The 72,089-nt window shown below is 35.9% G+C and overlaps 1 protein-coding gene across 1 annotated transcript; it reads right to left on the minus strand.

Annotated features, from left to right (window-relative positions):
• Window positions 1-13,618: 13,618 nt before the first annotated feature.
• Window positions 13,619-49,350, minus strand: LOC134650235 (uncharacterized). Its single transcript, XM_063505183.1, has 9 exons — window positions 49,159-49,350; window positions 39,674-39,920; window positions 32,131-32,339; window positions 27,108-27,243; window positions 23,731-23,864; window positions 22,101-22,436; window positions 20,124-20,247; window positions 17,584-17,650; window positions 13,619-13,884 (listed from the first exon to the last, which is right to left on the minus strand). Exons 2-9 carry the CDS (start codon window positions 39,714-39,716, stop codon window positions 13,872-13,874), a joined length of 1,062 nt encoding a protein of 353 aa, XP_063361253.1. The 5' UTR covers window positions 39,717-39,920; window positions 49,159-49,350; the 3' UTR covers window positions 13,619-13,871.
• Between the last annotated feature and the right edge of the window lie 22,739 nt (window positions 49,351-72,089).

Here is a 72,089-nt window from a genome sequence, read left to right on the forward strand (position 1 = left end):
TATTCACCAGCAGCTTGCTCTTCTATACGGTCTTGTGGACCGCGAAGTACCGTACTACAAGTATTCACCTGTGCCGGTTCTCGAGAATGGCCGTGCCACGCTCTATTGGGATCGATCTATTATCACTGACAGGACTATTGTAGCCAATAAGCCTGACATTGTGATAATAGATCGAGCGCAACGCCGGGCCGTGCTCGTTGACATCACCATCCCCCATGATGAGAATCTCGTGAAAGCCGAGAAGGACAAGTCCAGTAAGTACCTAGACTTGGCTCACGAGATAACCGCCATGTGGGATGTTGATTCGACGATCATTGTCCCGATAGTTGTATCAGCGAACGGTCTAATAGCGAAGAGTCTCGACCAACATCTTGAGAGACTCTCGCTAGGTGGTTGGATCAAGGGTCAGATGCAGAAGGCGGTGATCTTGGACACGGCGCGGATAGTCCGTCGGTTCCTCTCTCTGCAGCCCTGACCACCGGCAGCCTGGGCCTTGCCCCGCTGCTGGCGGCACCCTAGGTTAGGTTTTTTTTATAATATGTTTATAAGTATTTTGTATTGTTTTTGTAAGTGTTTTTGTATTTTATTTTTATATCCATATTATAAATTAACCTAACTTAAGATGATAAATAAATAAAGAGAATAAAATAAAAATTGAGCCTATATACTTCCCACTGCTGGGCACAGGCCTCCTCTCATGCGGAGAGGGCTTGGGCTATAAATAGTCCCCACGCTAGCCCAATGCGGATTGGGGACTATCAATATCAATAATTAACGAAAAGTCCTACAAACAGATTTATCCGTCCACTCGCTTCAATCAATTCCAAGTAAAAATCTCCACTAGTTACTTTATCGTTGAATTCACATAAAAGCTTTTTCAAAGTAGGTAAGTAAGTACATAAAAAATAATTGAAAATATTACGAAGCTAAGTTTGAACGAGTATGGACCTTCTTGTTCGACTGTTATTTAAAAAGACGTCCACCTGCTAGACTGAGTACTGAAGTTTGCTCATTAAAAGTTTGTAAGTTTATTTGAAAAATTGTTCGACAGTCTTACCTTATATAGTCACTTTGTAGTTTTACCGCGCGTAACAAACTGTTAACGCAAGTTCTTAAACTTGCATATTTGAATTAAGCGGTTTTCTGTAACTATAAAAAATTAAATGAATTCTAACGTAATAAAATGCTGTAGGACTTGAACTATTTTGATGCTTGACTCGGTATGTTTTAAATATTATATGGCAAAATCGAATGGTCGAGGCACAACACATTTCAATTGAAAGATGAGGATAAATTTATTCAGGTAAAATCGTTTCTAAAAGGATTCTACCTATATCCCTGTATGTGTATTTAGATTAAATGGATTAAGATTATATTTATTACAGTTTGAAAATAAGAGGCCAATTAGAATTTTAGTTATTCGGTCTGTTTCTGGTCAAAAGTGACGTGACACTGACAGATCAGTATCATATCGGAAACAGATCGAATAACTAAAACTAGAATTGGCTCGTAAGAATATTTCATTTTTTTACAGGCCAGTTTGATTCATCATAATTCCAAGCAAACGAAGTCGGGGGCAGAAGCTAATATTAAATATGTGTACCTATAAATATATCAAATCATGCGGCCAAATATTTAATTACCTAAATAAACATACCGAATTTAATCATAGTTTTTGCGAAAACAAAGAGTAGTTATTCCACAATTTTTTTATTGTTCGCAAACAAGTCCTCGAATACAAATATTCTTTGCAAGCAAAGAAATTAAATTTAACAACAATTTCAACAAACTGCCTCGAAAAGAATTTCATTTGTACCGCTTTGATAAAATGAATGAGCAATAACATTTTATTGTGATGTCGGTATAAATACAAGTATTATTCCTGTCTAGTAACCTACCCACCTACCCAGGGCACGCATTAATTTCATAACCACATAAGGCACGAGAATTCATAAAAATATTGTTTTGCGAAATGTATTTTTAGTAAAACTTATGCCAATAATCAGTATAGCACACCCTTTATTTACAAAATGTTTTCGTCTAATCATCTCCATATTTTGTATCGCGATCATTCGCAAGCCGCTCCGATGGAGCGCGCACCAATTCTCTCCAGACCCTCTGTTCTTTTTGCTTACTGGCGAGTAGAACATTGAGAGGAACCAATGGAACTGTGACCTCGTCATTCGTGTCAATTGTTAGTAATAGGAGAGCGCGCTTATTCTGGCTAGCCTGAGGTTTCGACTGACCTACGTACAGTACGACTAGTGCCACCCCAGTCGTGATGAATATTCAGCAGGCTCGCATCACTTAGCTAAGCTTATAAAAGCCATGTTTCAAGTACTATCTATTATTTCGAAAGCAATTATGTACAGGATGCGGTTATCACATACTCATAGAGCTAATTCAGAAATGAGCGGGTGCGTTGAATTACTCGACACGACTGTGCCGAATAATTTATGCGTGTGATAATTAGGTGAGTGTCGCACTTGTTACGAGAAGTTATTTTTAAACAAAATGTTTAATGGAAGACGCTTACACAGATATTCACTTACAGAAAAAGAAGTTTGGGCGCTTATTTCAATGAATTTGTTATTTGCTAATTAGCAAACCCTCCTCCCTCCACCCGTGACTTCGTCCAAATAGGATTGACAGTTCGTTTCTTAAGTCAGTATAAATTACTTTTTAACAAAGAAAGGCAGTTGTTGAAATACATAACGTAGAACAATATTGATTAGCTAATTTCATATATTATGGATGTAAAATTTAACTTTCTGAGTATGTACCTGTTTATCCAATTATAATTAGTGAATCATATTTGCAGTTCAGAATTTCAAGGTGCTTCTAAAATACGAATTCTGAATAGATTCCTTTGATATCCAAAATTTCCACCAATAGATAAACGAATAATCTAGCTCAAACAAACGAAACTGTCGCCAAAACAGATACCGATATCTAAGAGAAAATGAGGTGTGGGAATGAAAAAGATAGTATGATGTATATTAGTTGAGTGGGAGAGGGAGAAAAGCTAGCCATAATCCTCACCGACACAACTCACTGGCAGACTTAGGAAATGAAAGCCAGGCGAACCCAAATTCATTAATGTTATCGTGCTCCCCATCCTAACACTGCACAGAGCAACGCGAGCTGCAGATTATTCTTATATAAGTGGCTCTTACCTCGAAATTCTCACATAATTTATGGAAGTTTATATGAAATTGGATGTGAAGATGCGTTATATGTATTGTAGCTTATAAATATTTGTGATGCATGTTTTTTATACCACGTTGCTTGCAAGCAAATATACTTACTGGCCGCCCGTTGTTGCAAAGCAGCTAAACAGACATAACTAAATAATTACATAGATACATATTCTTGGAACATCAGCGGTGTCGCATGCACGTTATCATTATTATTATATTTATTTATTTATTCAAATTTTTGATCACTATAGTTCGCTCCTATATGTAAATCTGAAAGCTTATTCTATAGGTAGCTATATTCAAGTCTATCTAAGTATATATGTGGTCTATGTTGTAGAACTTGTAGAATGATAATATTTCAATATAGAATGAATAGTAATTTGTAGTTGTTTATGGGCTTACCTATCTACAAAATTCTTTATCCAAATTTTAATCAGCATCCCAACCTATCTGGATTTTGAGCGACGCCGGCAGCACTGCAGTCCCGTCTAAAATATCGTGTTCCAGTTATCGGCGTTAATGAGACCTGGCTGGTGAGGAACCGGCCATGTAACTACGTTTCCAGTTGAATTTGTAAATTGGTGCTCTTCACAAAATGTAATAACGGTCGATTGAAATTCTATTAAAGGCCAACTTGCCGACGGATTGCATTAAAATATTTGAAATGGCACGAAAAGAAAGTTTGTGAAACTATTACCCTCATTGTACGATGGAGAGCCAACAGGAGCTAAGATTTAAATATTTTAGGTAAATATACCCGTCTCGCTAACGGAAGCGACTCCTAAAACTAGTGCGATAAGGACAAGGCGAAAAATCCTGCGTAAAAATATCAAAAATCAAGGTTTCGTACTCGACTGTTTCCTCCTCCAAAACTTAACCAATCGTAACCAAATTTGGAAATCTAAATGATTATGACATTATCTGTGTCGAACCGTTTTGCTTTTTTGACTAATTGATGTCAGTTTTGAATAGCACGCCTCTCATTGCGGCATAGTCAATTAGACCATTTTGGCCATTTTTGAAGGGCTCTAGCGCCTTAAAAATCAAAAATACCAAAAAAAGCAAAACGGTCCGACACAGATATTGACAATATTAATCTGTGTTGAAAAAATCATTGCTCTAGCTTCAAAACCCACGGAGGAAACAGTCGAGTACGTTTGTATGGAGAAATGACCACTCCTGTTGGCTCTTAAACCTTTTTATTATTTGTAATAAGAACACTATCATGGTTTTTAGGGTTCCGTACCCAAAGGGTGAAAAACGGGACCCTATTACTAAGACTCCGCTGTCCGTCCGTCCGTCCGTCCGTCCGTCCGTCCGTCTGTCACCAGGCTGTATCTCACGAACCGTGATAGCTAGACAGTTGAAATTTTCACAGATGATGTATTTCTGTTGCCGCTATAACAACAAATACTAAAAACAGAATAAAATAAAGATTTAAGTGGGGCTCCCATACAACAAACGTGATTTATGACCAAAGTTAAGCAACGTCGGGCGGGGTCAGTACTTGGATGGGTGACCGTTTTTTTGCTTGTTTTTTTTTTTTCTTTTTTTTGCTCTATTTTTTGTTGATGGTGCGGAACCCTCCGTGCGCGAGTCCAACTCGCACTTGGCCGGTTTTTTTGATATTTGGATTTTTATATTCATATGTTTTATAAGTGTCACTGTCTCTTCTATTCTCTTTGTGTAAACGTGATACTCCGTACTACTTTTATTAAATTATTTCTAATAATAATCCACTGATTTCACTACTTAATTAATAGGTTATGGGCCCAGAAACTCATCGTCGACTGATGCGGGTTGGGTACTGCTGGATGCAGCGGTGACAGCACGAGAGTCTTCCTTTAGAAGAGCCGTCACGACGTTCTCCGATGTTATCTGGGTATTAGCGTGTTCCAGGGTCATCACCAATGGCTTAAACTCTAGCAATAATAATCGCTCGAGAGTGTGTCACTGTCTCTTCTATTCTCTTTGTGTAAACGTGATACTCTGTACTACTTTTATTAAATTATTTCTAATAATAATCCACTGATTTCACTACTTAATTAATATAAAGTGTAGGTTAATCAGAATTAAGAATTTTGAAATAAGTAGAAAGTGAGTTTACTTTCAGTTTTATACACTCAAAATAATTGAAAATGGGTCATTTTGGATTGAAATCAGTAATATCTTATAACTTTAATGTCTTTAGTGAATGTTAAAATTGTTACTAATGTTCAGATGAAAGTTAGAAAACTAAAACATACCTACATTGATGATAGGTACATGCTATCTCACAGTTTTTGAAATAGGTACTGATCTATTCAAGTAGGAGCTACGACAAAAATATAGTTACAGTATTAATTCAATTCAGTCTCATCGGCGTTCTTGGCAGTAAATAAGATAAATCGGATATCGCATTATTTTCTAAGTTCTAAATAGACTCACTCAACCAAATGAACAAATTATTTACAGTCACTTGCAGGAAATCATGGAAAGAGCTGTAGTCTATCTGTCTGTACCTATATTAATTACTATTTACATATATTACTTTCATACATGATCTTCTTTTATGATGCTTATAGCATTTTGGTAAATGCTTATTTGGGCTATTTTAGCCACTCACATGATTCCGATTTTAACAAAAGGTGCCCTGAACTGCTCTGCCATTTCGCAGATACGACGGCACAGTGTCATGATATTTTCAAAAATCGATAACTTTACTTCTGCTAAAGCATTTGCAACGATTCTTTTGGTTTTTTAATGTTAAAGAAACAAAGAATTTATTTTACTACTATAGCATTGTGCTGTTATACTAAAAATAATTATTAAAAATTCACAAAGTTTACCCAATGAAATAATGTCCGCGTTATAGTAGAAAACTATTTTTAATTTAAAATCTTAATCGATAACGTATCTTTTTTTTGTATTCAATTTAAAGAAGACTTAATAAGCTTTTAATTGGTACTAAACACCTTGATAGCTCACCTATGAAATTGCAGAGTAAAACTAATTCAAATTCCGATAAGAAACTTTCGAATTGCTCAATCTGCTGTGAAACTATATATTATGTTCATGATTTTTTTGTGGCTAATTTAGACACTGAAGTACTAAAATATAGTAAAAAACAGTTTAAGACACTAATAATCTTGAAATAAAATGCATAACTTATGCAATTATAACGATGATAGTAGCTATATAACTTAAAATAACAAAAGAGTATCTACGTACCTACTAAATTTTGGTGTTTTTATAATTGCCGATCACCAACAACCGAACTAACTTATAACTACACTAACACGTTTAATACATCCACCAAAACACACACTTCACAACATATTAAGCACAATAAACCAATAATAACTATTAACACATAAAATTATACTGATTACAAACGTAAATAAGCCGGTAAACTGACTTCTTCCATCTCAAAATTAAAGATGGCTACCCATTTAGGGTGGAGACACAACAGCGCGCGGTGCAGATGTTCAACAGAAATAGGAACTTTAAAATTGTAATACCTAATTAATTATTTATTTAATCGTATAATTATTTAGTTTATTCAATGTAAATAGCAAAGAAATATTAGTATTTACAAATTATAAGTAAGTAGTAAAAAAAATCCCAAAACGCGTATGCAACGCGTCTAGTACACCACATGCCTTACGATATGCAGAAATGCTTTAAGCAACCACAGTTGCCGGGTTTGTACTTACAATTTACCGTCACATGTTTTGATCGCTAATCCTGTGTAATACACAGTGATTTAATACATTCAATGGTTTATTAATGTAACTTAATAATCGAACTATTTAATGGCTATTGGTTGCTCAAGATATATTTAGTAATCTTAGAAATGTAGGGCATTCAAATAAGAAACACGTCAAAAATCTACAGAACTATTGTTTTGAAGTGATATTATTTGGTCATCAATATTAAGTAGGTCTAAAATATAGTTTTAAACTAATAGACCAATAAACGCAGAGTAGTTTAATATACATTACTAATAGAAATATCTAAATTTGAATACTTGAGGCATTTTAAAACACGCAGCAACTTTTTACACATCGCACTTCCTGAACAACTTGCAAAGTAAAATAGATAAGAAATACTGTGGTTATGTCTATATGGTTGAAACATTTTTTAAATATTGTCACGTTGGTAGTCTGTGTTTTAAAAATTGTTTATACCGTATCTGTGCAGCCCTTCACAGATAATAAATAAAAAACCGCGTATACTCCGTTTTGCAACTCGAGTTGCGACGATCATTTTAGAGGTGCGCAATCTTGAAACTCTAGTTGCTGGAATCATGTGAGTGGTTAGGTAGATAGTAGGTTAATGGGCAAGTTGAGAATAATTTTCGTGATTAAATAGTATCGAAAGTCATAAGTTATGAATTTTTCCATAAAAGTAATAGTGTTATTGTATAAATTGATTATGATAATACTATTACTTATTCTGTGGTATTGATCAACGCTTAAAAGAAAACACATTTTCAAATAGTTGGATTTAGAAAATAATAACAATGTTTAAAAAAATCACTTCGTATTTTCTATAAACGGGGTTAAAAGTAAAAATGATTCATAACTATGTAGGTCATATCAGTTTTGTGGCTTTTAGTTTTACCATAAATTCTAAAATAATGCCATTATTTTGTTGAATACCATAAGCGTGCCTATAGGTTCCTACTAAATGAAAGAAAACAAGTCGTTAGGTAAATCCCCTTCAAAAACGACCTTTACCTTTAATCTTTATGGGTGAAGCGCCCTAAATTTCAATATTATCCTATCAGGAACACAGTTGAAAAGGAATCATCAGTACTAACTAGAGTGATCGCATTAAGTTTTGGTTCGTTAGACGCAGACAGATCCAACTAAGACCAGACGTTTCTGTGCAATCAAGAGTCGATTTATTTCTTGTTTAACTACCGACTCGCGTCTACTTATCCATTTACTATTATTGAACAAAAATCAGCATCCCATCCCCCATGTTCAAAACACGTGCAAATATAATACACAATTCAAAGCGTTCCAAACAAGGGCTTGTGCCGTACACCTTGGACTTTAGACTTGCACATAGAAAAAGCACTAAAAGTTGAATCTGTCAACATCATGTTGAATAATGTGTAATCTAATCTGTCTGTGTTGTTGATATTTAGTTTATTTTTGTTGAAAATTGTATGATGTCCAGAACTTACTAATGGAATTAGTTAAAAATAATGCAATAGAATTATGTGAATTGAATCATATCCCACAGTCTCAAATTTCAAATCAGGAGACATTTAACGTTTTTTGCAAGAGAAAATTTGGCTGACCCAATTAGTTTGAAAATCGTTCCTTATACATTAAGAGCCAACAGGAGTGGTAATTTCTCCATACAAACGTACTCGACTGTTTCCTCCGTGGGTTTTGAAGCTAGAGCAATTATTTTTTTAACACAGATTAATGTTGTCAATATCTGTGTCGGACCGTTTTGATATTTTTGATATTTTTGTTTTTTAAGGCGCTAGAGCCCTTCAAAAATGGCCAAAATGGCCTAATTGACTATGCCGCAATGAGAGGCGTGGTATTCAAAACTGATATCAATTAGCCAAAAAAGCAAAACGGTCCGACATAGATAATTTCATAATCATTTAGATTTCCAAATTTGGTTACGATTGGTTAAGTTTTGGAGGAGGAAACATTCGAGTACGAAACCTCGATATTTGAGATTTTTACGGAGGATTTTTCGCCTTGTCCTTATCGCACTAGTTTTAGGAGCCGCTTCCGTTAGAGAGACGGGTATATTTACCTAAAATATTTAAATCTCAGCTCCTGTTGGCTCTTAAAAGCAAAAGTAGATTTTGCCCCACATCACAGTCATTGCCAATTAAGTCTAGCGCCTAATACGCGGATTAGACTCTCGCGCGAGCCACGAGACGAGCCACGAGCCGCGCCACGAGACGTGAGTCCACCGCTTACACTCGCGTTCGGCTTGTCATTCGGTTATAAACCTTATGCCGTGCCGTTAGTGTTTAAATTATATTAGCTCGACGAGCTTGCGAGCCACGAGACGAGCCGCGAGCCTACCGCTTACACTCGCGTCTCGTGGCGCGGCTCGCGGCTCGTCTCGTGGCTCGCGCGAGAGTCTAATCCGCCTATAAAAAATAAGCAGGTTACTAATTGTCAACGGCCATCACGTGGGGTCCTTCACTTGATGTTAATCTTTCCTTCCTCAAAGGGGCCTATTTATATTACAAAACATCCCGCGCGATGGTAATCCGACATCGCAGGGCTAAGCTTTCATAATTGTGTTCATTTTAAACTCTTTGTAATACGACATTAAAAATCTATTCTTATCTGCGGTATATTATATAATTTGGTAGAGTATTTATCTTTATATTCTTATTAGGATTTGAGTCACTTTCGTTCTTAGGTAGGTAAATACATTAGAAACAAATTTTCTTACTTATTGTACTTTATTTATAAGATTATGCAGATATGTATAATGATATCTGCATAATCTTCTTTTCAAACCCGTAAGCATACCAACGATGCCGTACTCTTGTAATACACGCACCTTTCCGGGCATTATAGAGATACAAACAACCTGACGTCCCGACATAATATTAGTTAAGGCGGGTCGAGGCGCCGTCGAAATCCTAGCTAATTGCAACCTTACAAATTACGGGTAGGTACGTCGGACATAGACTAGGAATCCTCTAGACAGAGTCTAACTAAACTAAAACTAAGACTAATAGAGTCTAATTGCTCTAAAGCAATTATTTCATGAAACCGATGCTGCCAAAAATACTAGGGTGCGGGGGGACGAGGTGAGCGAATCCCGTGCCGTGATTGGTCCGTTCAAAGACAATACACCGGTAGTTTTACTCGAAGATGGAGTAAAACTACCGTATAAGTGGCAGAAGGGGTAGCGTTACTATGCTCAGTCTAGAGGATGTCTTGTCTGTGACGTCGGATTAAGATCTGAAGCACCTTACCAGCCGTAATAAGAATTTACGAGCTTGCTTCACATGACGTTACATAATTTACGCACGTCAACTGAAGACAGAGCTTTGATGCTGCCGGAAGTGAGGTTATGCGTAGTTTAACTTTACTATTAACTAACTAATATGGCTTAGCGACCCAAAGAGGTTCTTGACCTCCAAAACAAGAGCACGCCACTTCCTGCCAATTATGCGTAGTCGTGAATTTTGATAGGTTTGAATGGATGAAAATGTTGTTTTTAAGCAGCAAAGACTTAAAAAAATCTCAAAAGTAACACATTGTGTCATTTCTGTACATATTTAAATATCAAGAATAGTTATTTGTTTTACAAGTGGGCAAAGTTGTTGTTTAACCGCTCGTGCTAATATTGATACCCGAGCAAGCGAAAGATTCCAGAATTGAACCACGAGCGTAGCGTAGTGGTTCGAAAAATGGAATCTTGAGCGTTGCGAGGGTTTCAAAGCACGAGGGTTAAACAACATGTGCCCCCGAGTGAAACACACAATTTTTCACCACACCAACCCGAAGCAAATATTAATGTAAAATAAAATATCAAACATCAAACCAAATAAAATCCAAATGAATGTTATTAAATATTTATCATCCAAAATCATCATTTAAAAGTCAATTCTACCAGCAAACATAAGAAAACAACTCAAAATTTGCATTTGATTACTTTGCCTCACATGTGAATAAGTTGCAACTTTGCTATCGGTTTTTGAAGTGCAAAGTAAGCCTTTCCGAGCTGGTGTGGTGAAAATGTAATTTTAATTTCTTACCTTCTATTTTACGACTAAGTAAATTTAAAGAGTCATTCTACGACAAGAGTAACACGAGTCCGCATTAACTCTACGGTTCTCTGTTTATTTGTCTCTCTGTCTTTGTCTTTAAGTTGGTATTATTTTTTATCCCCAAATAGATACATAACTCACTTTACTTTCTCTTTGGAGTCTTCTTCATCTTCAAAAAGTTGTAAGCTTTTGATTATTTTACATAGGTACTCACCTCCAATTTAGAATATTTTTAATTGAGTTTTGCTACACAGTTTTTTCGTTCGTTAGTTTTTTTATTATTATTGCAATTTACTGCTGTTTACCCTCGCTGAAAGTCATACAATTAAGTTTGTAGTTTGCAGACAACCCGCATAAGTGAAATCCTATACCGCACGAATCCTAGATAAATATTTAATATGGGTGGGTACAGTCAGCAACAGAAGTTGCTAAGCGGGCGAGGTGTTCAAAATTACCTTGACATGCTCTTATACTTTTAACAATTCGCGTCAAGATCATTTTGAACATCTCGCCCGCTTAGCAACTATTATTGCTGCTGACTGTACTTTCTAAATTTCTCCACCACCATAGTAAGACACGAATAGACGATTTATTGAAAAAAAAATATATAGTCCGCACATAAATATGATGGCTTATGGCTATGGGATAAGAATGTAACATACCTTGCGGTATTGACGTTGTTACCTACTAAGCCTTTTAGGTAGGTATTAATATAGGTACTACATATAAAAGTGTGTGGAGCTTCTATTATGTATATTGATATTTATTGTTTTCAACGTTATTTATAAGCGTGATCTGTCCAGGCCAATCCTTTTAATTTTATTTTCTTACTCCTATTCTCTCGAACTAAACATTTTCAACTTTAAACAGCGAGAATATTAAATGGTTACATAGGTAGAGTCTGTACGGAAAGAGAAGAGTCGTGAATGTATAGGATCCAATACAGTCTACTACTCTTCTTTTTCCGCACATACTCTATTGCTTACTGAAAGCATAGAGAAATATAATAAGACAAGAGTGCTCATTCCATACATCAGTTAGACTATTAATTTCAGTGTCTACATCTAGCATCGAGTAGCGGAACTATCAGTACTGCTACTTGACAATAGATGTAGCACCAACCGGAAAGTCTTATCTCAACAGCATAAGACTTTCCGGTCGGTGCTACATCTATTGTCAAGTAGCAGTACTGATAGTTCCGTTACTCGATGCTAGATGCTAATAGTATTTTTGGTACTAAAAGTGATGTATGGAGTGAGCAATCTATGTATTTTTTTTTCTATGCTGAAAGTAAGTTGGATAGAAAATTGAATAACAGAAATACAACGCAAATGCGGTTTAAGGTCGCAATTTAGTTGTACAAAAATCTGTTATAATTTTTTAATTAATCTTTTCTAACAAATTTTACTTATTCATGAAAAAAAAACTTGCATAGCATTAAAAATAACTTAATTTAGATGTTACAATATCATTTAAACAATTTATATTTTAGACCCATAAAATGTAAGGAAGGTTAATGTCATTCAGATCGCGTCAGAGTAATGCCACATCCAATTAACTGTTCAGCATACTTTTAGGATAAACTCATACATCAGGAATTTATACTTAATTTAATTATTTTTTTCTACTCCAGCACTTAAATGTGTCAATTAAATGACTGACAGTGATATCTAAAGCAATGTCATTTGAATGCTTTGTCTATAGGCTCATAAGATGACTGCTAGCAGTCATCTTATGAGTATAATACAACTGCTTTATTTTTTTTAAAGATACAAGTTCCGATCATCTTGATTGAAAGAGGTATGTTTTCATTTACAATAATAACTCTTTTTTTTTTAAATAATAACTAAATTTTTTTTAAATAATAACTCTTTTTTTTTAATAATAACTCTTTTTTTTTAATAATAACTCTTTTTTTAATAATAACTCTTTTTTTTTAATAATAACTCTTTTTTTAATAATAACTTTTTTTTTTTTTTTTTTTTTTTTTTTTTTTTTTTTTTTTTTGCTGCAGCTGTCATAGAAAAAGTAATGTATGCAACAGCTCATAATTGGTTCTTAAAATTCTCGGGTCTTTTTTTACAAAACTCGACTACGTCTCGTTTTGTAACTTCGACCCTTGAATTTTAAGAACCCTTATTATATCACTGTTGCATAAACTACTATTTAAGTTGTGAATAAAAAAGGTCACTGAGTTAAAATAATTAAATTCTGACACCCCACCGAGTGACGGCAATACGACAATGGCGGACATGTGGACATTTATTTGGACATAAACAAAAAGAACCAGACAGCGCTACATCATATGTAAAAAAAATCTGCTTGTTACTCGTTCTATTTGCTTAATGCTACAATAAAGCATTTTATTTTATTTTAGCATTAGCTATAGTGTTCTTTGGTTTAAATTGGCCATGTTTCTGTATTTCAGGAATTGCTTTCTATTTGGCGGGGAATACAAATCCGAAAAATAAAGCTGCACAATCCAGCTAGGATTCAATTTGACCATAGCTCACAGAAAGCCAACACATGACAACAGTGTAATAAACCATTTTGATACATGGGATTGATTCCAAGTTTCGTACACTTTTGACGACTATAAATAAATTGTTTTTGGTAGCAGTGGGGGTGAATGTGCAAGCATGGTTAGGAAATTAAAAGCATATTAAAAACATTTGTTTATTTTACGCTGTAATAACGGTTACTTACCTACATAAAGTTCGTCAAGCAAAACATCACTATTTTCTTAGAAGACATTTTGTTAAAACTAGTTATTTACAAGTATAAAATTCACTACAAACTTTCGACTCTCCCCGGTTTACCTGCTTTGATTTCGATCGTTTAAATGTTTGTTATACTAACACTGATTTTAGATTTGAAAAAATGTAGACAATTTATAGTTTTAGTTAGCGCCCTCATCATCGGATAGTCCTGGAACAAAAATCTGTGTTAACGACGGCTTATTAAGTTTCCAAGCTTGGAACACCAACTTCTTAAGTATACTAACAAAGCATATAAAAAGTTGGAAATTGGTTTAAGACTTTCAAGTTGCTTTTCACTTTTCAAGCCAAACTTAATAAATAGGATTTTGCACATTTACTAAGTAAGTACTTTAGCTAGAGATAAATTAGGATCTCATCTTAGAATGACATTAAGCAGGCATCCAAATTATATAAATAATTTGTTTAAAATTCCGGTAAGTAAATATAAACATAAGTTAATTATACTAATTGATTATCATTGTTGACATTTTATAATTATACGTTTGCATGCTAAATTATTGACGACCGTAATGTAAATTCATATAGATTAGCGCAAGAATAATTTATACTGTAATTTATCATTATGAAATAAATAAACTAAACTAAACTAAACTAAAATACTTCTTTCTATACTGCCTTGCTATTAAGTTGATCGCTGGGACAAATTACAAAAAGCCCCACCAAATCTTTATTACGCTGTATTTATCCCTTAAATGGGCATTAATTTAGGTCGTCAGCTTTTTCAAAGGTTTTGGACCTTATCAAAAAGAGATAAAGTTCAAAATAAGGTGGGAATACCTTGTAGGGATGGGCGTTGAGACAAACAACTAGGTTCGAGTATAAACGTATAATGCATTAAATAACACTTACAAGGCCTTAAATACTATAGTACCTATGCGCATGTATGTGTGTGGGTATGGTGTAATATACACACTACACCTCCCCCCTTGAAGAAAAAAAATAATTAAAATCTAAAAGTTAATCTATTTTTTTTTTAGTATACAGTGGGCCACTCAGATAAGCTAAAAAATATAAACTGCATTACAAAATAAGAGATTACATATATGAAAACACATTTATTACGCTATTACGAGTATAGCAGAAGAAGTTGGACTTAAATGTAGCAACAATGTGCTAAGTTTAATGTTTGTTTACACAAAAAATACAATTTACATTAACCTTAAACATGATGTTAAAAAAAAAATTATAATAAAATATTTTTGCATACGAAACATTTTTGTTAGTTAGTATTTTACATAAGTAACTAACCTAATAAAAATACACTTAAAATGTAACATTAAAATAATTTTATTTATATAAGAAACAATGCAAGTAGCTATATAATTATCAGAGTGAAAGTAAAAAAAAATATGTTTTAAGATACACATGTAAAGAAAACTACAAATAATATATGTTAACATTAATCAATAAAAAAAATCGTTTCTTTTTAGGTACCTAGTTTTTTTTGTTTGCAAAAAAAATATGTCTTTATCCGTGATAAAAATTGTTACTTACCTACTTTATGCATATTCATTTTATTTTTCTGACGTCAGTTAATCATTATAATTATAGAAGACTCATTTCAATAGTGCCTCTTAAGCGGGCATTACATACTTGTGACATGGGTACACAACGCATATTTCGTGGTCGGCCGACCTTGTAATAAAATTTATTTATTTATTGCTCAAGACACAAGGTATTTTTTTTTAAGCGCGCAAACATACTTTATATTTATTCATTCAGGCAGTTCTTTTAACACATCCTTACATTATATCCTTCCATGTGTCCAAGGAGTCTCCACGATTGATGCTCGATCGAATCATGGTCAGACCTCCAAGGATTCCCTACCTGCCTTGTGTCTTGGTGTACCCATGCTAACCTAATCGCTCAAGGCCGCCTCTCGGGCCACCGAAGATGCGATTGGCATTTTTTTTTCAATTATTATCATTCATAATTTCCCAATCTTTACAACAAAAAAAAAACCATTCAAAATCGCAGACAAAATACTCATTCATTGAAAACTTTAACATATATAAGAATTTCAACAACTCTTAGTTGATCAGGCTAATCGTCCTTTGAAAAGCTTACATATATATCAGTTTTCCCAACAACAAATGCTTAATCGCCATCCAAAAATCTAACAAATTCCATCATACCATTTATAACTCTAAAACCAAACTATTTACGTATTTATTTTACCTGTACACTACACCATTCTAAGTACACATACAATAACAAAACATTTAACGAAACATCTACCCATATAATCCATCATTGAAACAAACCAAAACATTCTTTTACCAACAAAACTACATCTTTTCATAAATTCCTATATTATCTCGATACAGTACCATCCCCATATATTTTACTCATTATTATAACGAAGCCACTTCGTAACTCTGTATTAATATGTCACATCCGTATTAAAATGTCAAGTCCGATACACATTATGATTCATAATAATAAATGTCTTAAAACCCAACTAAAATTATCCTAAATTTTATACAATGTTAGTCTAGTATAATATGTACCTATGGTTAATAGTAGGCACATATTGTGTCGCATTCTTAAATTTTTATAATATAAGTGTACTAAGTGTTAAGTACTCTTTCTACTCTTTAACTTTAATATTACAACAAAAAAATATTCGATTCAAAACAGTGCACGACGACTATGAAATTTGAGATGTAATAACAGAAGCTACATACCAATCCCTTATATGTGAACACGCGCCGCGGATGACGCGCCTCATTTGTAGGCTATGACAAATATTGTATCTAAGTGTAAAAAAGTTCTATTGTTAAGTTAAACAAATGAAATAAAAACACGAAATATTAAAATGAGATTAAATTACCTATACATTCAATTTACTTGGAGCTAGGAAACGTAATGAATATGTGCCATTCCTTTAACCATATTACTATTTCGTCATCAGGCAGCATACTTAATTATAAAATACTTAATTAAAAATATTACCACACTTCTTCCGATTATGGCATCACCAAAAAATTAAGAAAAACTTATTGAAACTAAATTTCATTTAGGTATAAAAATACAAGATAGCAATTGATAATATTACAATCAACCAAATCTAAAATAAGTAGTGGATATAATACCATGCTTCACAAAAAAAAAATGTCAATCAACTGCTTATAACCTAAAAGTAGTTACACACACAAATATCACAATTTCATTTCCGTTGTGGCGGGAACGGGACAACTCATATCACACGCCATTCTCCTCGACTCCATCTCCAGCAAGGTCACGTCTGGTCCCGGGACGCGAACTAGCTCCCGGCTGCAACTTCCAACTTCTCTGGCTTTTATTTAAAAATTATAATTTGTTTTATTTTAGTCCATTTTCACTTTTGTCTTTTCGCCACTTGTCCAATTTTAAATATTAATTTAGATATTTTAACACTTACACTATTTAGTTAAGTCCACAGTACACATAATTTTCATTTGTCGTTAAAACACCAACCCATAAGTTCTATCAGTCTTTCAACCTTACACTTCCACTTTTTGTTGTATTGGTCCTTTTGTTGTATTACATTGTTTACTTATTATTTTCCCGTTTTCACTCAAATGTTCCAATATTTTCCACCAAGGACATCGGTAATTATTTCTGACTGGCGCAGCGCACCGCCAGCGCAGCACGAGGCCGCACTGGCAGGGTCGCCATGTAGGGATGGGCGTTGAGACAAACAACTAGGTTCGAGTATAAACGTATAATGCATTAAATAACACTTACAAGGCCTTAAATACTATAGTACCTATGCGCATGTATGTGTGTGGGTATGGTGTAATATACACACTACAACCTTAGGCCCAATTTAGGGTCATATGGAATGAATAAGTTATATTCTTACCAGTGTCTATATATTAAACAGTTGAGCATCGCTACGACTCCCACGTGCGATGTGGAACGCCGTAGGCCTGTGGAAGACAAATGAAATTATATATTAAAATCCTTGTTTGTGAAATAATACCCAGTATTACTTTTACGGTTCGGTTACTTTACAGGCGGTATAGTAACTCCAAAAGGTTATTTATTCAAGTTTTTCTTCATACACTTATGTATGTTTAAATGAATTACTATGATGCAATGAAAATAAAAAAACTGTTTATACGACAACGGTTTCACTCACTTGAATTTTTAGTTACATGTCGCCAATAGCGACTAAAAATTCAAGTGAGTGAAACCGTTGTCGTATAAACAGTTGAAAATAAAAAAGGCGACAAACCGATGCAGCTTGGCATTTAAGTAACTATTCATCTTGCATGATACAATCTCCAGGCATTAAATATATTCAAAAAATGTTGTTCGGTACTTTTGTATATGTACGCACAAATACTACGTATTTTCGTTCATTATTTTCAAATCGATTAATACTTAATCGACTAGCATATTCCAAACGGGATAAGCCTAAAAGGGAACGCTTTTCTAAAAGCGCGCAACACTGGAAGCTCGAGTGTTGCCATACTCTTCTCAACGATCTCAAAATCGAAACGCGCCGTATCTGCTCGCTCCGTCGAAAGCTTGAGCTTTTAAAACCCCAAAATCAAACCTACAAGTGTCCAGCACAAATAGAAGTCGTCTGCCGACGCCAGCCTATGAGATTTCTACATTTCATCATCGAAAGAACCAGATCAGGGGCCCCTCAGGAAATTGCATACCCGATCCATACAGGTCAGTCCCCACGGTCTATGCTAGTCAATTTACCCAAGTACCCAACAAATGTATTTAGATTTAGAACTTTGTGCCGTTAAAATAGTAACGGTAATTAAAATTACGTCATGTAGATATATGTACAGTCGACGTCAAAGATATATTTACAATTGAAAGTTACAAAAAAATCTTTACATTAAAATAAGTTGCCATGTAATGTGACAAGTACTTGTTTACGTGATATATTACAGTTTTATATTTTCACACAATGTGCCCAAAATATGCTTACACTATTTAATCCGTGTAGTTTGCCCCTTTTTATGACGTATGTTCGTTTACATGACAAGTTACAGAATAATATTTACTCTTAATGTACCAAATTAAATTGCATAAACAGTTTTATACCTCCTGCTAAATAAATATCTTTACAAACATTTGAAAGCTGCATTCTAATTTCAAATAATGACAATCGTCGAAAGTACCATACTGTCAAATGGTCTGTTTGTCTCGTTCGTTTAGATGACGTCAATGCTATGTCGAGTATGTAATTCCGATGTTTACATTTAAACCATTTTCAGTATTTTTGATTTTCAGGGTTTCGTACCCAAAGGTTAAAACCGACCCAATTACTAAACCTCTACTGTCCGTTCGTCTGTCTGTCTGTCACCAGACTGCATCTATCTCACAAATAGTTAAAACTTTCAGACGATGTATTTCTGTGCCGTTAAGTTTAATAACAAATACTAAAATCAGAATAAAATAAATATTTAAGTGGAGCTCCCATACAACAAACGTGATTTTTTGCCAATTGTACAGAACCCTTAATGGACGAATCCGACTCGCCCTTGGCCGGTTATTTTGTAAATGCATAGATACTGAAGAATTATAAGTTAACCCTTTTCGGCGCCATGTCAAACGCAAAAGCTAATATGAATATTCTTAATATGAATTAATAAAAATAAGTAAGAAGGTAAAGAAAATTATAGCAAGGAGGTTTCATAAATAAAAAGTAGGCCAGAATGAAATAGGTGAATTATAAAGAAATTAGTAAATAAACAGGTGAATTGTGTAAATATGTTTTTGTGCGTAAAAGTTTTTATGCATCATGAAACGTAAAAACAGAAATGTTGCTCTTGACGTGTATCACGTTTGACACATTAGGTGTAAATATTATTCTGTAACTTGTCATGTAAATGAACATACGTCAGAAAAAGGGGCAAACTACATGGTTTAAATAGTGTAAACATATTTTGGGCACATTGTGTGAAAATATAAAACTGTAATATACCACGTAAACAAGTACTTGTCACATTACATGGCAACTTATTTTAATGTAAAGATTTTTTTGTAACTTTCAATTGTAAATATATCTTTGACGTCGACTGTACCTAAATTGAATTGTCGTGATATATTCGGACTCAGTTGACTTCAATTACCTTAAGTTTTTACAGTAGGAACGTATCAGCCAGTTAGAATAGTTACGTATTTTTCTTTAATTGTATCTAATTTATTTCACTACAGGTGATTTTCACATTTGATGCGGATTCGCACCGCTCCAGCTGTAATGTATGAAATGCACGCTCAGAGGTCTGCTCTAACGCCAGCCGCCATTAAATTGTTTAACTAATGTATGGCGGTTGGCATCAGAGTTGAGCATGCATGCTCGGAGCGTGCGTTCCGAGACCCTCGGGGCATACCTACTGAATCGGATCCGCGGAACAGGTGTGATAGTCGCGTTACCTGAGTTGGAGTCCCGGCTGCCCATAACGGGCGCGATCTGTGGCCTCTCCTCGTCCAACAGCAGCGCGTCGCTCGTCGCCCACACGGACAGCACGCGAGCCACGCATGTAACGTTCAGACGACCCTGTTTCAACAATAATGTATACTTAGGTCATACTGAAAATTCCTGTAATCTAAAAACTGTAGATTTGTAACATTTTATTCATTTTCTTAACTCTTTCTAACAATGCATACAAATTTTCTTTACGATAGGATAGTTCTCAAAAGGGCCCATTTTTTCTCAGGTACTTTTTGTATGAAAACTCCCTCAGTGATTTTGTATGGCGTTTTTGGGGTATTTAGATAAGTATGCGACTTTTTTGTAACTTATTATTATTGAGCAAACATCCATAAAATTAATATGAAAGCACCTAAATTTATAAAACCTACCACAAACAGTTTCACGAGAACTGGACTTCATTATAAGATAATATTCGATTGATAATAAACTTAAGTTATTGACTGAGGCCACATTGAAAGTCGTATCAAATTCTAGCGCGAAAAATTTCCCTAGGTTTAATTATAAAAAAAATTGGCAAGCTAAAGGCTACACGCTAGCTACAGTCAGTAGTTAGCAAAAGGACCGGCCCGAACGGCTGTCTATTAACGCTTGCAAACCAGAACAACTTTTTACTTTTCTTTGAAAAACACAATTTCGGTGGCGGCCACAAAATGGAATTCATTTTCGGAACAGCAGTCGCGGGCAAATTTACACGCGGAGTTGTTTAATATTGGGACTTGAATAGTCCGTAAACTGTAAAGTATATAAGTAATAAGTGTTAGTACTATACGTTTATAAAAAAAATTGTCATTGCAAATACACTGGATATTATTGCAATACCTATCTTAACATTAAAATTCGGAATAACTGAAATATTTTATGAGCTTGCATGTTATGTCATGAACATTTAGGTAAGTAGTGCTAATAATAAAATGTAAAAAAGAATTATTCAGCTTTGAATGTTTATATAATAAAGCATTTCATATTTTGTCATAGAATGTAGAAAAGGCTTAGTAGGTAATCAGAGGAAAAACAGACGCGTTTTGTCTTGTGAGACTGGCGGAAAATTAAACTCGTGAAAACGTGTAAGTACTCGTACCTAACCACATTTGTGATACCCTTAGAGCATGTGATACTCCCTATTCAATACGGATATAAGTAACGTTTTATGTCGAGATAGTTTCAAAACTTAATTTCATTTCGTACTCTGTTTAGTAATTATTTTGAAGCTGAACTCTTTAGAAAAACGATCTATGTATATGATTGTTATTACTAGTTAGCTTTCTAATTCTTCAAGCGTACCTAACGCAAGTATTTCTGTATTTTTTGTTATGAGTTCCAGCATTGTACAAGTACGAAGCGGATTGCTCAAATGCAGATTTTATTAGCATCAAATTAAATTGAATCTCATTAGCCTCTCGCGATCGCAGAGAGCTATGCGCAGATTGTTAGTGCTTATTATGCGCATTTTTACTTTTATCTCTTACTAAGCTTTGACACATTTCGAATCGGAATGAACCAAAATAATTATTTGTAATTGGTAATGCGGAAAAGCTGGACTGGACGATCGATTTACTGATAGGTACTATTTACGTATTTAATTAGTGGTTACAAAACACGGCTCGATACCGTAACTAGTTTCAAATTCATTTTAGCGTTGTGATTGCTAAAAATTCTCATAGTAACTATTTACATGTTGCATTTTTATCAATTACTGCTGCTGCTGCTGAGACGCTTCTAATGATTATAAACTTCAGCAATTGTGTTTTCCAGTACCTACATTAACAAATCTGCTTCATATTTAAATATACCAACTTTAACTGAATGGTAAGGAAATATAACAGAAATATATGAAATAATTATATAAATTGTAGGTACTCGGTGAAGTAAAATTAAAATGTGTACATTTTTGGAACTGAGTCAAAATTTAAAGTTACCTTATGAAAATGTGCAGACTGTACTCTCATAACGAGTTGGCTGAACGAACTCGACTTATTAGATTTCTCTTCTTCACCGGTGGTGTTCAATTTGTTGGTTTGTTCAGGCCGAGGCTGGCGCGTCGTGGTCTCCGCTTTCCGGTTATCAGTGGCGTCCAGCAAGTCCAAGTTTCCTGGAATGTCTATCACGTTATCGGTGACCGCTTCTTCGTAGCCGGAGATTGCATCCCACGGGCTGAATATAATTCTATTAGCATCCTCGAGCGATGCGTCGGCTATCACAGGGTTCCTCCGCAGCGAGTACGGGTCGTGCGGCGGAATATCGAGGCCTTTTACCTACGGAAAATAATCATGTTAGAGGGTGCACCGAACTTTAACGGCAAAAGTACATCTATCGTTTATTTATTCCAATTTCCGCTTCCACGTAACGTAAATTGGGGGGATGTATTATATTGATTGTGTTTTAAATTTAAACCTCTATATATTTTACCTGTAAGCGTTAAAGAAATAACAGTAGGTTTTCTGTCTGGTTTAATCATTTCAAACAGAACTTCAAAATTTTATGTTGCAACAACGAAATGCGAAACAATAAAGTGTACTACGCAAAGTGAAGCCGCAAATAGGTAACTTTATTTTAAAATAAAACTGAAAGCTTGGATCTTTAAAAAAATACAGATTCTTGTAAATTAAAATAAGTAGAATAAACAAAATCAAAGTGGTCGTAAGAGGTATATACGTTAAAAAAAGCGGCCAAGTGCGAGTCGGACTCGCCCATGAAGGGTTCCGTATTTAGGCGATTTATGACGTATAAAAAAAAAACTACTTACTAGATCTCGTTCAAACCAATTTTCGGTGGAAGTTTGCATGGTAATGTACATCATATATTTTTTTTAGTTTTATCATTCTCTTATTTTAGAAGTTACAGGGGGGGGACACACATTTTACCACTTTGGAAGTGTCTCTCGCTCAAACTATTCAGTTTAGAAAAAAATGATATTAGAAACCTCAATATCATTTTTGAAGACCTATCTATAAATACCCCACACGTATGGGTTTAATGAAAAAAAAATTTTTGAGTTTCAGTTCGAAGTATGGGGAACCCCAAAAATTTATTGTTTTTTTTCTATTTTTGTGTGAAAATCTTAATGCGGTTCACAGAATACATCTACTTACCAAGTTTCAACAGTATAGTTCTTATAGTTTCGGAGAAAAGTGGCTGTGACATACGGACGGACAGACGGACAGACGGACAGACGGACAGACGGACAGACAGACAGACATGACGAATCTATAAGGGTTCCGTTTTTTGCCATTTGGCTACGGAACCCTAAAAACGGTCTCACATGATACCAAGGTTTGGGTATCAATATATTTGTGTTCATAATAATTGTCAAAAACTTTTTTACTGTAGGTACGAGTATGTGGTTTGGGTATAGCTGTAGTCTTTCCTGTAGACTTCATGAAATATATGGACTTTATAGCCTAATTTTCTTGTACAACACTTACGGGCATGTTTTGCTCCTTAAATTCTGTATGATTTAAATATACCAAAATAGTGATTATTATACTGTCCACAGAATAAACGCACTTTTTCGGGAAAGTGTTCAACTCAAAAGCATGGTCATCTCACCTCTATACCATTGAGGAGCCAAGTAATATTGGCGGGCGGGTCTGCAGGCGGAGCCGTGCAGTTGGCGCGCAGCATGTCGCCGGCCGAGTACCAGCTCTTCTGGGCTCGGACCCGCGGCCCGGACGCGGGCAGCTCTGCCACAAATACAAACATCACTCACGAATAGCTCCGACGGCAGATCAGTGCCAATATGCCAGCACCATGGAATCATTTCTACAGTCTTGTTTATTTTTCAGAAGTGTTATGTGGCATGAATATATGTTTCATTTCAACTATATTATAAGTATTCTAAACATTCTGGCTACAACAGTATCGTCCAATACTTAAGTAGATTTGTTTGTTCCAGTAGAACAGTCAATAAAAACAATTTGAAAGACCGTTAGGTGTATGATGGGCATTCATAGCGATTATGACTGTTATTGAGAGATAGTTCCATAGTAAAACGGAAACAGGTAATTAACGTGAGCATGCCGCCCATTTTAAAGGATTAGATCTAAACGACCAATGCAAGTTCAGCGCACAAATACAAAAGTTACCCAACACACAATGGCTACAGCCGCGGTGAAACCGCAAGCCGCCTCTGTGAGCTTTAATCTTTACGGAACTACTAAAGCCTAATTAAATTACGGTCCCAGCATGCAAGCGGAATAGAATTGTTCGTGTGCCCGGCCAACTGGATCGTATAAACAAAGTTGTGGGCCACTAAAGAAGGAAAAATACTGATCGCAATAAATTACATGAGTTGAGTCCACACCGGGTTCAGAGCGCGATGTCGGCGTCGACGTTGCATATTCATCTTTCATACGCGCTCGTTCCATTTTAGTTTACCGCAGAATTTTGCAGAGCGCGGTTTAAACGCCGAACAGAGAAAATGGCGACCGAACTAAAACTCTGCTTGCTTTTGTTTGCCAGCAGCGCCCTCTATTACGACGCAGCGGCGGAACTCGGCGCCGAGCAAAGTTTTAAGTGTTTACATTCCTGTTCTGTCGCTTTTTGCCAATTCTACTTAATGGGAACGCAGAGAGTTCTCAGCACCTCGTTTAATTTGGCCGTCGTGGGTATATTTTTGTGTTTATTTAATCCGTCAAGATTCTGCTAAAGCCCTCCTTACTTTATTAGGAAAACAACTGTGTTTTGTTTCGAAAGATGTTTGAGCTTCAAATTATGATAAGACGCGAAGCAAAGCAGCCGGCGCTAATTGTGTAAACACGACACGTTAATTAATTGTTATTTTAGGAAAATTATTGCTACCGCATATTTTAAATAAGTGGATGGTTAACTTTATATCATTGTATCTTCTTTCTGTGCCCTTCTATATTTTTTTACACTGTGTATACTTATGTCGAAAAGGTCTTAACAATTTGATAACGATATCGACTTTATTCTATCACTTCTTCCTCAATTATGAAAATGAAATATTCCGAGATAATGTAATAAGAGACATAATTAATACGTGGTCCCAGAATCCCTTGACTTGACGTTGAGGTGTCGTCGCGCCAGGAACTGTGTTCAGGCGGTACGTGATGCCAAATCGTCCCAATTCAAAGTTATATTGCAATTAGAAGCGCGTTTCGAGAAACACGTTCAAGTGTAGCACTCCTAAACTCAATTATTCATTATAACGCGACAGTATCACAAATGTGACAAATGGGTAATAATGTCAGTGTCACTGAGGACCGCCGTGGCAGCGCAGCGGCAGCGTCACACTACGCGCACCTCCCGGGCCTCCCCAATAACCGTAAATTAACCAAGATAAACCTTAATCAAACATCCCTTGTGTTCGATTCCCCACATTTATTGCCCAACAATAGTTCTGATTTACGATTTAGGATTGCACGAGGCCGCCGGGGGATCGTCCGTATTATTTATATTACTTACGATAGTTACTTACTAATGCCCAGTTTAGTATTGAACAGAGCCGATAACGACAACTATCACCGTAGACAGCTACTGTAGCGAATTTAATTTCCTGCCTGCGAAATCAAACGGTTAATCTAATGGCAGATGTAAGTTACTTACCTAGACTGTTATCTATTTCAATAGTTTTGTTAGATCAACTTGTCTAATACATAAACTGCTGCTATCTGCTATTTAGTTTTGCAAGTTTGCTTTGCTTTAAGACCGATCTACGAGAACATTAATTGGATAAGATTTAAATTAATGTTCGTGGTAAGCTAAGGAACATCAAACATAATAATTTTTTTGTGCCTGCTCTTGCTTTATTTACTATACAATTCTACTCTTCACACGATGACGTTCACCTTTTTTTCCAATTGTGATTAAGAATTCAATCCCCACATATTGCCAAGCTTGCACTTTTGGCGGACGCTAGCAATATCAAGGCAATAACCCATCGTGAACGTAATCACGTGTTCTGCAGTTAGGTTTATATTGCATTGCCTATCCGCTCCGCGCTCTGTCCCATTTAGAGTTGCTCCCAAATTTAAACCCATTTAAACATAATTTAAACACTAGCTGAAACGGGATGCAATTTGATAGTAAAAGCCTAAATGTTGCGTTCGAATGACTCTAATTACAATCACCAAGCGTATTGAGGTGATAATAATATGGAGTGAGTTTAAACTTGATTGCCAAATAATGATTGATTGTGGCACGTATGACTTTACTGCATATTTAACGAGGAATATATTTGATTGCGTTATTGTGAATGCGAAGGCCTATTACCTATATAAGCTGATTCGAGAATGGTGCTTACCTTACTCAACAGTTCATACTTATATAGTTATGATTATACTATATTAATCACTTGGCTGATACACATTATTGGCTTACTAGTAACTCGTGAAGTGAAGCTATGGGTATTGAGAACTAGCCTAACCTTACATTACAATGTTACTTTCACATCCCACCCGCATATGAATAGTTTAACATAGTTAATGAAAGGTCATCATCTTCCTAGCGTTATCGTTAGAGGGAAGACCAACTAGGCCTTATTGGTATTAGTCCGGTTTCCTCACGATGTTATCCTCCACCAAAAAGGGAGTAAATACCAAATGACATTCCGTACATAAATTCCGAAATATTATTGGTAAAAGCCGAGATTTGAACCCTAGATTTCCGGTTTGAAAGGGGCACGTTTTCACCCCTGGGCTATCAACGGTATAATAAATAAGTAACAATAACGAAATTCAAATGGAAACTGAATAATTTCTAAAAAGCATTATTAATACGACGCTCTCGCTATGGCGGCCGAAAATTGTACCTACACTTGCAAGGTGAATCCCGACATACCACTTTGTCACAGTAACGAGGGGCTTGCATCTCTTTCTCTCGTGCACGGGAGCCATAAACGTTCCGGGTAAGTGTGTTTTAAGAAAAATCGGACACAGTCTTAATTACGCCTTCATTTTCCTCACCTACTACCCGCATGTAGGAGCTTTTGTAGACGGTATGGAAATACGGTGCGTCGGCGGAAACTTCGCAGCGGTACCGTCCGCTGAGCGCGCGCGTAGCGTCGCGTAGCACCACCTGATGAGCACCCGAGTGATATACCTGTGGAACATAACAATGTATGAGTGTACTAGCCTCTGACCGATACTTTATCGCGTAGAAAAGGTTATACTGCCTCGATCCAGGGAGAGATAGGCCTCGTAGTATTTTATATCGAGCAGAAATTTAAATATAAGAAGTATCTTGTGTCCTTATGCAGCTTGCAAACTATCTTTGTGCCAAATTTCAATGAAATCCGTTTAGCAATTTTTACGCCATAAAGGAAACAACATCTAAATATCCAAACACCTGCAAACTTTCACATATACAGCTCTCCATACCATATTTGTCCCTTGAATACTAAGAGTGCAGCAGATGGTGACAGTTGTTCAATAATATTATACTTACCTTACTTAGCATGTTTTCGCGCTACTTAGCGCGCATACATAACGCAGGTTTTAGGATTTATTTTAGAAACGTCCTGTTTCCGTAAATTCATCGTAGGTTAAGCCGACTTTATCCGTTGAATCAAGTTATTGGCAAAACCTACAAAAGCACTGGAATTGTTTGACCTTTCTCTTTGATCCGCGAGTTTTGGTAAAAGAATATTTTTCTTAGTAATTGTCTTTTCAAACGCGTAATATGATAAATAGATAGAAATTCGCTTCCTTTAAGTCACGATAAGAGGTACACAATCTCTCTCACAGAGGCAGGAAATAGCGCGTCGATACACAAATGACTTGAACTGACGACTTCAGGTTACCTTAGTAACGCGCGACATGAGCTTATTGTGAGAAAGAATATTGCAGTAATCTTACAGAAATATTGTCACATATTCGTGTGATATATTTATATTTTTATTAACGTGCAATTAAATTTACTTGACGGGTTGCGAGCTTGTTAGCTATCCTCATGAGCTCATGACGAACCAGTAAATACTTACCTACCTATAAGTACAGAGAGAGATTACATGAATACAAATGCCTTATCAAGGTCAACATATTTTCTCTGCTTATGTCTGATCTTTTTTATAGTATACTAGCTTCTGTCCGCAACTTTGTCTGCGTAGAATAATGATGATCTGATGATGATTGATTAAAAGTTAAAAACTATCCATTCCTGGGCCTCAAACTATCTCCATACCAAATTTCACATTAATCGGTTCAGGGTTTAGGCTCACGCCTCTTCACAGAGGTAACAGACAGACAGACACCGTTTCTTTCGCATTTATAATATTAGTAGGGATTATAGTAGGTATAGGAGGAATTTCATCAAATTTAAAAGCAGAATAGGGTAAAATAATTTACGTCACTTACATATCCAACAATTTTGCTACACAGTAAATAGCTGAGGTTAAAATTGAAGGTAATAAATATAATATCTATAGCAGCTTTTAGACTACGCAAGAAAGTTCCCAACTTCGGGGATTATTCCAAACTTTGAGATAGAGTTTACGGATCTTACGAAATGAGCAAGAAATATATCAGGAATTCTATGCATTATTAAACACGTGTTTAATTCATTTACATTTAAACGAACGTTACTAAGTGGTTCTGCAATAGCAAGCCAATTGCCAACTCGCTAGTTGGTTAGATACGGGTGAAATCCAAGTCAGGTCTAGTGGGGGTGATTAGCTTTAAAATAGTTTAAATACCGCCTAACTAATACCGGAGACTGGACTAAAATGCTTCAGCAAACTATCCGCTAAGTCGGCAAATGCCAATAAAGGATTCAATTAAGACTTTGAATGCATTACATAAACTTGGAATGTAATAACATTTGAGACCGATATAAAATTAATTGAAATATTGAGGTCTGTAAAGACGCTAAGGTGCAGTGGGTTCAGCCAAAAACGTTTGTGAAAAATGCTTCAGCAAACTATCCGCTAAGTCGGCAAATGCCAATAAAGGATTCAATTAAGACTTTGAATGCATTACATAAACTTGGAATGTAATAACATTTGAGACCGATATAAAATTAATTGAAATATTGAGGTCTGTAAAGACGCTAAGGTGCAGTGGGTTCAGCCAAAAACGTTTGTGAAAAGTCGTAGCGCTTATTTTACGTAGATTATTATAGGGTTACCAAAAAAGTGAGAGTAACAATTTTGAGGCTTTTTTCTAGTAACTTCATCGATTTAAACCCTGATTAAACAAGTTTCGCTTGCACAAAAGCTATTAATATTGCTTCTAAAAATGCATAATGTTATTAAGATCGATTCCTTTTTTTTTGTTAAAAAATAACAATTTAATAACAATGATATCCGCGCTCCCGGCCACGCACGGCCGTCCGCTCAGTGCTCAGCGAGCTGCGTTCGGAGGGATTACTGTTAATTTTAACACATAATGTACGATACATTTCATGATGAGTAAGGATCGGCGAACTCTCGTTTCGAGACAGAGCGATAGATGGGCGTTTTTCTTTTTTGTTGTCCCCTACACTTTTTTTTCCAATTTGGGATTTTTTATGTTATTTCTACTCAGAATCACGAGCTCTTTCTATCCTAATAGGAGAAAAAAAGTGTCCCAAAATTTCCATACATTCCGTGACCGCCATACAAAGTCTATGAAAAATGGTGACGTAATGGAAATAAAAACCTTAGGACACGTTTTTTCTCCTATTAGGATAGAAAGAGCTCGTGATTCTGAGTAGATATAACATAAAAAATCCCAAATTTGAAAAAAAAAGTGTAGGGGAAAACAAAAAAAAACGCCCAGATGTGTTAAATTATAAACTGAAATATGTGTCTTTATTTTCTGTGGGTGACCGCAATATATCTCTATTTCCATCTATTAGTTTGCAACCGGGATGCAGTGGACATCTTGTTGCTACTGGAAAGCTATTTTCTGGTACGCCGCACTATAAAATAAGATAAATTGGACGTAGAAAGTATGCTTCAAAATGTGTTTCACCGTTTAATAGCTGTTATAACGGCCAGACTTTTAAAGATTTGCTAAATTCGACCTCTTAAGTATTCTACAATAAATTCGATGACTCTGTAGAACTATAACAATCCAGTTGTTAATCAAATCAATATTGGCTCATAATTAAAATTAATTTTAATTAAAAACACAACATTATAAACAATAGGGGCTGGTACCCAAACTGAGTCATATTTTATTATCCTTGTGTGTACTTGACATAAGTAGGTACCCTTTTCCTTATTAGCAGCATTAACCTTACAGTAGGTTAACTACACGTACCTAATTCATACACGAGTCAGCGGGTTCGGCCATTACAGCCTGTGTGCACTTTAGCGTACGCAGCTGGTAGCCGAATAGAGTTAAAAGCTTCGATCCATCTTACGGAAAGTCGTCCACTTTGAGCAACCGCCGAACTAAATCATGCCCGTCCCGCGTTCGAGATCTCTGACCCGATTTCCAAGGGCCGGACTGCGTCACATTTCGTCTTAAACTGAGTTGTATGCCTTAGACATGCAGCCGGAGAGCTGTGGACGGGCGACCGCTCTGTTCGCCTTCCCGGTACCCTCCGCAAATAGCACGATCTGCTTCACTACAGGGCCGCCGAGCGTGGTGCATCTCAATATGCAAGCGAGGCGCACTCAATCGATGCATGTAAGAACTCCGTCACGTGTACCGAGATCGTTTTAACGTTCATTGCTCCATACGCCATTCCGATGCAAAGTTAAAGTATTCGCTAGTCTCTGAAAGGGTTTTTAATGTATTATTTTGGCACAATGTTATATCTCGGCAGTGGCATCGTGCCAACAGCTAAAGGTTTAACGTGCCCACTGCTCCGCGAGATTCTTAAGTGATTTTTTGCATCGCACTCGCCGGCGGCAGTTTAACGAACTAGCAAGATGTCGCAGAACCATTGACCCATATATAATCACGGTTATGATGTTGTTTATCGCTTGCCGTAAGCAAAGCTACTCGAGCACTTTGCAAAACACTTTGGCAGTTTTATTTGATTTAACTTATTTCTCACGATTCTTTTAGCTCCCTGTGTAGTTAACTATGTGCATATTCTACTGCGCGTAATATACGGTCGTTTCGGCGGTACGACGAGCGTGTTACGTTTCCCTATAATTTCGATACACTTAAACGAGCTTACACGTGCGTACGCGTACATTCATATAAAACGCTAGTCTGAAACCGCCCTCAGAGCGTTAACGCTGACTAGCCGGCTGCGTTATTTGCAGCATCATAAACAATATTGAAATGTCGATTTATTGACACAAACAGGAATGATTGCGAATGGCCGCGTGAACTGTGGCATGCACCCGATCGTACTCAATAAACACGAGCATCATGATCCTTATCTAATGGGCACTTAGTTCCACTATAGCTTCGTAAATTGTGCTATTAGGCAGAATATAGATGAGTGAGGATAAAATGATCCTACGCAGGTTATAGTGTGCATTAATGAATCTATAGTAAAACATTATATGTTGTACGCAGGCAGTTTAAAACAATTAGTAAATATAAGTTATAAACATTTCATTGTACGAAAAATGGGTAGGTAGCAGTCACACGTTAGAAACTACAAAGGAAAACTTATCCTCGCTTAGTTCGCCTTTGTACCTTTATTTCTGTAAATATTATGTAAACCTGTGTTGTGTACAATAAAGTGATTACCACTACTACTACTATCCTCACCTATAAGGGATCTCTTCCAGCTAACCTTAAAAATAACCAAATTTTACCTATACCTAAAATAATCTTACATATATACTTATCTATATATATACTAAAAAGAAATAGAGATAAATAAATATATTTAAATATTCATAACGCACATACCTTCCTAATTTCCAATGTCCCATCTGAGAGCTTAGTATTTTCTATTCAATTTTTAGCGACGCCAATGACTGGCACTGCCTCACATAAGGTGGTAAGTAGCGTGTTTCATTTCTGTATAATCTGCACAAAACGAACTGTTGAGTGGTGTTTTATGCTGATGCTATAATTTTATAATAGAAAAACTTACATCAACGCTGATCCCAGTCTGCGAGAAGACCCTCGTGTTGGGTAGCTCCTTGGGTACGAAGCGGAAGAACTCCTGCGCACCGTGGTACCACTTGACCGTGTACAACTGCTCGCCAGGGTCCAGGGTCCAGCGGCAGCCGAGCGTGGTGCCGGCGCCTACGCCGATGGCTTCTGGAACGCTCATGTGAACGTCGCGAAGGCATAGGACACCTGGGTAACAAATAAATAAATAATTATCACGGGACAATCCTATCCCATTAAAAACATTACATGTAAAAAGATGCAGGTCTCGCAACAGTTTTGAGATGTATTGCGAAACCATGTCGGTTATTTTAGGCAGTGCCGAGAGGTGTTAAAACCGTATCAATATTAGATTAGATATCTTTATTTTTCGCACGGCTGCGTAATGACATAAGGATCATCGTCAACTATTAAAAATAATCCTTATTGAACATAGCGCTCGCCCTAATTACATGCAGTATGAGCAATACACAAACGAGTACGACAGCATTGTGTCTGTCATGCCGATTGGTGCATGTGAAATGAAGTGAAAGTCGTGGGTAAGATGCTGGTCAATCGCCACAACGATCGTCAAGGTCATACAAAACCAGTTCAAAACCATAACAGATTTTTCAATTGGAATCTACCTCATGATATCAATTCTATGTCACACGGAAGTTTTGTTATTGATATATCAATTCTGTTAAATTTGTAACAAACCGTCCTAAAATGACATAGGAGAATTGAACAACAATATTTATCGATATAATTTAATTAGGTACTCGACCCTTCTGAAGCGTAGTGTTTATTTGTTGATCTTTAGTATCGGAACACGTGCCAAAGGCAATTGTGACTTGTTTTAATAGCTGTTGTGACATGGCGACGAAATAGTCACTTTGGTGAATGAATGAATAAAAAAGAAAAAAATCATTTATTCAAGTAGGATTTTACAATACATTTCATAATTACCTAATTCATTTACTTATAGAAGGCCATGCATTTTTATCATAATTGTAATATGTCTAAAGTTAAATATTATGGAACATTAATCGGTATTAAGATAAGACGGCATAGTCCGTCCAGGGCACCCTCATTAGGGGGATTTAATTTTCATTAGGGGGATTGTGTTTTCTAATAAACCAATCCGTTTCTGTATAATCCAATATAGGAAATCATGTTGTATTCCTACTACTCTTTGGTCTTTGTCACATAGTTTTATTTTGATTATTTTTTGCTTTATCACCTAAACGGCAAACTTTTTCCATTTATGTGATGAAGTTAAAAGCAAGTACTTAATATAATGAAATCACATTTTATATTTTTTCTTATAAGAACTCTACTCACACATGACCTATCTTATAAGTTTTACAAAATGTTTCAAATTTTATTTAAAAATACCTTATATTTTTGAGATAAATGGCTATCACATACGGATATGCAAACGCCCGAATGGACGAACGGACTGACAGACGAACATGACTTAACTATAAGGGTTCAGTTTTTGGCATTTGGCTATAGAACCCCAAAACGGGCCATATACAGTTAAGTACCCACAGTAAAATGTTACGACAAAGTATCAAAAATTATTACAAACATTGAAATGGACATAGAAATAAAAGATCAGTCATTTCGCATAACCTGCCGGTTCACATCACAAACCGTCAAAAACAATATGAAATTGTGTACGAAGCAATGAACGACGGCGACGTTAATACATACAAATATATCGATAGAATTTAATTGTTCGACCCTCGTGAATAGTGTAGTGTTGATTTGTTGATCCATGATATTGGGACACGGACGGATAATTGAAATGCTAATAATGTCGGGTACATCGCGTCGCTTCGAACGCGATCGCTCGCCGCTCGCCGATGCGCGTCACGCGCCGCGGACCCTAAACTTTACTAAACGTTTCGGCTTTTGGGAAGTGAAACGTAGACGTCAGCAAAAGTTTGTTTTGATGGTAGGGATATGAATTTCGTTGCGGTCGGTAGATTTATATATCAGGATACACGGTGAGCGTACGAGTAACAATTAGGAAATAGTAATTGCAGAGAATGATTACGTATATGGGTCTAAAACAATTGTGAATTAGGGCCCGATTCGAAGTAGAAAAATTTATAATTGTCACTAGTGTCAAATTATGTCATAATATCATCATTCGGCAGTCCGCATCAGGTAGCAGCTTGGTAATAACCACAGGTAATAACTATCAAGGTACATGGGCAGGATCGAACCCTAAACGGATCGAAACATTTCAAGCTATACTTTTCGACTTCAATGTGTGAGTTATTCATGTCCTATAATTAAATTTTGAATACGACTGTTACATTCCTTGTGAAACTGGATCAGATATAAGATCGGATTGACTGACAGGTCCGATCCAGATCGAATTCATATCCTATAATTATAATAAGAATACGCCTGTAAATAAAACTCTTATTTTTAACTTCAAATCTCCAAACTTATTAGTATTACATTATTACATTTCATATCAATTTATTTTCATGCCCCTGCAAGCATATTGTAAATAGTGTACAGCCGTACACTAAAATCAAATAATAGCATTTCCTATTACCTCCTATCTTACCTACCTACCCAAAATGCGAGCGGTCTGAAAGCACGTACCGTTTCGCACATATAAATTCAGCGAACCTTGTTTTTACCTCTCGGATAGAAAACATTATTGTAAATAAGGTGGAACCTTGCTGTTGATCCGTTAGCCAGGCCAGAATTTCACGTAAGTAATCAAATCCTGGCCTTCATCTGTGGGTACCAAAGGTGGTCGGAATACATAAATCCAGAGATACGTGATCGAATTCAGGATCGACTCAATACACAATCCTGTCGGCATGAACTCATTACACTGTAACCAAATTCAATTTACTGTTCCGACCACATCATATCACATATTTCATTTCGGGAGCCAGTTTCACGTATGACGAGCGTTTATTTGATCGCTGTATTATGTGCAAATAAAAATATATGCGCCATTTGAGATCGACATATTATGTTTATTAATATGCTCTTTCCACAAACGTAGTCTATATGTATGTTAGCGGCTTTCCAAAAATAAGAATAATAAAACATCGCATTTTTATTTACTTGTGTTCATTTATAAAAAGTAATGTGATTGAACTTGCCAATTCAACTTAAGTTAAAATAATTAAGTAATTGTGACGTCACTACCGGTCGCTTACCCGGTACCCCACTTGATGAACAGGTAGAAGTGGTTAGGCTTAAAGGGGTAATGATCTAATAAAAGGCGTTGCTCCTCATTGAAGCGACCATTATTATCTGAGCAGCCTTAGGAGTAAAACCTTAGCCGCCTATGCTGAGAAGTGTCCTAAAAAGTGTATTTATTGTTATTTACTGTACGATGGTGCTACTAATATTACTAAAATACTCGTAGCTAAAGTGCTGATAGTTTAAAAATTGTGCTGCATAATGTTATAAATAAACGATAAATTTGAGTGTTTTACAACGAAGTTTCTTTTCTACACCGAAGACCTCAGCCCTCCTACTACGAGTTACCACGAATAGCGCTCAAAAGGAAGCCTAGCGCTAACATGTACATGTATGATATATCGGTATGACTTGCGGGAAAGTACGTACATGTACCTACTTGTTCGGTATTTGCTAGGGCTTGTGATAACGTTTAAAGGTTTATTAGCATGTGGAACGACTGTTGTGTAATGACAATTAATTAACCTAATTATATGTTGATTAAATTGATGCTGTTCCCCTGAGCATTAATGCAATCCTTGTCATAATCAATTGCCCTTAATAACATTCATCAGAAATTTATCAGGAATTTTAAATAAGGTTAAAGTTGAATTAGGAACTTCTCCTCCTATATTTGCAAATTGGGGACTCAATAATTGAATTACCTTCGTACAAATATATATAATATCCCGGACGAACCCCTTTTACGTATCGCAATGTAAACAATGAAATGTGTAAATATAAGTACATAGGTAGCTTAATAGTAGGAATATATAATAATGAAGGCCTACAATGATGGAGACGGGTTAGATATTAACTCACATTTATAGACGGGTCTAACGCGAAATTCTCTGTTTTGACATTTTGCTGGGACATCAGTTAGCCGCGACCACGACCAGTGAAACCTGTGTCGAAACGTCGGTAAATAAAGGTAATTGAATAAATTTCGCGTTAGACCCGTCTATAAATGTGAGTCAATATGTGTTCAAAACGCGAAAGTTTTAAATATTATATGAGACGGTATAGGTATTGTGTCGTTTTATTTCCTTTCTTCAGAGAGTACAAAATGTATTTTAAATATGGAGCTCCGAATTGAGTAGATTATTTAGCGAACTCTGCGAAATTAGAACACAAAAGTTTAATTATATTCAAAGAATACAGCTGCGTCTATTAAAAAAATTATTGCACTAATCAAAGTAAAATAAAAGCAACTTATTTAATTAAAGCGCTGTATTCGGTTTTACTGCTGCAAAGTGCAGTACTACATTAACTAACTCAGCTTTATGTGTCCACTGGCGATGGCAGACACTTTTTATGACCTACTTAGTACTTTAGTTTTGAACTTTTACTTCACATTCCATTCATTTCTGTTCCAACCCTTTTTGTAATATTTTTTTCCTAAAATAGGTTTATGGTCCGCAGTTCCTGTCTCATCAACAAAACCTCTTCCTTAATATACTTAATTTCCAAACACATTTTTCTTTTTGCTCCCATAAATGTCGTTGATAGAAATAATTCACGGGAAGTTTTTTTCTACAGAGGGGCGATTTCGACTGTGCGTCAAGTCGTGACCGATAAATTGTATCTATAATAAATAAATTTGTACTTAATGCAATTTTATTGCGGAAACATATCGTTCGTTCAGAATACGACTTTGCAGGAATGCTCAAGTGTTTAATGTATTTTTATGAATTTTCTAATTTACTTTAAAATGAATAAAATAAAAGGATTGAAAAAAAAAATTACCATAGAACTGGACGACTTCTGAAGTTCCGAAATGAGAAAGTTTTTTTGTTCCAGTTTAGGTATATCATTATGCCTAAACCAGTAAATTAATATATTATCAAGCTCAGCAAATAGAGTTGGGTCAAGTTTTATCCGCTATTGATATCGTTATAAATGGTGCATCGGTTTTCCTAGTCCGATGAACCGGGCCAAGCACAATCATTCATTCTGAATCGACCGAAATCCTATTCCTATAGCTCAGATGCAGCTTGTGAGGTCTCGTAGAACGTCGTAGCCTCCAATATTATCCAACATACCAATATCCAGTTCGGTAATAACCATGTTTTGGTTGGAATAAAATGTATTGTTGGCACTCGCAACTCGGTTGACCGATTAGGTTTATCATTTTGTATGTCTTCAAACGGTGTTCAGGATCATAAAAAAATATAGGTGAAATTACCAACACAGTTTTCAGTGTTTTTTTTTCATACCATTCTTTGCTTACAGGGACAATCTAAGATACCCAGTGATTCACATGCAGTACCTTGATTGAGCATTACATCCGAGGTGTACCAACAACAGCAATATACACCTTGCTGACTTGGTGTCAGCGCTACGCGTCTGCACCATGTACATAATAAATGAATCGCCCTGCGTGTTCCGCACCAATAATTCTCTACCCTGGCCGAGAGAGATTGGCACTTTACAGAATTTTGCGAGAACTGCGGCCTCTTCGGGGAATTCCGATAATCAGCTTTACTTAAGGGATTGGATTCGAAAACTCGATTGTATCCGGAGTGATTTTAATAATTCATCACCCTGTACATTCATTCCGTCTTAAAGTAAGAAAGGTCCAATCTTTGAGAAAACGTACTACATTAGTCAATCTAAATAAAATGTAAATAACGTAATTTTAATAACTGAATATGTTTTACTTCCACAAATATTATAGGAATTTCTTGCGCAAATCTAATAAGGCCCACTGTAAGCCCAATAACGCTTTTGTTATGGGCTCTTAGGTTTTCAAATATTTTTTATTAAACATCCATGACTAGTGCAAAGAGAGTTAAGAACAAATATTTATGGCAAATACACAAACAAGTACCCTTAGCAGTCTTCAAGATAAAAACCATCAGCTTCGTATGCAGGCACACAACCAATTATGTGGGCTAAACAGGCTGACATATTAACATCTATAAATTAAAATATTAAAATATACATGTATAAATAAATACAAAATATTTTTAAAACTTTATTTAGGGAAAACTCTTGGCTGAGTATTAGTGAGAAATTTAATAAAGTTATTTAAAAAAAAGCTATATATTTCTCCTAGTGATGTACCGACTATGGTTTTGGCCGACTAGCCGACTAATCGACGCTCGGATGGCCGATTAGTCGGCCGACTAGTCGGCTAGTCGGCCAAGTTCATGATCGTTACTTCACGATAAAGATTACATTCGTATGGCAACTGTAGTAGCTTTATTCAAGTTCGGATGCATTATTAAAACAATTTTTTTGCTCCTTGCGTCGTCGCGCTTTCAATATCAACTGAAAGATGTTCCCTGCTACTGCGACGATACACCTACATAATTACCTATACATGAATTTAATATGAACACAAGCACATTTTGTACCCTAAATACGTATTTGAATAGAATGGGCATGTAACATTTGATTAATATTGCCTTTTCATTTCATTTATGTCCTGGTTTCTGTAATTATAATAATAGGCCGACTAATCGGCCTTTTTTGCCGACTAGTCGCCGACTAATCGCCGACTTCAAATGTGGCCGGATAATCGGCATTCCCGATTAGTCGGTACATCCCTAATTTCTCCTCTAACAGTGCAATCGTTAATCAAGATTACGAAACACAACCGAACTTAACATATCTATTTATTTCGGCACATAGAAAAATAATTCCGAATGAAATTTTTCCATAACTAATTAAACAGATACAATAATTAAATATATTTTGGTTAGAGATTTGATTCGTATGCCTAACCATTTTCCAAAATCCAAGCATACTCAATTATTTGTTTTTAATTCTGCAACATACATTGAATTTCAATCCTGTGTCCACCACGACAACCACATAAATTATGAGCATACATTTTATTACGCTTTAATTACTGATAGCTAATGGGGTGGACTGTATTGATGGAGATGATGGAAACTCGTAGATGTTATATGATTAAGTATTTTAATAAATAAAATCAAACACAAAGATGATATCAGTATCACGGTGACATCAGGCAGACTGACATCGACCAGGATTCGAATTAGAAATACAAATTAAAAAGGTATAAAAGAGGTCGCACGCCAGCCAGTCGCCAACAATTACTGTATCCATACAATAAATATTATATTTTTATACAATTAAACATAGAATTAATTAATTTGGGTTCGAATTCTCGTACCATTAAGTTATAAGTATGAGTAGCTATCTTTTCTTGCTTAGAATTTAAATGAAATTAAGGTGTTGTCGAATTCCGCGTCAATTGTAGGTATTCAACATAATCATGCGTGAACATAACTGAGTACTGAAACACATCATGACATGACGACAATAATAATAAGTAAATTTGCACTTACTTCCACCAAGCCATAAAACGACCGCAGCAAAAATGGAAGCCATGATACCGACGCGTGTGTAGCGTGTGCGTTAAGCCGCGCTCACACGTCACGTCATCACCGTCTCGTGGCGGCCTCGCCCCTTCCGATTCCTCTTCATTTTTAATACCACTTTCCCAATATTGGAAAGTTCTCGGGCATCGTGAAATATTACAAGCTATTGAGTGTGCGCTCGAACCACCTCCGTGTTCTCAGGTGACCATGAGTTCTGAAACAATAAGAAAATTGGAATTTTACAGATGTATGAAAGTGCCTTTATTTATATGCGACTCCATAGTTTTATTTCAGGATTGCATTATTTAATTTTAGCCAATACTCTTGATTTTATTAATTTCAAACTTTAGCGAGAATTCCGGCCTTCTTTTAACGTTTATGGTACTGGGCAAAACTCTCAAAATTTACCTAGGTATAAAGTCTTATCTATTTAGGGTCGCTCATGTGAGTTATTATTTATTTATAAATTAGCAATGCCATGAGTGTTATTTGCTTTTCTACAGAAATCCTACTTTTTTTGTACCTATTATCAACTAATAAATGTGGTTTATACGGTTTCAAATAAGTAGGTACTCTAAAAGGTACCTCAATGACTAATTTTTACACTAAATTAAAAATATTTCACCTTTCGATATTCTCTTATTTTACGTAAATTATTCTCAGCCCTCGTTAATTTATCTAAAGGTGCCACCCCTACTCGTCAATACATATAACTGCACTGCATCCCTCGTTTTATAACAACACATTCAAAAAACTTCCGAACTTAACCTATAAACCAGAAAAAACAAATCGCTAGCACGGTTAGTGCCGCCAAGGAAAAGGGAACTGTTTTCAATGGCAATAAAAGTAAAAAGATCTTTTCATTAAACGTATTGTGGACGTGTAGAATTTATCGCCTCGCGAGACACTCCATTCACGTTGCGTTTTGTTGTCTCGAGATCGATTGGCTCCGAATAAAATACATTCGCCGTTCGCCAATTGAATGGCGTACCCCGGTGCTATGTTTCGAAGCGACACTTTTTCAGGCAGAGAGAGGACTAATGGGCCGCGCTAGCCCCGACTTTCAATAAATGCTCCGCTCTGTCCCCACGCTAATCTATTCCCCCTCCCTAAATTATGTCTGAACTTCCTTTTTTAAAGAAATGCGATTTGAATTTAGATTTACATTGTTTGTTTTCTTTAGATTGTATTACTGCGAATTACATTACGTCAATGTTCTTATATATATAAACGGTTGTAAGTATTGCTTTTGTACAAAGTGCAATAAAGCAATCCAAGAAGAACAATGTTTTTAATTCACATAGGATAGTATTGTGTTAACATAGGACCAAAAATACTTTTGTTATAATCTAAAGAGCTAAAATTATAGATAACCAAATAGTCTTCACACTGACAAGTCGTCAAATACCCATAGATTAATATTTTACTACTAACGTATACGAGTATACATATAACTTAAAAAAAAACAACGGGTTGCACTCCGGCAGTGCCGACAGAAGTGAAAACTCAGTGACATCTTACGTCTTACGCTCTGGCGAGTTTAACATTTTTTTCCCCATCACATTTGTTGGGACATCTTACATCTTACGCTCTCGCGAGTTTAACATTTTTTCCCCGTCACAAAAAGTGCACAACGCCGCTAAAGAAGTTTTCACTTCAAAAACATTATTTTCATCTTAGATAACAATAAAAGCTTAGCTCAGCCACGTTTACTCGTATATCAAGTTGTGTTAGAAATTGGCAACACACTTTACCCTCATTATAGTTTACCGTATTAACGCTACCCCGCGATGTGCTAGTAAGTTTCCATTACGGCAAAGTTGTAAGTAAGCACCTGAGCCCAGTGTTGTGAATAACGCTTATTTTTAGGCTTAAAGACTCGAGCCCTCAAGACTCTTAAGTCTTGAAGACTCGACTATATTTGAGAATTGTATTTATTTATTTTACGCGTATATGGATGTAAGAAATCGTCTTTGCCGGTTTTGAGGCGTTAAGCCTCGAGAGTCTTAAGGGTTCGAGGCTTTATGCCTCAAAATGAGCGTTGTTCACAACACTACCTGAGCCACCTAGATCCCGCGTTGTGGCGCGGTACAGCAAACACCCGAGTGGGGTGTCGTTGTTTGGCAAGCTGTCTAACTAATTGCCGCTCTACCAGCATGCTTCGCTCTATCGCGTGCGGTGGCAAATGAAAAGCGATTAACCATTAATAATTTTTAAACTAAACAAATACACTGCACGTATTAACATTGCTCGAACACATGACTTACAAGTAGGTATGGTTACATGCATGTATTCGTAACGTAGCCGAGCGTTCTTGTTTGGCAAGCTGTCTAACTAATTGCTACCAGCCACCAGCAAGTAACTCTATAGCGATTACGGCTGTAAGTGAAAAGTGATTTTAATTGGGTTCCCGTTGTTTCCCATAAAGTTTTAAGTCGTAATGTATTGTTTGTCATATTATCATTAGTCATAAAACTGAAACCATTAACATTTCAGGATTTTCGTTAGGTTATCCTATAGATTTGTTGCCATTGTTGCCGGTGATTTTTTATATTCGGGATATGGGTACTGTTAAGAGAAATCCATAAAGCAAATAATATATAGAAGAGATCAAACGTACGGAACCCTAAAAAGGGTGCTTGGGGAAAACAATCTATTTCAATAGAATCAGATTCATTTAATAGTTTGTGATTATTGTTTATAATTATTGTTTAATCACAGTACTCATACCGACAATTAACATGACTTAAAATACCGTATGCGGGTATATGAACCTAAAAAGTAGTAGGTAGCATTTGTGAATTTTGCTACAAATTAAAATGTATGTACATTGTACACGCAGCTGCAAAATTGCATACCCACTATGAATGCAATTTTGCATAACTAAATTATTAGAATATCGGCGCTGGCTATCTACATGTTTACTGGCTTATTACATATGCAATGCTTAAAAACATATTGTTCTATAGTTCGTTTTTTTTAGCATTAGAAATAAGGTAAACAATCTTGATGTGTCTTTTAATTGAAAAACACATTTTAAAAATAAATTACGGTAAATATGTAACAATTATGAATCTAATACGATCTTTTATAGTCTTTTGCTTTCATATGTAATAGTTATTGATTTTTAAAAAGTGTTTTTCAATTAAAAGACATGTCAAAATCGCTTACCTTCTTTCAAGTTCTTTCTAATGCTAAAAAAAGACGAACTATAACCAACATTCAGTTATCTGCTTATTACTTACGCCAGCGCACCTGGGGCCCAGCTTGCTGCATTTGAAAGTTGTGTGAAGGAGTTAACAGATCTGGAACAGGTGCTCCCAGCCCCGATCGCACAACGTATGGTGGCTATAGTATTCTAAACTTTACCAGTTGCCACTTTACAGATCGCTCACGTACTCGCCCCGTTGCAGGCAAAGATGTTTCTACATTGTCTTGCCACGTAACTTTATTTGTTACGTAACTACGTGTAACGTGAGTAATAAGAACCTGTATTATAGCAGGGGCGTTACACGTGGATACTTTATAATGAGAAGTTTAAAGGCAGCAGCATAAATAAAACTAAATATTAAATTAGATTCTCTGAAATTAGACTTGGTGTATTTAACCCCTTAAGGGGCCCACTGATTAATAGTCCGCCGGCCGGTCAGTTGTTCAAAACAGTCAATTTTTAGTTCTTACTGACAGGCCGATACCGTCCGGCGGACTGTTAATCAGTGGGCCCCTTTACTTTCATAAACAATTTTAACAATGTTCTGCCGAAAAAAATAATGCGACCTGTTTATACAAGCCTTAAAAACGCATTCGAGCTCTAGGTAGGTATACTTACCTACTTCTCAATAAATATCAATACTTCCTTAAAAATGTTTCGTTTGATAAGTTGATACCTTCAACTATGGTCAACACGACAATTCAAACGTACACTGACATCAGAATGATACCTATCTGAATGATGTCATTTAGTTATCGCGCGTCTCGCTCGCGCCAATTCATGGACGGACAAGTACAAGCGAAATGCACGATAACTAAATGACATCATTTAGATCTAATTTTGATCAGAAAATCAAATTACTGATGATCAAGCTGGAAACATTTTTAAATTCGTTACCTCTAAGCAATTCTAACAGCGTTCCAATTTAACTTGGCTTGATTCTCAAATACAAGTAATTCAATATTTGCGTCAATTTCAGTTCGAAGGCGAGCCGCAAACAGTTCGCAACTTACTTGTTACCTGCCCGTTACTGCACTCACTGCAGCGGGATTTGCTTGAATCGATCGTCATTCAACACAGTTGTACCACTTAGACATGTTATGTAGGAATTAAAAAATGTTATGTAACCTATGAATATTGTAGAAATAGTAACCTAACCTAAAATAAAGATTCCGATGGCGTTTATGCACAAATTTCACCCTCCTATCGTGTAATCAAATAAATACCATAGAGTTATAAGTAATAAAAGAGTAAAGTTTAAGAAAAAAATATGCCTTAAATATGACAGCTAAAGTACCTAGATATCGTTGTACGGCTCCTTTCGTTATGTATTGCGGTAACTCTGGTTGTCAAAAGATTAAGCAATTTAGTTATCTGACATATTGAGCCTTGTCGGTTGCCAAACTCCGGGGCACAATTTTCTCTTAAAATTTACACCACAATCTAAAGTAAGATACGTAGGTGTCTTTTTCTAACACCAACCTGCATTGATTATCATTAAAACCTTAATAGTCACGAATATCGACTTTCATCGATTAGTCTTATTAAATCGCTCGCCGAGCGAGGGCCACATGTTGTCACGTGTCAGGCAGAGCAATGGCTGCCAGCGCTGACCCCTCTCCCCCGTCGATACGTCACAGACACTTGACACTTTATTTTATCACCCACTCGTTTACACTTCAACGAACCTTCTGCGAAATTGCAGAGAATATCTCAAGATTTAAAAGATAGGAAAATATGCGACTATTAAAAGAATCTCAACAATATTTCTACGGTGACACGAATGAAAGATAAGAATATTTAAAGCGTCTCCGACTGGGTGTAGGCGTACGAAGTTTATTTGCTTAACGCTTATACGCTGGAAAAAAGGAGGTAACAAAGGTTGAGTAAAGGGGGAGCAATAACATTTACAATGTTCTATCTATACGAGTATCTGATCTTGATTGGAGTTGTTAAATTATGTGAATAAAGTAGCTAGATTTTCTTATTTATACATACATCACGGAATTGGGTTTGTTTTTTGTTTAGCAGTTTAGCAAAGTTTCATTAAATATAAAAATGTTTTGTTGCGAATGATTGATATTAAATAAGCGCACAGCCAAACTCATTTATTCGGATGACTTTAAAAAAATACCGAAACATGCCGGGTCATGCTTACTCTCTACTATAAGGTTGAGTAAAACCAATCTTAGTGTGGGAACCGCTCAGACATGAAATATATGTGTAGTGTTTATACTTATGTATTTTAATCAAATATTAAATAAGTAATATTCTAAAATCTCTGAGCTCAGTCATTAAATTTAAAGTAAGGAATTCAAAAATAAATATAAAACATTAAGTAATAATGAAATGGTTAATCAGAGGACATAGTACGTAGTCTTTCACGTTGCATAAACATCATGCTAATAAACAAAGTATACTGTTTATCTACTAAATATTCAAACCAGTAGATTATCTTATGTCTGTACACTGAGTAGAAAACTTTTGGAGTTGCACGGTGCACCATATGTCCGATGTCAGCAATTCGAGGGATAACTTTATTTTATTACGAGTTTGCGTAACTCGAGCATCTTGACGTGGCCCACGAAACTTTGTGACATGTTAGACACGTCCCGGGAGTAAATTCGACTCCTGTCAACAAAAGGAAATGTACTGTGAAAGGACCATTACTTACTTTAGACTAGATATTATTATTTACGTGTAACTTGTGTCCCGTTACTTTACCGCTGTCAGTTAGCTTGAAACCGATTCGAACTTGAAAATTAATGTCAAAGTGATGTCATTCGTTATCATTCTCCTGTGCATCTCATTCGTACTTATATTGGTGCGAGTGAGATGCGCTGAGTAATAACATTACCAATATTCTTATTTATTTCCGCCTGTGCTTAACCGCCGTTAAAGAATTGGGACTCGTCAAAATGAATTATATGAGCCCAATTTCGAAGTATCTACTGTACTAGTATGTCGAAAAATTCCATTATATATTTTCTAGCTCCATCATCAAATCAGCTCGCTTGATGGTACTAAATTATTGTATTTTAATCTCCTTATATTATTTATATACCTGCAAGTTTTAGACCGATACGATCGATTTTATTACATTGTCAATGTTGTTTGCACGCATGCGCAACTACGCGTATTTTCATTAAAGTGAATATAAGTTTGTGTAAGTACCGAACCTAATAAAAGATAGCTAGTGGTAAATTCTAATTGGTGTGATGTACAAAATTGTAGTGTCTAAGTTGCAAAAAAATAGAATTGGTAAAAATATATGGACTCTTGTTTGATAATATGAAATTCTGAGAACCTTTCAGAGAGATTAATAAATGTATCAGTATATTCCCATATTGATTACATGCGGTAAAAGTATTGAATGATATGATATTACAAAGCGTAGGTAGACGGGAAATTAATATTGGCGGTAGAGCTTACCATTCCAATATGTACCTACCTGACGGTCTAGCATGAGTTGCGTTCTCGCGTGCGAGTTCATACTTGAAGTCGCGCTAGATGTATGGGGTCGCGCGCGAGAACGCAACTCATGCTAGACCTTTACATTTACCTTTACGAATAATTAACAAATTCTGAGCTATTAGAATAGCTTTACAAAGAGAGATATATTCATAATGATAAACATTTAATTTTTGTCTATGACGATCATGATAAGAAGATGAGCATACCTAATTTTGATATTGATGCAAATTTATAGTGTAATTTTTATCGTGAAATAAAGAAATCTAATCTAATCTGATCTATTAGAGGATAGCAGATCCTGGTGCGTTTTATGTGCACTAGATACCATTCATGCCGACTGGTCCACTATAAAACCTTCAAAAAAGTTGATTTAGTTTAATTTTGCTTAGTCTTTTTAGTATTTTTCATATTTTACAATATTATTTGTATCAAATATGCTACTCCGAAAAACCTTATTTTCTCTTCATATGAAATGAGGCTATTCGGTTACTTTGTATATTTAGTAGAAGTAACAATACAACTCGTAATTTGATTCTATTCTGGATGACGCACTCTATGCCAGTTCACGTGAAACCCTCCGGTTAAAAACGTTGTTATATTTTACGATATTTTTTTGAAATTCCATATCCCTTTGTTTGAAAACAGCCTACTGTTTAGGAGTCGGTGCCTTACATCGGGAATAATATTTTTTAACGAAGGTTTTAAGTTAATTTCAAATTGTAGTCTAGTTTCTTTTATTTTTAATAATTTCTATATATACTTATATTCTAATACTATACGATACTATAGATATATTCAAACGGAGTAGCCATTAACAGGCGTTCCCCTCTGTTGGAACTCTGTGACCAATGGTCATACACATTGTATGGACTGACGTTTATCTGACATGGCTATTTTTAACCGACGAAAAAAACGGAATAGGTTCTCAAGTCGACGCGTATATATATATATTTTTTTTATGTATGACCACGCATAACTTTTTACAGAGTAGTTCGATTTTGATAATTATTTTTTTATTGGAAAGGGTAAAAAAAAAGGGTAAAAAAGGGTAAGGTAAAAATAATCAGCTTTATGGCTATAAATACCATTTTTGACTCGTATTGTTACTACTTGGCTTGGCACCGACTTCAAACATATCAGTTGGTAACGCATAGACTTCAAAAAGGATAATATTTTATTTCATCCTTTTTGAAGTCGGTTTTTTTTTGTAAAAAGTTTTTACGTTACATATATACATTTGACGTGCCCCTCCTCCGCAAAAATCGGTATATCCTCCAAAACTCATACTACGTACAGTAGGCCAAAAATGTGGTCTACCACCCTACGGTTGAGGTTCGTTTGATCGTCATGAGACAACAAGGTCGATTTACTTTAAACTCCGTTAGAAAAGTCAACCTTAGCGATCGTTAGATCTCGCAGAAACTTTTGTCACAACTGGTAGACCACTTTCTTGGCCCACTGTACCTATACACAGATGTCTTGCGATAAACCTTGATATCCTCAGCTAATACTGTCATATGCCGTTCCCTCCAAGGACCAGTAACATTTTCTCGTCAGCTATCATTGCGTCGAATTGCCGCGCGAAGACTCGAGGGAACGTGACAATGGTGGCGGGACTCGAGTGCCGCTTTGTATGTAAAGTATCTACCTATTATTGTTATTCAAATGTCAATCTAAATGCAATTGTGACACTTGCTGTTTTCGCTTGCGTTTTGATAATTGTTTTAGTGGTAAACGGAGTGACTTAGTTTATATGGTTATGATAATTTGCTGTCAAATCATAATTGCGGCGAGTCCGGTGAGACTTCAATAACACTTTGTGGGTATTTATTTGTAGTAAATAAATATATATTTATATTTCAGTCCACATGGCTTATGCCCGCACATAATGAAGACAAATTGGAGGGAACTATTTCCATATTATTATCTTTAAATTTTGCTCAATATTCTATATTGTTATCATATAGCATTGAGACGACTCGCAGTGCATCTCACGCGCAGTAATATCAAGTTAAGGCATTGACGTTAGAATTCTTATACTTATCTTCTTTTTAAAATACACGTGTGAAGTGTAGCAACATATTTACCGAAGCGAAGTATTGGATATATATATTATTGAGCATATTTTAATTCCATTTTAATTAATAAGTAATACAAATCTTTCTCTTATACCTGTTTTTTGTCATAAATATTGGTATTATATTGCGTAAGTGTTTGTAGTTTATCAAATAATAATACGACAATTTTCCTGTTGTGAAGTGATTCGGGAATTACATATACAACTTTACGCAGTAATGATTTTGTACGGCCGTAATATATTTCTACCCAAATATCGTAGTATTTATTCCAATTTGATATTGTTAAAGAAGAGTTGCGCGGTGAAGGCGCCCAAACTACCCGAATCTGGAACTGACATCCAATGTTGTGAGAATTCCCATATTATGTTGTCTTGAAAAACATCATATCAAGAGTTGGTATATTTCGTTTACGATTTATGTAGATATATTTCATATTTGTTTGAAGTAAATAGTTGATATTACATATAATGTATTTTTAAAATGTACCTATTTTTTTTATTTGAGTCTTGTCGTGTAAAACAAGTACCTAAATAACCTAAAAACATAAATACTAGTAATAGTATAAAAATAAAGTATAAACTTTGATATTTTTACTAACCAATAAACATATTATTTAATTATTTATATAAAACAACTATAATTGTGTACGCTTTAAACTAGAACGAACTATTTCTACAAACTTAACTTACCTTTCAGTTTACATTCATCCAATATAATCAAAATAACAGTTCAAACACAAAAATATTTAATAAACACTATTCAGTCAGTGAACAAAACACTGTGAAACTTGTGATCGTAGCGGCTACGGCGGCGTAGACACGCCTACGGCGTAGCGGACCGGCGCGGTCGGGCGACTACGAGCAACTGAGCGCATCGCTCGCCGCGCGCTACGCGGTGCAACCCCGGCGCGGAACATTCTTTATTCCTTCCAACTGCACCATAGAACAAGTTAGAATGGCGATGCGAGCAGGGTACGTGTCGGCGCCGGTTTTGAGCAAACGCTTGCATGCTACTCGCCCGCGCTGACCGAAAACCGAAGTAAACATGCCTTTTGCGCCACAATAACCTTCAGATTAAGAAGCCAGACATCAAATCTGTCTAAAGGAGGCGTATCCATTCAACACGCACACAAATTTTACTACCGTTGCGCGAGTGTTAGTAAATGTGGAGAGGAACGAGCGGCGACACCGGTTCCGATCAGGGATGTTGCGAATATCCGCATCCGCAACCGCAACCGCGGAACTTCCGCATTATTTTCAACATTGCATCTGCATCCGCATCCGCGTAAAATCGATGCGGATTTAATGCGGATGCGGATGTGGAACAGGTCGGTACAGGAACGTCTTAGCATCGGCGTAAGTGCTAGATTGCTAGGTAATTTAGTCATTAGCCAAAAAAAAACCTATTAGAAATTAGCAGTGAAGCGTGAGTGGGACTTAATGTACGGAACCCTTGGAATGCGAGTCCGACTCGCACTTGGCCGGTTTTTGGAAATAAAAATTACTAAAATGTAATATTTGACGTTTTTTATGTACCTATCTTGACAACCGCATCCGCATCCGTATCCGCGGATGTGAGCTTTTAAAAATCCGCATCCGCGCGCGATAGCCATTCTAACCTCTTTAATATGTTCTGTGAACTGCACCCAATACTCACTCTTAATTGCTCATGCATTTGAAATGCGTACTTCATAAAATATTACCAACCAAACGCACACATATAAGTTTTCACTTAAAAACTGAATAACATTTTTACCAAGCGACCTACCTCGTACTATGTATCAAACCTAACGGGCTATTTATTTTTTATTTGGGATACAGATACGATTTAAAAATGCTGTATATGCTCCCCTTTGATCGCCATACATTAAAAAGGGTTTAGCCTTCACGTTAAACCGAAATTTATTTCCGGTGCGTTTTACAGAGCAAAGCTTTACGCCGGTCAGTACATGTTTAGTGCCAGACGAATAAAAACGGAGAAATTATACAAAGAATGCTACTCATTTCTTTGAGTGAAACTGAACCACATGAAAAATAATATCCCATTATGATATTAAAGAAAATCCCCAAAGCCACCGGTGGCTTTATGAAAGAATTTTATAATAAAGAGAAGAAAATTATTCAATTTTCCTTGAAAACAAAGATGGAGCCGAAAGAAATTCCGTTCCCACCTGGGGCTCGGGGCTAGTCGAATTTATTAGCATTCAAATGATTTATAACTAGCGAGCAGCAGCTGAATATTTTCTGATTCGTCTTAAATTAAATTCTTTCATTCCTTTGACTGGATTTCATTAAGGGTAACGAAATGCCGAGGAGATGAAAAAGAGATAATCTGACGGCGCGATGCGTGCGCGTGCCTCGCTCGCCCGCGCCACAGTATAATAAAGAGTACTAGCATTAGACATGGGTAACTCAGGAGTGATAGATAAAAAAGATATATATCTTTCTCGTTTCATGAATCACTCTTCTTGTCTTTACGAATCCGAATGTATCAGTATATCCGTACCTCTCACTCCCTCGGCAACGATTTACTAAAGCGAAAGCGATAAACGATATCTCGGTCGCGCGTCGACCGAAGTAACACGAACGAGCGACAGCGGTCGTTCGGGCGGATTCGGAGTTTCGGACGGATAAGATGACGCAAAGTCAGCAAGTGCCGATACAGTTGTGAGCGGGGCAACTGATACACACGGATATAAAGATATAAAAGAGTGATACATATCCCAGTGATAAAAAGATATATATCAATCTTTTCCCTCTACTGACACATTTCGCCCATGTCTAACTAGCATACAGTATGGACGCTCCCTGCCTCCCGTTGAAAGTGCCGCCCACCCGCTGAGACCCGCTCTCGGTTACCTCACAGTTACCCTACAATGTCTTATCTCACTCACACAAGCATGGTACGCGTTCACCTACACGAGCTTAGGCTGTGTGCGTAGGAACGCGTTTGTTTCATACATTTGATCGCCAGTGTCCGAGGTGTCCCGCGCAGTGCGGGGCGGACCTGCCTCAAACTCATTCACTTACTTGCACTTAGTCGACGCCGTCACAGAATAAATAATAGTAGGGCAAACCTTGGCTTATCGGTGATACTTGGTAATTCGGTGATGATGCGTTGTTATCTTACGCTGAGCTTACAATGCTGAAATGTAAGCAATTAAATCGCTGCCAACCCAATTGCAAGCATCAAAACTAACAGCTGCCAACAATTTTATAGCTCGCGTTTCCTCATGGTGAGAACTGTGTAAGATTATAACGCAGTATCACCGAATTACCAAGTATCACCGATAAGCCAAGGTTTGCCCTACCTACTAGGTACAGAAGATTCACTCTCTAACAAAACGCATCTATTACGACAGATATGACACGCGCGAGCAGGTGTCCCCGTTCCGTAGCGGTGCGCGGCAATTGCTATGGCTAGACACCAAAATTGGTGTGAGCCGCATGTACTTGACTGACGCCGTATCCAGAACTAACTATTTTTACCTGGATGCAGTTGTACATTTTGACATCAAAATTATATCTTAATGATGTCATTTAAATAATTATTATTCGCGTTACATGTACATATTAGCGCAAGTGAAACACACGGATAATCTCGACCGGGCAGCAACAAACACCGCTACACATTGTTTTCTAGTATAGTAAATATGTAGTGAAACATCCCCCACGCTAGTAACTAAGTAGGTTGATCCGAAGTGTTCAGCACTTTACATACCCACTTGCTTACCGCGCTTTCCCCTTTTAACTCTGCCTTAAGGGATGTCTACACTTTGAATATTTATTTGTAATACTGTAAACATAAGCAGAACATGTACATGAATAAATCAATATCATATGTTGCGTTCAACGCCGGTGGAAGCGCAGAACAGTCTTTCCTAAGCGTAGGTATATGTTTACTGAACTTTCTCTGAGAAACTTCTAGAGCTATACTTAAGTACATAGAAAACACCCACGACTCAGCAACAAATATCAGTGCCCATCACACAAATAAATGCACTTACCGGGATTTGAACCCAGGACCATCGACTTCATAAGCAGGGTCACTACTGACTAGGCCAAACAGGTCGTTTAATTAGACTCATTGGAGTAAATTGGCTATTCCATGGGTTAATAATACTTATTTTAAATGGAGAGTAAAATCAGCTTCCATAATAGGTCACAGGGGTAATAGTATTTTATGCAACCGTTGTTTAAGAGAGGTCAAAAAAGGCGAGTGGCGTGAGTAACAATTTGAGGCGAAGCCGAAAATTGTTAATAAAGACGCCACGAGTATTTTTTGACTCAGTTAAACAACGTTGCATACAATACTTTTTCTACGACCAAGCACTTACTTTGAAATAAAATTGTAAATTTAACAAATATTTTTCATTCAAGAAGTAGCAATGAATGAAATAAAAAAAACATGTCTATGGTTCACTCATCTGTCAGAGATGACAATTAAAATTAGGTTGGCAACAATGTATTTCATACAATATTTTTTAAGTGGTGATTACACGAAGTATCGTAAAAGTGCCAAAAAGATACTGCGTGTATGCACAAATCGACTAAAGGGGAATAGACTAGACTAGAGGGGAATAGACTAAAGACTTGTCTTGACAACTATAAGATAGGGGTTTAAAGGTGTGTGCACGACCCTTTAAATGACAAATAAAAGTACGGGAGTAGAAAAAGATATTAAAAAGGTTATAAAACGCAGTCCTAAACACACTGAGAGTGTCGGTATGCAAGTATTTTTTACTAAATCCTTTTTAAATTCACTCATTTCTATTTCATAAAGTCCGCAGTAGATACTAAGTAGGTATATTGTTTTTATCTAAATACATTATGTTTAAAAGCAGAATCCATTGTCACGACTAAGACGAAATAAAATTCAAATTCTCCCACCGACATAAGCAAATCACAGCACTAAACAGATAACGTAAGGGGCGAGCGGACTGACCTTAACATGCATGAATAATGCACAATAACTGGTGGCTGACTCGCGCAGTGTGGCGGGCCCTTAACTGCCTACTAATTGCATAACTGCAGCGCTGCTAATTTCATATTAAAAGTTTCCCTTCGGATATTTTATGACAAACAGAATTTTGTCGCGAACTTTCATTAATTAGATTTTTAACACGTGTTTCGTCTCATTACTCAATGTTTGAACTGAAATTAGACTTTATTTTAAATTGGATTCAATTTAACTGTGCTCATTTTCAAAGTGTACTTATATAAGGAAAATAAACGTGGAATGTGTTAAAAGGGGGTGTAAAGCCGGGAAATTTAATAAGTTTATACTGTTTGTGAAAGCTTTTGGTCTTCAAATATAATTAAATCCGGCCAAGAGCATGCCGCGTCATGCTCAATGTGGGGTTTCGTAGTTACCATTCTGTCAGAACAGGCCAAACGTTGGCTATTTGTAAGTATCATGTACAGTACAGTATTTTTACTAAGAAGAGAAGATTTTTTGCAATAGTAAAAACGGCTGGACCGATTGTATTCGCTATAGTTTTCATTGAAAGTATTTTTTAAGCTTTTGATGAATCAAAAGCTTAAAAAATCGTGAACGATTTGAGTCATATTTTTCAGACCCATGGTTCAAAAGTTAGAGGGGAGGGGGGACACATATTTTTGCTTACGGAGCGATAATTTCCGATGATATTAATTTTATCAAAACATGACTTTTGGAGACCCTTGTTAGTTTTGAAAAACCTATCCAACAAAACCCCACACTATTGCGTCAAAGCAAAAAGTAAGTGCAGGCAGAGAGCCCGATTACAACTTACATTCTGATATCAAAATAATGCCATTTTGTTATCTTTTTCCCGTGCGTTTTGGTGGCACCAATACGAATATATGTATGTAGATACAAAAAATACGAGCAAAATGCAAGCGGGAATGATAAAAAAAGGTCATAATTTTGATATCGGAACGTAATTCGAACTGAACTCAGAGTTTGTGTGTTTCTCAGTGCTGAATGCTCACACCGCTCCACGCGTTATAAAATATTTAACGAGCGAGCATAGAACAAAAGCAACCTTGTGTTCGTGGTCCGCTTCATTAAAACCGGCTATTCGTTGACTTCGTTAACTATACAAACCGCCACGCGGTGACGGCATTAATAGTTGCCGCGACGCGACATGCGGTTGTTATAAACCCCCTGCTCGCAGTATGGGAATCCAGTAACGCAGGAAAAAGACTAGAAAGCCTTAGCTTTTTCTATTGTTTTATAGGTTTTTTCTTTTAGATCTTTATGAACTCCACAAGAAATAAGCAAAATGATGTCTAATGTAGATAACATTAGCTACATCATTTTGCTTATTAAATTTTGTATTTGCTTATTTTTAAATGATGTCTAATGTAGATAATATTAGACATCATTTTGCTTATTTCTTTGTACTGTAATCCTTGTTTACTGTACTGTGAAAATTTAGTATCACACAAAAAGATCTGAAAGTCTACTAATTCACATGTTTTCAAATTCTTTCTGAATTTTTTTAAAATATTTATCTTAAATATCAGGCGCCGTACTGCTTCACACAACGTTTTCTGTAAGTACTTGTATTAAATTTAAACCTGTAGTAGTAACAGGAGTGTAAAATTATTATTTCATCAACACTAATTCAACAAAAACCAAATCCTCTATGAGGCTAATGCACTATGAATCCATCTAAGTGCTCGCCTTTACCAAACATAGTAAGTAAAACTAGCATCTCTAGGTAGCTGGCAGTATAGGTTGCAGTGTAACGGCCATATTCGAACATTGAGATACGTCAAATAATTGAAACTATATGGATTGGATATGTCAGTGTCAAACAATTGTCAAAAGTGACGAGTTTGTCTGAAGAAACGTCACTTTTGACACTTGTTTGACACTGACGTATCCAATCCATATCGTTTCAATATCTAATATTTGACGTAAGTATCTTAAAGTTCGAATATGGCTGTAACTCGCACTGCACTGAAACTAATGAAAAGTCAAGGTCATAAATACTCGGAATTTTATAATTAGTGTAAGCCCTACCCACTTGTGCGTGCAGTTACAATCGTAATTATTACAGTAATAGCTGTAAGTAAGGCCATTAATTACCATTAGCCCTCAACTAAATCAGTAGACCTTTAGTCCTCAATTGCAACGTGGAATACGTACCCTTTATTGGTAACTAAGCATTTATTACGGTCTAATAAAATAATATGTATAGGTACTTACTAAGTAGGCACTTGAGCACAGGTACTAGGTACAATGGAACAACATACTTTTATTTCTAAAGTAGTTAAGTAATTAATTCTTATTAAGTCGAAGCTTTTATGTGAAATCTTAAAATGATACTTATACCTACATAGATCAATATTATATCATTACTCATAGAAGAATAGCGGCTAAGGCTAAGCTATTTGTTTTGTAAGAAAGTTCGAAAACTAATCTAACATTGTTTGCAAACTTCAAGTACGTAGCCATGTTTCATTTTATTAATTTAAGGTTAATAGAAAATACGAGGGAGGTTATAGTAATATCATCCCGGCTAACCACGTCACATTATTGAACACTAGGTACAATGTTAGTAGGTATCTTTAAATAATTGTTAATGGTTTTTATTCCATTTTATATCTTATGGTAATAATCCTAAAGTCAATATTACAAGCATCATACGATATAGTGGCGTAATTTCATTAAATTATTAACGCCGGCAGTTCTCCTTTACAAGTCGCATATTTCTCACCCGATACTCGTGAAAATTTTCAAAATGGAGGTTTGCGAGTTCTATCTACGAGCACACAGACCCACTAGTTTTATTGTGTTAAGACAGTAAATCAAATGGATTAAACCAAAGCACATATTGGTATTGAAACTTCAAGACATTTCCTGCCATTTGAATTGCATTGTTACTTTCACATAATCGTATCACACTTCCATCTTGTTGACTTAAGGTACCGAAGTAAGTATTAAATTAATTAATTAAGTATGAAGGCGCTCTTTATTCTCAGTATTATCTGGTATTCCAAGCATTCTGGTATTCCTGGATGTAAGCATCGGTTATAACATATACCAACCCGACTAAAATATGCTGTTCCTATATTAAACCGTCTCTGTAGTTTCACCGGCGCTGTTTAATGGAAACCGTTCGGACATTTTATTAAATTAAATACTGTGTGAACTCGTTTTTACGTATCACAACGGGGGTAGCATAAAGGGGGGTAGTCCGAACTCTGTGAATATTGACCTGAACAGCTTTATTTAAAGCTACCTGCAACTTTATAGGTACGGTAAAATAAATAATGGAGTTGGCGCATATGTTATGTTACTACTTGTTATATGTTGAGTAAGTAAGTTTGATTAAAAATTTATTATCTCAAATACGTCAAATGATCTCAATAATATCTGTACGCTCTGTAAACACAAACATTAAAACTACGTAGTTTCAATGTTTGTGTTTTAAATTAAACGCTATTTGAATATAAGAAACAGTGCACGTGTACTGATGCTTATATTCAAATAGCGTTTAATTTTAGTATCTAAATTTATTTTTACTTTTTGTTTCCAACAACTGTTTGAATTAAAATGTACCGCGATTTATAACATTGGCACATTTTTGATCCCTAATTGGTTGCCTTTACCTAAAAGGCACTAAGATCCGAAAGGTGACGAAAAATCTTGGGAAATAAGTCATATTCGGTAACATTTTTTGCTATTTCGTATCATCATCATCTTCCTCGCGTTGTCCCGGCATTTTGCAACGGCTCATGAGAGCCTGGGATCCGCTTGGCAACTAATCCCAAGAATTTCCGTAGGCACTACTTTTTACGAAAGCGACTGCCATTTGACCTTTCAACCCAGAGGGTAACCTAGGCCTAATTGGATTAGTCCGGATTCCTCACGATGTACCGAACTACATAAGTACCGAAAAACACATTGGTTACAGCCGGGGTTAGAACCGGTAGGCCACCAGCGCTTCTCATACTTATGAGAAGATGATACCTACTTAGGTATCATTTCATAATATTTTCTATTTTTGCTCTAGCATCTCACACGCATTACCTGTGCCTATTGTACTTCTCCAATAAAGTCAATTTTCTTCTGCGTCTATTGCTTCGAATGCGGGTTTAATTTTGAAAATCGCTAATATCTACAGAACTAGAAGCTTACCTACATTTGTAGACTAGAACCGTGCGAGCCTACTACGTGCAGACACCAGACCATGTTACGTCAAATGTGGCATGCCAGAGTGACATGAAATGGAAGCTAATTGCCTGCACTGTATCGTGAGCCACCGGGCGATGTGAGGTGTTGTCGTGTGTCGGCGTCCTAATTACCCCGTGGTACGCTTTACAATCATGGGAACCAGGAAAACCTTTGGATAACGCATCTCAATTACGTAAAAGATGAAAATCTTTGAGGGCAGAAATGATTTCATAAAACGTTTTCTGCGCTGTGAAGTCAAAAGAAAAAAAGAATAATTAAAATTATGAATAGCAATAATATATTGGTAAACAATTTTAAAGTAGGTAAATATTGTATTAAAATATAGATAATTAAACAGCCGTCCGCAACCAATTTTTTATTGGTTGTGTTTGATTTATATTTATTTGAAGTCTTTGAATATCTGTCACTGTAATATTAATTTCTAGATTATATTTTATTATAAGTAAATTTTACCAATTCATTAAACCCGTAACTATAAATCCCAATCGGGGAGCAAATAAATCCAATATGTAATATGTATTGGTAAAATATTACCTTTGCTACTGGAACAGGGTCAGAACTTAACAAAGAAATATTATGAAAACGTGATGGAATGTTTGCCATTTCCCCCGGGAAGTAAAAATTACGTTCGCCGAAGTTAAGCGGAAAGAAAATTTTCCAGCAGAGCAACAACGCGTTAAACAATCGGTCCTGTGGCAGAAATCTGTTTGGGGAAACCTTTATTCTTTTTTTACATAGGTATATGTATATACATTATATATAGGTAAACGTTATGCAGGTGTATGTATTTTCCTGGTTATTAGAACTTTTAAAACATCATTGCACAAGTATTATTGTATAAAGTTTGATTTTGTATACCTATATATTTTAAAGTAAGTTGCCTGCGAATTTTATGATAATAATTTTAAGTATTTTAGCTACTTGTTTCTACTCCAGTGTAAAAAGCATCCTTGTTAGCTCTACTAGCCGTTTTTTATGTCTTAATAATTCAAAAATATGATTATATTATTTTATTATTTTTTCAGAACACAGATTATCTTTCTGATTGATTCAGCAGTACATAATTTAATGTACTTAAATCGAACATCATTTAACCGTGAGTACATACTAGTACATAAAAAATGATCACTTAGGTACTCGCTTCAAAACTTGTAGGTAGTTACAATTAAATATTATTCGAATTTGCCTAGTTGAAAGATACATTTGAAACAAAATATGAATTTTATGCCAATGGAGCCAATTCCGTCATACGGAACATTCCGTCAAGAAGCTTTTTTAGGCTTCCGTATCCGAAGGGTAAAAACGGGACCCTATTACTAAGACTCCTCTGTCAGTCCGTTGACCTATTTTGAAGTTTCTGTCTCATTAGCATGAAAAAATTACATGAACTTGCATTTTGAGCGTCGAATCTGTCCATTCATTCGCAGCTCCAATTTTTACTTGCGTGTTTTGCCTAATGAGGCTGGGGCATAGACAAGCGGCCAGAATGCCGATCTGCGGCCTCGCCGCCGCCGTAACGAGCTTCCCGCTGTACCCCACTGACGAACACCGCACTGCCTCTTCCTAACGTTTTGCTGCACACTCGCAACAATTGCTAACATTTTTCTGATGTCTACACTTGTTTGAAAACTGAAAACAAAACAAGTTTTAAGTTGCGCGAATGCGCTGGGAATAAACGCGCGTGTTTTGTTTTGTTTTTCTTTGTCAATAATGTAGACATATTGGTGTGTCAGTAAAATAAGTGCAAATAGGAATGTAGAATAGCTTCTTAAAGTGTCATTCAATAGAACTTGCTAACAATGTAAACAAAAGTTACTAGTAAACTGACATTCAGTGTCAATTTTAGTATGGCGGTTTGTTTACATAGTTAGCAAGTTCTATTGAATGACACTTTAGAACAGTATACATACCGTAATGTAATGAGCAATAAATTAAGCTGTACGTTGTACTCCTCAAAATGACCAACTTGTGTTTTGATTTTTAGTACACTTCAAAGTTTACTCGTATTCTAAGACGCAATGTATTGCGAATTTTGTCACTTATGTTTAAACGTTAAAAAATGTGTTAATATTGATACCCAAGAATAGAAAGATTCCAAAATTGAACCACGACCGTAGCGAGTACCTAGTTGGAAGTTGGAAAACGAGAATCTTAAGCATTGCGAGGGTTAAACGAACTTTGCTACCAAGATAAACACAAAAATGTTCACTATGATACATTGCAAATCAAATCGAAATGAGTCAAATTCATCAATTAAAATTCAATTCCACCAACCAACATATAAGGAAACAAACAACATTTGCACTTACGTAACGTTAAAATCGTCCAAAATGCCTCGAATGTGTCACATTATTCTGCAAATCACTCCCCGCCCCTTTTAAAAATCCAATCTCCTGTTTCCGTACCGGTTTATGACCTGTCAATCAATTTTAAGGGTCCACCCCTACCTAATTTGTTTGAGAACGGATCCCTAGCTGCTATCGGAAAAAGATATTTATGGGCCGGTAGATCTCCATGAATCTTTTCATGTCAGTCGCAAATACATGTGGATTAATAACCCTATCATGTAAACATATGCAAAATAAAGTGCCATTTATAACAATTATAAGTATATACATATATATTTTTAGCTATAAGTATAGACCAGTTATACTCATACATAATGAGCACAAAAAATACTTCCATGTTTGTTTCATTACCCATGAATGATCCTTTGTTGGTTAATTTCCGTTCATCTTTGTTACAATCGTTGTTAAGAACATAAGCTTGTCTCTTTTTCTTTAGATGTGCGGGAGCTCGTTAGCACGTGCACATCTCTCGCATGCCTAGGCGCGATTTAAGAGCAACTGTACAATTCGAACGCTTCAATTTTGGAATGCCTATTAACCTATTTCATGTTAGAATATTAATGTTTTATTGATATAAGTGTTTGTTTTAGATTATTTTGATGATTACGAATACGACTCAATTGCTTGAGAATCTGAATTGGCAATTATTTGTAGAATTATCCTCAGGAATATCGTTTAAAAACTCATAAATACATGATATCGGCTATGGTACATTAACCGTGGCAGTACCTAAGTACGCACTGTGGCATAAGCACCAGTAATTTGCGTTCCAAGAGCCATTGTGTCGCCGGTTGCTTTCAGGTTCGAGTAGAAATCGATGATTGTCTACTTACCCGTCTGAAATGCTTAATGGACGTCGATAAACATTCAACGGAAGCAATAAAAGTAATAACTTGGTGCGGAATGAAGTCCTTGCTGAGTTTTTCTTGAGAGCCTAAAATATCGGGTTCTTTAAACAACTGCCGTATTCGAACTTCAAGATATTCACAAGAGACGACACGTACTAGATCCATTCTAGATACGTTATAGTTTAGATTTCAATTCGTTCCCTTTTGCAGCGCAATTCGAGCAACCAATGTCACTTTTACGATAGATCGTGTTAGATATCTATTAGATGTGAATTAGATCTCTAAGTAATATCTTGTGGAAATCGTTCAAGAGTATCTCCAGAATCGCGGAAATGTAAAATTTGACAGGTTAGATCTTAAACATATCGTCATCGTATCTTGGCGATGTCTAAAAGATATCTAATACATGTCTATTACAAAAACCGAATCCGGCCTCAAGTAAGCACTTTAACCTCACTACGGTTTACTATGTAAAGAGTGTAAAAATACACGTCGGCTGAAAATGGAAACTATGTCACGCGTGACACAATAAATAATTGATTGACACCTCATTCACTCATTGATCAAAATCGTATTAGCGACTTTGACACTACAGTGGAACATAGGCCTCCAATATAAGTAACTACATAAGTGTAATGTACTCGTATAACAAAAATCTTAGCCTTTCCGGTCGGGTTAAAGTAGTACAGGATTTAAATGGTTGGAAAACCTCATGTGACACCTCTTGAGTTACTAGCGTCCATATTACTATGCTTGTTTGGCACCGACATACTTTGTATACATCATTATTTTAATAAATAAAGAAATTATATAGCCTACAATTAATAATTAATTCACAGGTTCATCATTTTATCATTCTCTTGCATTTAAAATAAAGGGTTCATTTGGAATGAATTAAAATAAAATATTATTATTTGATTATCATCGAATCGCCAGTATTTACCGGTCCATCAATCCTCTCTGAATACAACACCTTCAAAATGAAATGTGGCCATTTGTGACTGCTATTTCGAAATGAAAGGCGAACAAACGCGTGAAATCGCTTCATAATAATGAAAGTTTTTAACGAGCATCAGATTCAATAAAAGCAGAAAACAATGGCGTATGTGGGCGCGTATTGTGATTCCTTTGTTTGCGGCCACACTCATTATATTTTCCATACCAACAATGTCTAATGAGTCACAAATATGTTAAAATACTATTAATAGTTATATCTCGGACCTATTGCTATTAATGTGGTAGTTTTTAGTATCTGGGCCATAATGATTATTATAATATGTAATTGTAAATTATTGTGAAATACGGTTAAGGTAGTGGTTTTAATAATTTTAGTTCCCATATGTACCTAATTGTAAATGCAATAAATGATCACATAATCGAAGTTCCTTGTTTATAAATAGACGATAACACACAGTTTGATTCAACAAAAGTTACATCAATAGAAAAGTGAATATACTCGTATAGGTAAACATACTTAGATGTAAGCTTTAGCCTCGCTCTCGCTGGTTTTTACTTTACTAGTCACTTGCAAAATTGCCGCACTCATACAGACGCTTCTTAAAAACCATCATATTATTATTATACTGAATTGATTCCAATGAAGTTAGAGATTCGTCTGGCCGATTACCTTCAAGTTTGCACGTAGACTCTGACCATGTTAATGAAATGAAAATCTTTATTAATCTTTATTCTTTATTTTTTAAATCTTTATTTATCTTTTTTAATAGTCATCTTCGGAGTTGACCTTCTTCAGTCACATCAGGGTGTGGTCATGTGTCATTTTGTAGTAAACTACCGTGATCAGGGTTTCAAACCACTCTTTGTCATCGAGAAGTATTGTCATTAATTAATGAATATTATATGTGCCACTACAAGGCAATCCTTCTTTCGTAAATTCGAGACGAGGGTTTGGTAACAGACCCCCGAATAAACAGTCTGGGACAACAATAGGATAGGACATACGAATGAACTTGTCCTTAAGACTTTTACTAAGCTTTACGTACCTAAGTATTAACCATGAAAATTTATTATGAATGTAACTTCTTATCAGCAGGTATTTCTGAAATATGAAGGAATTGCAACGAATTGGCCTAGCAGTGCGAAATATTCAACAAAAAGATATAAGGGTCAATTTCACCAAACGAGCATTTTTGTCTAATTCCCATGGAATTTTGAAATACCAACATTACACAAAAAAAATTATGCTGATAATTTGGTAAAAAATATAATAAACATTAATTTTCTTATGGGGTAAAAATATTCATAAAACTATAAAAGTTATTTCAATTTAAAATTTTGGTCAGGGCACGGGAATTAGTGTGTCCATGGGAATTAGATTTTACTAGCACGGAAATTAGAACATGGCATAGGAATTGTTTTCTTAACTTATTTTGGTAGTTAAAACTCTTATTTATGTATATTTTAATCTACAATAATATACTTCAACCATTACTGAAGCGGCATCGAACATATTTACCTTCTTTAATTTTAGTTTCGGACAACAAATCTACGAAAGTATGATACACTAAAAACTACGTATTTGACTAATCGTTTCCTTGATTTTAATGGCAACTAATCTCTCTTTCTTAGTAAAATATACATATTTCAAAACAATACTTTGAGTAGTTGCGTAAACATGTCCGCCTTACATGCAAAACTATTCATTAAAAAGTGTCATTATGTATCTGCATGTAGATAAGTACAGGGTGTATGATCTGGTATATGGCCGTATAGGAAATGATACTAAGAAATAAATAGGGGCACAGAGAGAAGTTATTGTGTAAGTTAATCTGAAGAAATCGAATAGATGCCTTCATAAATTCATAACACAAAAAATTGTTTGACCACATATAAGGTAAGGTGGGGTAAGACTATCACCGGGGTAAGACTATCATAGACAGACAGACATGACGAATCCATAAGGATTCCGTTTTTTGCAATTTGGCTACGGAACCCTAATAAGGTATCTAATAGTATTACGGTTTTAATACCCCCTGGCACTGACTAAAATAACCGACTTGGCTTCACATTACATCTCAAAACTTTTTTGTAGTAGAAGAACTGCGTTGCGAGATTTGCATCTTTTTACATGCATTGTTTTTATAGGATCCCATCTCTTTTTGTAGGCTGTCCTTCTTTTCAGGTAATCATACCCATACCATACTGATACTATGTATACACATATCATAACTATACTGCCCTCCTAAGCCAAGTAGCGCTATCTCAAAAACAAATGATTTAGAAAATGGAATTCTCAGCTATAGAAAGTAGAGTATAAGTTAGCAATGAATTTTGTTAGATAGCGCTTTTCGGCTTAGCAGGGCAGTATACACATCTTTATTCATACTCACATCGTACATCGTAGTGTACCTTTACTTTCCCTACTAATTGTAAGAACTAAAAGGTAAATTTGTTATCGCATATATTTCTATAGGATTACAAACTTTTTTATGCAGTTATTAGATCTTTAGAACGTGACTAATATTGCAGTATTATTAGATTTTTATTGGCTTAAAAAGCTAAAACCTAATTACGTTTCAAATTTGGAACTTGTGGGTATGCTAGAAGTACCTTAGAATAATGATGATCGTGACTATCGTGAGTGATTGTGTCAGTGACAAAACTAAGGGATTTTAAAGTGCATTAATTCTTAGACTACATGTTCAAATTAAATGTTATTTTGATAGAATGTTATTGAGATTTAATGGTACGGCCGTGCCACCTTGTTTTGCTCGACTTGGCGGCGGCACTGCCGTGCCCCCAGATCCTTTGTCCTTCCCCGGGCCTCAAACTATCTCCATGCCAAATATCATCAACATGATATTGGTTCAGCGGTAGCGGTTTAAGCGTGACGAGGTAACAGACAGACAGACAGAGATACTTTCGCATTTATAATATAGTAAGAATAGGATATATTTAATTTTTCTTGTATTAGAAAAGCTAATTTATAACAACTAATCTATTAAACGAGCAATTCTTGTATATATTTCGGGGATCTCGGAATTGGCTCTAACGATTTCGATGAAATTTGATCATATATGAGGGTTTTCTGGGATGAAAAATCGATCTAGCTAGGTGTTATCTCTGGAAAAACGCGCATTTTTGAGTTTTTAGGTAGGTATATGTTATCCAAGCAAAGCTCGGTCTCCCAGATATTTAAACTTTATACGGCATACGCTGTCAGCTGTCAAATTTACAAAAAAAAACATTGCAAATTTGATTCATTTTGTTTCATGTAACCTTAGGTACAGGTATATGTAATAATTCCAGAAATAGTTTTATGTTTATATAATATTTTAATGTTATGTATAATATGATCAATGAATAAGGTAAGGTGGGGCAAGACTAACAGTACACGGATTCCATACAAGTGATAGTCTTACCCCGGTGTCGTCTTTCCCCACCTTACCTTACGTACCTATTAAAATTGTCCGGGTTATTCGGGTCCACCCTGTATGTACAATAATACTTATACTGATAGTTCTTATACTAAAAAACCGTTCACAGATTTTTGTGCATTCTTTAAGATTTCCTTAAATGTAAAATAGAAAGATATACGTCATATTATTATTACATATAATACATATTCAATGCCAATATATATATATGTAATAATAATATGACGTAAACATTGCCAATTAACTTACAGTGCCCCCAATAAAAGATTTGTTGACAATATATGTAATACTTTCTAATTCCCGTGCCACTTAATCAGCTGTTTTAGGTAAATTTGCTATGGGAATTAGGGCACGGAAATTAGAATTCGTAATAAAAAAATTCGCCAAAAATTTAAATCGTGTTTGACCAAACTGTTATGTTATCGCTTACATAAAGATACATAAAGGGCTCCTAAATATGACAATTGTTATTGAAAAGCTATGTGGAAAATAACATTTATAAGGGGCATCGAAATTAGAAAAAAATTGTCGCCCACCCGGATTCCGAAATACTTATGCGATTTGCTCGAACACGTCGCGGCTTGACTTACATCCGCTTGCTTTGAGAGACAGCCGAATACTGCCAGTACAGGTGAGGCGGGACACGAGGCGGTTCAAATACAAACGTCGGCTGTCAGAGCCCTTTGAGTTTTGCCGACGAAATTGTACTCGCGCGCTCGGACAAAATTTAAACATCGATCACGAGTTATTTACCACAATGAAGTTAATAGTGTATGTGCTCAGTGATAGTAAATATCATCTAGTTTAAGTATTTGACACTAAATTAGTGATACTAATGTAGAATTTTTCGTAGGATTTTTCATTATGCTCAAAAGTAGATTCCGGACAGGGCACGGGAGTAGTAATTTGAACCTTTAGGTATTTTTAAGTGTACTTTAAAAACCAACTAATCAGTGAATTCATATGGAACTCGGTGTGAAAGTGTGACTTCTTTATGTAAAAAAAAATTGGTAAGTATTATCTGATGCTAACCCGCGATTTTCATCACGGACAGAAAAAAAATCGTGTTAAGAAATTGACCCATAAAGCGTCAAACAAATGTGATCTCCCGCATTGCACTGGAATGCCCCTCTTTGAACTGTAGTAACGGTACGTGGAGGGGGCAGGGGAGATTTTACTAGAGTAGAGTTTCATAGGTGAAATTCGGGAGGTCAGCGAGGCAGCGCGGAGTGCCAGCATAGAAGCATCGCATGGCAGCGGAAATAATGACTGCCGCTCTGTAATTGGAACGGTCCGTGCACACGGACTTTCGACTCACCGTCTCGACTCTAGACTATTTTTCTTTTTATCCACTTTAAATTCAATTACAGCGATGAAATCTGGCTTTTTTTTAAGTATTATTGAAGTCGTTTTCTAGATTTGTTTGGCCTGAAAATTGAAATTCACTCGGCTGAAGACTCTTTAGGGTAGAGGTTTAAGTTTCACTGCATGTCCAAACTAATAAAGTGTACCATCGCCCATAGGTCTAAAAGTCATAATTATCTAACTTCAAATTTTTATACTACCTATATGAAAAACTTGTCCTATCGTCCTTACCAACTGAGCTACCAAAGCATACCAGAATTTTGTTTAGACGCCTTAGGGAGGCGCAAAAACACACTTTAATTTACTGTGTAATGAGAATCATCAGAATAAACGGTAACTTCAATGTTAAAAGCGTTGGTGTAGACATAGAGAAATAAAGTAAGACAAGAGTGCTCACTCCATGTATCAGTTTTGGTACCAAAAAGACTATTATTTTCATAGTCTACATTTAGCATCGAGTAGCGGAACTATCAGTACTGCTACTTGACAATAGACTGATGTAGCACCGACCGGAAAGTCTTATGTTGTTGAGCATTAGACTTTCCGGACGGTGCTACATCTATTGTCAAGTAGCAGTACCTACTGATAGTTCCGCTACTCGATGCTAGATGTAGACTATGAAAATAATTGTATTTTTGGTACCAAAACTGATGTATGGAGTGAGCAATCTATGTATTTTTTCTCTATGGTGTAGAATACATATATTCGAGGTATTTAGCGTGATAACAAGATCTGCATGGTAACAAGTCGATGATTGTTTATTACAGGAACAGCCCCGGTAGATTACCTAATGCAAGAGGCAAGCGCGCGCGAGCAGCGGACTGCCAATGCAGAGGGCCTACCGCGAACCACGTTCGACGTGTTGCCTCTCTCTCTCGCACTTGTAAATTCGTACGTAAGTGTGACAGGGAGGCAACATGTCGAACGTGGTTCGCGGTAGGCCCTCTGGTTCAGCGCTGTCCAGCTAGCGCAGGAAATAATGACGTCCGGAGAGCTACCTCTGTAATTGAAACATACCGGCCCGGGCACAAGTAAATTACCGCTCGGAAAACGATTTCGCAAAACGGAAATCTAGTTACACGCGCTCCGAAATAACTCCCAACAAACCATCTCGCGAGACGGTACGTAAATACTTAAACAACATGTATACATACTTAAATATCATACTCGTTATTCAGTATCGCCTTCCTCGAAACTTTGTCAGGTTATTCTCAAAGGAGAATTGTACTTTGTTTAGTTCAATTCAATTTGTCACTTGGAAAATAAACTGATTTTGTTGCAAACTGAAATTGAGAAAATACTCGTATACCGAAACTTTCCCGAACCGGCGCGAGGTGAAATACTTTTTGAGTGACATTACGCTTTAAATAACGAATCGGACCTGTAGTGGAATTGGGTATTTACATGTCGATATGGTAAAGCCAAAGTGCCTTCGATAAGCCGTTGTCTCTTTTAAATGGAGTTTTTCTACTCCAGCACTTAAATGTGTCAATTAAATGACTGACAGTGATATCTAAAGCAATGTCATTTGAATGATTTGTCTATAGGCTCATAAGATGACTGCTAGCAGTCATCTTATGAGTATAATACAACTGCTTTATTTTTTTTAAAGATACAAGTTCCGATCATCTTGATTGAAAGAGGTATGTTTTCATTTACAATAATAACTCTTTTTTTTTTTAATAATAACTCAATTTTTTTTAAATAATAACTCTTTTTTTTTAATAATAACTCTTTTTTTTTAATAATAACTCTTTTTTTTTAATAATAACTCTTTTTTTTTAATGTATGCAACAGCTCATAATTGGTTCTTAAAATTCTCGGGTCTTTTTTTACAAAACTCGACTACGTCTCGTTTTGTAACTTCGACCCTTGAATTTTAAGAACCCTTATTATATCACTGTTGCATAAACTACTATTTTACACAGGCTATTATGTAACAAGTATGAAAAGTACATATTAAATACTGAAAATTGCACATTTCTTTATATTTTTAGTTAGCTAGTTATGAATTTATTTATATTTTGTTACTTAAGTTAGTTATTAATTTATTTTATGTTGTCTATTTTGAAATTTTATAAGTAATTACTTACAGTAATTTCATATAGTTTTAAATAATATAATAGTTGCTAGGTAGATCCACGGTCGTAAAGTAATCGCGTTGTGCGTAAGACCGTTATAAAGCGATGGTTAACATGTGTTTCCCGATAATCCCCTTTTGGGACCCGTCCATCGCAACTCTACGCTTAATTTAACAAAAAAAATCAGACAGGCTAATATTCTAGAAATTATAACATATTACACAACATTTTGTCTGTGAATAAGCAAGTAGTTAGGTTTGACCACCTCGTAAGTAAAATAAAACGACGAGTTTCGTTCGAATGATCTGAAGTGACTGCTTTATTAACTGAGAAGTTTCTTAAATGTTGCGCATAGATGGCGCTAGTAGTTATGCATATTTTGATATTTACAACACCCCCACTCAAAATATATCTTAAAATAACTAAATAAATGGCAAAACAAAATAATGGTTGCCGCTACACTTTTACAATGCCTAAGGCATCCATAAATTTGTAATGCTTAACAGTGCATAAACTTTTTGTAAGTAAATCAGCTGGCATATCAGCTGTGCATAAATATTTTACTATAACAATATCTTTTGTTATCAGGTCTCTACAATAATGAAATCTTACATCAATGTGTTTAGTTCTGTTATGAAATACAGGATTAACTAACAATTTGTGTGCACTTTGATTGTCATTATGCAAAGTAATTTTATACATTTTCTTTGTGATTTCATACTGTAAGTTTCTTAAATATACCGCCTCCTTACAGGCTTCTGAAATACTAACATATTCTGCTTCGGTACTCGAAAGCGATATACATTTTTGGTTACTACAGCTCCAAGATATGACCGATCCAGACATTGTAAAACAAAACCCTGTGTATGATTTCCTATCATTAATATCACTACACCAATCTGAATCTACAAAGCCCTGAATATTGACATTACCATTTTTACAATATCTTAAACCTATATTTTTAGTTTTCTTTAAGTATCTTAGAACTCTTTTTGCATAAATCCACTGTTCTTCATTATTACAGTTATTAAATTGACTAAGGTATGACACAGAATAAGCTATGTCAGGTCGTGTTAAGACCGCTAGGTACATTAAGCTACCTATAAGCTGTTGGTAGGGATTATGGCAGGATGTAACATTTTCCTTCTTACTCTTCAAATTTGCCTCCATTGGAGTATTTGCTGTCTTACATTCTGACATATTGAACTTCTTTAATATCTGATCAATATATTTTTCTTGACTTAGAGTAACAATATTATTTTGTGTATCAAATTTAACTGACATACCAAGACATTCTCTGACTCGACCCAAGTCTTTAATTTTAAAATTACTACTTAACATTTCTTTCAGATGTTTTAATTCCTGTGGGTCATTTGAAAAAATCAAGAAATCGTCTAATGTTACCATGGTTTTATAATTACCAACAATTTTAGTATATAAACATGGTTCTATTTTAGATTTATTATAACCATCGGCTAACATACAACTGTCCACTTTTTTATGCCAAGCACGGGATGCCTGTTTGAGACCATATATAGCTTTATTTAATTTAAGAACCTTTTTGTCATCAGTACAGACTAAACCTTCTGGTTTCTGCATGTATATAGTCTCATCTAGGTCCCCGTTTAAAAACGCTGTCTTGACATCAAGATGAATTACATCTAAGTTTAACTGAACCGACAGTGCAAACAAAAGCCTTAACGTAGTATGTCTAACTACTGGAGAAAATGTCTCTTCATAATCTACACCATACTTTTGAGTACACCCTTTAGCCACGAGCCTTGCCCGATACCGCACATTATTGTCTGAGTCACACTTCTTTTTAAGAACCCACTTACACTTCACTATTGTACCACCACTTGGAGCATCGACAATTTCCCAAGCTTTGTTGTCCTGGAAACTCTGCAGCTCGTCCTGCACAGCCTGTTCCCAAAACTCCTTCTCTGGTCCTTCTAGTGCTTCTTTCAGTGTGAGCTCATTATCAGGTTGGTCATCATTCATGCACATAAAACCATACATGTCAGGTTTTCTTCTTTGTCTCACTGGAAAATCCCTTCTATTATCTGTATTTGGGTCTTCATCAGAGACTGCCGACTCTTCTGAGGGCACATAAGTTTCATCATTCAAATTTATGCTACCTGTGGAAACAAATGAGTCCTCTAGCTCACTGACCTTGTCTGTGTCCCCCACTGGTTCTGGGCATTGTGGACCTGGGCTCTGCGCAGACTCTTCTAGCATATCATTCACTGGAACAAGAGTTTCTTGGCGAGTATGCTTATCTTCCATAATGATGACATCACGACTAGTTGTGATACTTCTAGTTGTAGGGTTGTATACTCTGTACCCCTTGACATCCTCAGGATAACCAATAAGTATGCATTTTTCTGATTTCTTGTCCCACTTGTGTCTCTTTTCTTTTGGTATATGCTTCATGACTGTGCTGCCAAATATTCTGATGTGAGCAAGATTTGGCTTCTTCCCTGTCCACAGCTCATACGGTGTACGATCATTCAGTCCATTTTTCACAATGCGGTTCTGTAAATAAACAGCACAATTAATGGCTTCTGCCCAAAATTCTTTGCTGAGATTTGCTTCGAACAAGAGGCACCTGGCCTTCTCTGTGACCGTACGTATTGTCCTCTCACTCAGACCGTTCTGTTCGGGCGTGTATGGATTTGACTTCTGATGAATTATTCCGGCTTGCTTTAAATAATTATCGAAATCTAAATTACAAAATTCTCCACCATTATCACTGCGTAGGTTCCTTATTTTCTTTGATGTAAAATTCTCTACCTTTGCTTTATATTCCATAAAACACTGTAGAGCTTCACTTTTATTCTTTAAGAAAAACACATGAGTCATGCGGCTGTAATCATCGATAAAGAGAAGAAAGTACCTGGAGCCTCCAAGAGACGGACTTTCCATGGGGCCTGCAACATCACAATGCACTACATTCAGCAGCTCTGTACTTCTGTTACCTTCATTAGCAAAAGGCAACCGACTCTGCTTTCCCTCGCAGCACACAACACAATTTGACTTGCTAATACCTGCCTTCTCTTCCAACCTGATGCCTTCTACAGCATTCTGCATTTTATTCATGCTATGACTACAAACGTGCCCAAGACGACGGTGCCAAAGGGACGGCGATTCCACTACTGAAGCCACAAAACACGTCACTGTGTCTAGTTTATAAACACCATTTATAAGTGTGGCTGTAGCTACCAATTTCTTCTTCTTATTAAAGATTTTACACCCATTGACCGTAAACTTCACCTTATTTCCTTGTTTTATCAGTTGACTAACTGACAAAAGGTTTGTAGTCAGGCTAGGAACACACAGTACATTTTCGACCACTATGTCGTAATCACACTCTTTAGTTGTAGTCGTGATAT

This window comes from Cydia amplana, chromosome 8, assembly GCF_948474715.1.
Source record: "Cydia amplana chromosome 8, ilCydAmpl1.1, whole genome shotgun sequence".
NCBI classification, from domain to species: Eukaryota; Metazoa; Arthropoda; class Insecta; order Lepidoptera; family Tortricidae; genus Cydia; species Cydia amplana.

What these genes read in the sequence shown, in the direction of transcription:
- LOC134650235 (XM_063505183.1), bottom strand. Translation starts at nt 39,716, where the DNA reads ATGGCTTCCATTTTTGCTGCGGTCGTTTTATGGCTTGGTGGAA. An exon ending in CGTTTTATGGCTTGGTGGAA is followed by an intron (nt 32,340 to 39,673) that starts GTAAGTGCAAAT and finishes TTTGTTACCCAG; the next exon opens with GTGTCCTATGCCTTCGCGAC. An exon ending in CTCCTACATGCGGGTAGTAG is followed by an intron (nt 23,865 to 27,107) that starts GTGAGGAAAATG and finishes TATTTGTGGCAG; the next exon opens with AGCTGCCCGCGTCCGGGCCG.